Genomic DNA, 72,089 nt, shown 5'->3' with positions numbered 1-72,089 from the left:
ACTATATTTCACTGTTTCGCCCATCAAACAATAATGATGGAGACTGTCTGAATACATCGATACTTTCAAAATATTTCACTGTTTCGCCCGTGAAACAATAATGGTGGAGAGTGTACTCCTTCCTCTATATATTTATGTAACTTTAGATGCATTTTGCACTTTCATTCTTTCCTCTCATTCGCAAACATTGTATGAGTAGTCAATTTGGTTACTTTACTTAGAGTAAAGCATTGCGTCGTAGTTGTTTACACGCTCATTTCGTTGGTGGTGGGGTTTTGATATCCATCTAACATTGTCCTTTACTACTTTTTGTGATTAAGGTATGTATATGAACTTTAGCTTTGTGGATATTTGTTGTCTGTGTATGGATTCAATCGGATATCATAATATTGAGATGTAATTTGCTTCTACGATATGGCTTTGTCTGCAATTTGGTTAGACTTTGTCTAAGTTGGAGAGGAGTTAATGTTTTAGATTGATATAGCATGCTTTTGTTGTAAATATGATGTTATTTTGCCTTCAAATGGTTCGTGGATTTTGTTTATGTTCGGTTAATTCATACATATGTGTATCCAATGTCTAATTTGGTAATTGAAGATCTTTAACTTGGTTTCCTTGAGTATTTACACAATGAGGTTGCTAGAACTAATTTGGAAGTTCGCATTACAGGTACATCTATCTTGTTTTGGCACTTGTGATGCTTGGATTACAGTAATTAGAACACTCTGAGGGACCCGGATCCGCCTTGCTTTTCTTGTTTCGCATTAACCTTTCCTTCACTCCACAATGAAGTTGAAAACGTCAAATGGTGCCAAAGAATTACTATAGTCAATACAATAGCAGTACAAATTTACAGCACCATATTGTTTTTTGGTGGTCAAAGCTCTTTTCTCTGTTGGCCCTTTGATTTCGAAAAGAACTATTTATTTCAATCACTTTGCCTACTGTATATATTTATAACTAAACAGTGCAAGTACATCTAATTGTTGTGATATTTTCCTATTAACTTCCAGTTGTGACACAGATAAAGAGCATTGTGATGGTAAAGAATTGCTCTGTTAAGGAGCCAGGGCAACGTTATGGGTCTTTAAATCTATATTTTAGAATTTGGATCATATTGATTCTAGATTACATGTATGACAACTCAAGTTTCTTTTGGCTCTGGATTTGGAGTGAAGTTAAATGTTTGCAGGGAAAACTCAGAATTTTCATGCACACACTCAATTAAACATGCTTCCTAAATTGTTAAGCTTTTGGTTGCAATATATATAGCAACAATTTTATGTGGATCATTTAACATGTGAGTGAACTTAGAGTGAAGTTATAATTCTACTTGGCATTTAGCTTGTGGAATCTCAGTGACGATAAGACTCAGAGAGTAAATGAATCTATTGTTTTAGAAAATACCGATCATCTTGCATGCACAACTTGCTTATCGACTTGTGCACTTAAAACAGTTTCTTGTTCTTTTTTCTCCCATAAAATTATGTGGTCCTGTCATTCTGATTACTATTTCACTACAAGCTCTATTAACTTCAATTGCCATTTTGTATTGATTTGTTTGTCCTATTGAAGCATATATGCACCAGTATTCGAGATCCCATTGCTATTAAATACATGAACTGAAGGATGATTTTTTTATCAAAATATGATCAATTATTTAAATAAAGCATATTTATGTGAGATCAATTCAAGATTCATATTAATATATTTTGGCTAGTAAAATTGTTATGTGTTATTTTTTATTTCCTTATTAAATATTAAAACTGTTTACATATAATTATCATGATTGAATTTTAAAAAAATAAACATATAAAATAAATTCTGATATCATGAATTACATAATAAATTTGAATTAATATGATTCTACAACCTAAAAATTGTTAGGAATAACAATTTGATTTGATATGATTAAAATTAAAAAAAATATTAATTTTTTTCGCCTCGTTGGAAAGATGCATCGGTCGGATGACATAGGTTATTCGCATACGTCTCGTGCAGAGAAAATTCATTGGACCCAATATATGGAACGAATTTTCATCGAATTTATGCACGAAGAGTTTATAATTCACCGCCTGCAGTCATCAACTTTTTCACCCTCTATTTGGGCTCATATAACCGATAGGATGAATTCGGCATTCAACCCAAGCTATGTGTTTACCCCGGAACAACTCAAGGGTAAGCTAAACAGGATGCGTCGTGCATGGCGCTTGTTGAATGACCTTGTGAACAGGGGAACTAGGTGGGGGTGGGACTATGATCGGAACACTGTTATAGATGAGTTTGGACGTTTGGAGGAGCTTTATCAGGTATTAATTTTTTCTATCTTAATTTTACATATAATGCGTATCACACCTAACATCTTGTTTGACATCTAGTAAAGAAACATTCCACGTTTGCGACGTACATAAATTGCCTAATAACTGCCTAATGTAGGAAAATTCCGAGTATAAAAAAATAGTTGAACATGGGATACCGCACTTTGACCTATGCACCCAAATGTTCGAAAGGAACACCACAACGGGAGGCATTGCACGGTCATCCGCACAACCAACCCGAGCAGCAGCCCAGACCGTATCTATCGGGGACGATCATCATATGACGGGTGAGAATTCAGGCAGTCGCCGTTCACGGGAGACTATGAAGATACAGCATTCTCCGACACACAGTCAATGCCGACTCCTGGCGGATACTTTCCTACTCCGGGGGCACAAAGCTTTACATCACCATCTAGCAAGCGCCAAACAAGGCGCGGGATGAGCGAATTGCACAACAAGAAGTGTGAGACACTGGACAAGTTGCAAGAGTCACTGCAGGGAAAGATTGACAGAAGCGGCCAGAAAGCTACAGAGGCTATCGAGCGTTGCGTAGATGAGTTGACAAAGTTTAAGGATCTGCCTGACATAATCTTTACCACAGCCTTAGAGCATTTTCATAGTCATAGCACTCGAACGATCTTCCTCCATTTAGATGATGAGAACAAATTGCGCTGGTTGTATTCATTGGGAAAGTAACTCATGCTTGTCATTTCGGACGATCATGGGTTAACTAGGTATTTGTGTTTAATTGGTATGTTGACATCTCGGACGGCCATGTTGTCCTTAATTAGTGTGTTGTCGCAATCGTCATGGGGCTGAACATCCTTACTCTCTTACTTTAAATTATTCGTCAGTTTATTATGACTGTTGATGCTTATTATCTCAACTCGAGATCCCATATTGTCGTTATTTTTTAAAATTTCAATTGCAGAACCATGGCGAGTGCGAGTGATAGAGCTGCTGAGTACACAAATTCCTCCAGTGACAGCCCGGATACACCCGGGACTCCAGGCAGTAACAAATCTGCTGTCCCTGAAGAGTTTTATGCGTTTAAAGATTTGATATGCCCGGAGTTGTTTAGAGAGACTGTACCTCGTAACACTAGTGCGCTGCAAGGTGAAGGATGGGTAGCCGAGATAATGACAACCCCACACACTGGCAGGTTTTACGATAATATTCGCATGACAAAAGCATGCTTCTATGCATTAGTTGATGCGTTAACTTCTAGGGGATTGCTGCCTCATGGTCAGACCTCGAGAGTGAGCTCCATTGAGGAGGTTGCACTCTTCATGCAAAAGGTTGGCATGCATAAACGACAACGCGACAATATGGAGTGATTCCAACACTCACTTAAGACTATTCACCGTAGATTTCACCGGGTGCTTTCCGCTTTGTGCGCTATGGCACCCGAACTAATCACTCGCCCTAATTTTACAGACACTCATCCAAGGGTGGCTAGCAATCCAGATTTCTACCCATACTTTAAGGTATAAGTTGTATCATCAGGTCTACTAGAGTTCGCCTTGCATTGTTGACTCTTTACTTGCCAATTCATCCATATAACTAATCTCTGGTCATACTTTCATATTTTTTTCAACGAATCATAGGATTGTGTCGGAGTGATGAACGGTACATTGGTTCCTGCATGGGTCCGCAAATAGATCAGAATCGATATCGATCTCATAAAGGGCGACTAGCACAGAACATTTTGGCACAGAATCGACCCAACTTTCCCTTTTCCTCCAAATGGTGAGTAAACTGGTTAACACAATTCCATTATACACCATTAAAGGGGGACTAGCAATTCTTATATTATCAATTCTTATATTATCAATTCTAATGTTGATTTATGAAGTACTGCAGGCAAGTACTATCTAGTGGATGCTGGATTTACAAACTACCAATATTTTCTTGTGCCTTACCGAGGTACTAGATACCACCTAGCCGAGTATAGGGGCCATGGTCGCCGATACCGTACCCCACAGGACCTATTTAACCATGCCCATTCTCATTTGCGAAATGTAATTGAGCGTTGTTTTGGAGCACTGAAAAGTGGTTTCCAATATTGCAGTGAGGGATGCCGAGCTACCTTCTTCAACACCAAGTGGATTTAGTTATCGCTTGTTGTACACTTCACAACTTCATCCATAGGTTCAGTCATGATGACATCATTTTCAACGAACCAGAAGATGAAGTTCCTCCTGATATGGATGCATTTTACCATAGAGGACATCCTACCGTGACTGAATTAGAAGCACAACGCATATCCGTGACAACATAGCGATGCAGATGTGGGCATCTTATAATCCAAACTAGGCATTGATAAACATAAAGTAATTAGATCCGGATGTAATGTTAATGTGCAACTTTTGACAAGCGTGTAACAAGTACCAAATGATGATTATGAGTCAAAATTGGTTAGGGTCGTTACATTCGGCCCAGTGTACTACATTTAAATGTGTTCAACATATAATTTAGATGTTCGTAAGAATTTAATTATGGTATTCTTTCAATGTATACATGTTTTATATTATATTATCTTAGATTAGATGTTGCAAACCTGAGCATAAACCAAACCAATGACGTTTCTTACATAATTATTCTTGTTAACATTATTTTTCACAATCGTATGAGTTTCTATTTTGCAGGGATGGCATATCGCAGATACTTGGAGCGGGCTGGCTTTCCACAGGAAGAGCATTGGACATTAAACGTTGAGCAGCGCTTAATGTGGATGATCGTTGACGACAACACCCGGGTCCCCATGAGAGATGATCGTTGACGACAACACCCGGGTCCCCATGAGAGATGATCATCGTGCGGAGGCACACATGTCTCAGTGGGTTCGTGCATTACGATGGCATTTTGGGTATCATTACACACTAGATCAGGTCCGTCAGAAATTTTATGAATTGAAGGAGCGTTTTCATCAGTTCCACGAAATCACTCAGATACCAGGGATTTATTATGACGTTGAAACATTTTGTATGGATTTTCCCCACGAGCTACGACTACATATGATACGGGTATGACATGCTATCACTTTAATTCAATCATTGCAACCTAACAACTGCCATTTTCAAATTAATATTTATTTTTCAATGCATGGTTGTCAATATGAACCTGTTGTAGATCTACCCGTTGGCTAGACGATACTACCAGTACCCAGAGCCTCATTACCCCAGCATGCTCGAGATATGGGGCCCAATTAGACTGCCGCTTGGTCCAACAGAGGTGCATAGTGACGGGGGGCATAGCCAGAGTAGTAATGCACCGCATAGTTTTGTGAGAGGTGGCGAAGATGCCCCCATTATCATCTCGGGATCTACTGCAGCAACGAACCAAATGCATACCCATATTGCCAGTTGGGATGTAGTGGAACAGGTAGCTCGTGGGGATGGTGGCCCACGATTGGCGCGCAATATTTCATTAGCGCCACGTTGAAGTCTAGACATGGGTTTTGGAGTTGGCAGGATTGGATCATGGACAGATTACATTCGTCGCTTTGGCGTGCAATCCGACCGTGGAGGCCATTCGCATAGTGAGGGAGACAGTACAGCACGCTCACGGTGACCACAAGGAATTCCACCACGGTGACGTGACGGTCCTTAATTCATAGTGGTATTGTTGTAAAATATATGAACCAGTCACTTGTTGTCATATGTTAATTACAATTATAACGGGAACATGATTTTGTGCGTCTTTTATCATTCAATGACTGATGTGAACTGATTGTCGTAGTTTAATTGAACACTACTCCGTATTAATCCAAAATATATTTTTCGAACCATTGCAATATGTAGTTATAAATTTTAATTAGTTAATACTGAATTTTGTGGATCTTCAAAATTATAAAAATGAAGGATGTATTGGAGGGTTGATTTACATGTTAAAGGTTTGTATTTGATTTTTAAATATAAATATATTCATTTTAACCATTTAATATTTTGTATGTAATATTTTTCTACATCATTAGAATAATTAGAAAATTTAAAAAATCCAAAATAGTATGTCAATTCTACGCGGTTAATTCATATAATACATTATTTCAATAATATATTTAAATTTATCACCTTGCATAGAACGGCTAACAAAAATATTGTTAATGGATTACTAGAGTGCATTTAATTATTTATAAAAGTGTATTTATATAAATTATATTTTTTTATTTTCATACAAAAATAATTAAAAAATACTATTTATTTTAATCCACTCACAACTAAATAAATTATATACATATATTCATATATATATATATATAAATACATATAAAAGAAACATGATTTGACAATGAACAGTAATTTTTGTCTCCCACTAACCAACATCAAACATAATATACTTATTTTATATTATCTCCAAAAACAAATCCAAACATATACACTATCTCCAACTAACACCTATTTATCTTTGTTTTTCTCTCTCTATCTCCATAAACCACACCAAAACAAGTTAAAAACAAAACCAAACATAATGTAAGGTTCTTGCTACTTTAATAATAATAATAATATATAAATATATGTACATAATATATAAAAGAGGGAGGGAGCCTCAACCCCCCGCCCCCCAACTTAAAAAAATATATATATATGTGTGTGTGTGAATTCATATTCACACACATACTTTTGCATAACCAGCTCTGCAATATTTCCGCAATATTTCAGGTATGAAATATTGATTTTAATTTATATTAATTATGTAATTATATTATTTAATTAGTTCATTTATTAAATGTTGATTATATATCAAATCGAATATAAAAATGATATCGTTGGTTAATTAGATTATTAAATTTATTAGATTTGAATGTTGCTATAGCCAATTTATATAATTCCATCGGAATTGTTAACCAAATACGCAATTCTACGTATTGTTATTTAATTAAATTATATAATAGCGAGAAATTGATCAAATTCGTAGGAATATTCCGAAAACTATACTTAAGAAATAATATATTGTTAAAGAGGAAGAATGAGGTTTTAATGATAATTTAATTTAAGGATGCTATTAAAAATGATAGTTATAAATGTCTAAGGGGTTTAGTTAAATAAATTCCTATGAATCACTTGATAAATCATAAATATTTTTATGAAGCCTATAGTAGCCAATTTATATAATTCCATCGGAATTGTTAACCAAATACGCAATTCTACGTATTGTTATTTAATTAAATTATATAATAGCGAGAAATTGATCAAATTCGTAGGAATATTCCGAAAACTATACTTAAGAAATAATATATTGTTAAAGAGGAAGAATGAGGTTTTAATGATAATTTAATTTAAGGATGTTATTAAAAATGATAGTTATAAATGTATAAGGGGTTACGTTAAATAAATTCCTACGAATCACTTGATAAATCATAAATATTTTTATGAAGCCTATAGTGTCTAGTTATTGAGAAGAACTAGAACGAAGATTTATATTTCAATAGAAGTGGAATATTAAAGAATTATTGGAAATTGTACGAATATGGTTTAATATTATATTTAAAAGAAATTACGATATTCTCGATATATTAATGGTGTGTGGTATAACTCATTATAGGATACGGGGGTGAGGTGAAAGGACTGACAATTAGCGATTGAGTAGAAAGAAACATTGTGAGGTTGAGGTAAGTAAATAATTAGTATTATCTATATATGTTCTCTTTATTTGTGCTATTACTGTTATATAAATTTGTGGTTCATACTGATGTTGGTTTATCTGAAAATATATGAATAGTGAATGATTTAATTTGATTGACGATATTGTGTACGTGGAATGCGAAGACACGTTGAAATATTATGTTTGTTGTATGATGTGTAATGGATGTCTGAAAATGAGAATATGTTGATATAAAATATTACGTTACTAGTTGCTTACAAGAATGGTGATATGTGGATATGAGGGAGTGGTGGAAATTGAATATAATTGTGGCGTGAATACCCCTTGACGTGTTGAAAAGCCTATAAGGCGAAATGAAATGAAAAGAGCTTTGATGCGATATGAGAAAGAAATGAAATGAAAAGAGCTTTGATGCGATATGAAAAAGATGTGATGTGAAAAGAGCTATGATGCGAAATAAAAGAGCTATGATGCGAATTGAAAGAGCTATGATGCGAAATGAGATTGATGAGCCGGCTGTCAAGGGGATTCACTTAAATTTATATAACGGTGAGATTGAGTTGACGGGAAAAACACGATATCACCTTCTGGTAAGCAAACTAGGGAAAAAGGAAGTTTAATTGATTATTTTATTGTGAGACAGCTATGTGGTGTACTACAATTGATTATGTTGGAGTTAAATTGACTGTAATCCATGCATGTTGCCTACTTGTCATGTTTGGGCTGTGTTTGATGTACATATATAGATAGGGCTGATTATTTACTTACTGAGTGGCAGGCTCATCCCTCTGTTGACGTTTTCTTTCAGGAGTAGAGTTTGAGGTATCTGACTGTTGAAGAATAGGTCTACGCACTATACTCAGTCAGGTCGGGCCAGTATGCTGTTTTTATATGACGGTGAGATTGAGTTGACGGGAAAAACACGATATCACCTTCTGGTAAGCAAACTAGGGAAAAAGGAAGTTTAATTGATTATTTTATTGTGAGACAGCTATGTGGTGTACTACAATTGATTATGTTGGAGTTAAATTGACTGTAATCCATGCATGTTGCCTACTTGTCATGTTTGGGCTGTGTTTGATGTACATATATAGATAGGGCTGATTATTTACTTACTGAGTGGCAGGCTCATCCCTCTGTTGACGTTTTCTTTCAGGAGTAGAGTTTGAGGTATCTGACTGTTGAAGAATAGGTCTACGCACTATACTCAGTCAGGTCGGGCCAGTATGCTGTTTCTCCTTTTTGTCAGCTAGAGTACAAATCTTATTTTGTTTGTATAGAGAACGTAGGAGTGGAGATTAACTGCGGTGGACTACTCGTGGTGTTTGATTTGTATATATGATGTTGTGGGTTGATTATGTTGTTATGACGTTGGGGTTACGTATTCATATGGATTAAATTATTATGTGCATTTATATTTATAAACACAGGGATTGCTATAAGTATGACGTTTAGGGTAGATATAGCCCTTGTAGCGAAGGGGGTGCTACAGTTTTGTTGAGGCGTGAGGACAAGACCTTTGATGTATAATGCCAAGGGAAGTAAAGAGGGTGTGACAATGAGTATTCACAAATTCGGTTCCATTGTCGGATCTAAGTTTCTGTACTTTGGTGTTAAATTGTGTAAAGACCATATTAAAGAAAGTGGTGAGAATTTGACACACTTGGCTTTTGTGTTTGAGCATATAAGTCCATGTTCCTCTACTAAAATCATCAGCAATAATCAAGAAATAATGGCATCCCCCTAAAGTAGGTGTTTTATAGGGACCCTAAAGATTTAAGTTGAACAAGTTCAAAAGGCTGTTTAGACTGTATATTGCATGACGAAAACAGTAAGTGATGCTGTTTAGCCATTGGACAAATGGTACATTCACTATCAACACCTGAAATGTTCAATGTAGGGACATGTCTAAGTACATTTATAAAGGTGTGTCCAAACCTCCTATGCCACAAGGCTTTATTACAAGAGTAAGTAGTAGAAAAAACAATATTTATAGAAGTATAGGTCTCAATGGTTTTAGAATCAAATGAGTTGTTGGATAGGATATATAGGTTTCCTTGCAGCTTCCCTACAACCAGAATGCACTTAGTCTGCTGGTATTGTAAAAAACAACAAGTGACGTGAAAAATAACTTCAATAGTAGAGGTAGAACAGAGTTTAGGTGTTGATAGTAGATTAAACTTGAAGTTTGGAAACAAGCAAAACGTTTGCAAGTGTTAAATCTTTATGTAAAGAGGTAAAACAAATGTGGGTGACATGCTGTGTACTCCCATCAGGAAACTGAACAAGAGTAGGATGAAGTGAGGGTGAGAGATGTGTGAGAATATGTTTATGAGAGCACATGATTAGTTGCACCAGTGTCGACCATCCAAAAATCTGCAACATTATCACCTAAGCTAGAAAATGCATAGCTCTTACCCGCAAAATCATCAAGCTGTGTAAAGTTGGCTTGCAATGGATTCTGCTGTAAAAGTTGTTTTTCTGCCCTTAGTAGCTTTGCCAATTCTTGTAACAAAGCATCCCTATGATCTGATTTGTTCTGTGGTGTTTTTCCTTCCTCCAAGTCCGCGTTAAAGCCCCTCACCACTACAATATCTCTCTTTCTTTTATCACTAAGTTCCTTATACCAATTTGGAACTCCATGAAGCTTGAAGCAAGTGTCTCTTGTATGTCCTTCTCTGTTACAAACATCACAATGTTGATTCCTTTTATTCCAATAGGTGCAGCATTGACTGCCTCCATTATTTCATAATCTTTTTTAGCGACAACCTTAACTTGCATTGACCAGTGTTTATTCCTTCCATGTGCACTCCTCTTTGCTTTTCAACCCTCAAAACCATAGAGTAAGCCTTGTTAATCGTGGGAATTGGATCCATAACTAGTAATTGGTTTTGTAGATGATCAAATGTATCACTTAATCCCATTAAAACTGTATCAGACGACTGAAAATGGCCTGACCGGTAGCAGTTTTTTAGGCTCCACAATTACATCCACCACATGTACATTGAGGAGTGGGCATTAATACATCTAATTCATCTCATACCTGTCTCAATATGGTGAAATACTCCACCACAGATGTATTCCCCTGGCTCAAGGAAGCTATTTTTGCTGAAGTTGGTAAAGTAATGTTCCATTCCACTCGCCATATCTTTCAGCCAGATCTAGCCACAACGTCCTTGCAGACTTAGTATACATAAAGCTTGTAAATATCTCCTTAGACGTCAAGTTCAAAATCCAAGTGGTGACCATATTATCGACACGAATCCACTGCTCAAAATGCACATCAGTCGCATTCAGTTTCAAAGACGTACCATCAATTAAACATAACTTCATTTTGGCTTGCAGCCCTCTATATAGCATGACACCAAGTCAAATAATTGTTTTTGGTTAGCAAGGTACTCAAGAGGATCATCCCAGGGTGATCTAATCCATGGAGTTGTAAAGTTTCTGGCAACGGTTGTCTACTGGTTGTTTTCGCCGGCGCCGGTTTTCTGCTACCTTCAGCTGGTCCACCATCGTCTGCGGACGAAGCAAAAATTAGAGGTAGAATGAAGCACAAAAACTACGTCTAGTATCCAGAGACCTTCATACTAAAGCTCTGATACCATGTGCAATATCAAAATTCTTTATATTCCTTACAGAATCCATGGGTATTAAAACAGAAATGCTAACAAGATGTATGGAAATATATGGAGTGTATTTCCTTCAAGCTTGTTTTGGAAAAATGTGTTAAACAGGAATTTATATACAGGAGTCAAGACTAACTACCAGCTAACAACCTCTAGTTAAGAAAATGTAATACACTAACTAGAAAATACAAATTGAGAAAACACGGCTTCACATAAACGCGACAACAACTAACAAAATAAACAGTCTTCGTCTTCTTCGTCAGACTCAAACTTGGAATCCTTTGTCCTGGAATCACACTTCTACAATCATTCTAGCTGATGTGGTTTCGATTTTAGTAAAAGGATGAAATGAAAATTTTACCTACGACACAACTGTACACCAGGTGAAAACACAATTTACAAATAGGTTTCTTGGTATGTGTGAGGGATCAAATCAATGAATAGTCATCCCTCTAAAAAATTATCTTTTTAGTATTTATAGAGGTGTTGGAATTTTTGTAGTATGGTACGGTGTATGTATTTATTGTATGAATTATATATATAAAAATTATTTTTTTGCCCTTATTGAATGTGTATTAACAATATCTCCATCATATAACCCCCCACTCTTGGATGAAATATCTAATGCTGGTGTAGTATTTTGTCCGAGAGTAAGAAGACACAATAAGTATTTAGGGCTTTAACTTAGTTTGAATAATTATTTGTCTCAATATTAAACTAATTAACAAGCCCAACATTTATGACCCAAGCCCACTATTGTTATTGAAGGTGGCCCGAGCCATTGGGTCGGACGATGGTGATTCGCGAGTCCAGCTGGCGGTTCGCACCCACCTCGAGTCCAGCTCGAGCCCTCCTGGTGGTGCGGTGCACCGGGCACCAGGTGGTGCAGCTCGAGGCACTAGCGGTTCGCACAGCCTCTCCAGCTCGAGCCTAAGGCTCGAATCCTCAAGTGCTGGAAGGAGGTGCATATTGTTGCGTCCCATGGGTTTTGAACCCAAGTTAAAAGATGAAAAATGATGACTTCAACCACTACAACATTAAGTATCTTTTGTTAATTTTTGTTCTCATTTTCTATTAGTAGAGGTTATTCAGAGTTATGCCATTTGTTTTAATCATTCTTTGCACCGAATCATTTCATTTGTTTTGAGGAATTCGACGTCATCTTTGAGAGATGAGACTCCTCGTAAACAATTCTTATATGTGGTGACGGAGCATCTTGGGGTGAATTTCTTTCGACTCACATGGTCAGACATTTTGGCATGTAACTTGGTAGTATTCCATAAGTATAAATGTAGTCACTCCACTTATTCAATTGCTGTTTTGTTCTCTTATGACTTTATTTTCGTCGGATATTGCCTCAAGGGATGTTTTTGCTCATGCCCCAAAGTTGGATTTTTACCAACTTCGGGAGGATGAGGGAAAAATTTTTCGAGTCCAATATTTTTTATGAGGGGACATTGCCTCAAGGATTTTGGATAAAGGGATGTTGCCTCAAAGAATACTTCATGTCCCGAAGTCGGTCTTTTACCAACTTCAAAGGGATGTAAAGTTTTTGTGGCAACATAATTGACAGGGATCTCAATAAAGTTCCGTGTATGGGGTCCCGGACCAATAGCGACTTTTGCCTATATGGCAATGACGACTTTTGCCTCTAGGGTCCTCTTGAAATTTCAAGGATCTCTACGTGTAAATTAATATGGATTGTTAGGACTACGACAAGAAAACTAACTTCATTACTTAAAATTCGGAATATAATATTTTAGGGGAAATCAAAAGGGGAGAAAAATATGTTAAGTTACTACTCGAGTTTTCTCCTATTACAAGTGAATAGCCAAAAAATAATTTTTCCTACTACGTGAACTTAAGGTCACTCCTTCGTGGCTTGCTGATCTTTTTGAGGGATGACTCCTGTTGTGGGATAATTATCATCATGAGGAGTTGACAAATTGACGTCCTTGTGGATAGTGGTTGATATATTCCTTCAAATGTCCCCACTGGATTAATTTTTCTATCTCATTCTTCAAGTGATGACGTTCCTCCGTCGTGTACCCCTTGTCCTGATGAAAACAACAATACTTATTGAATTTGAGTCTCTTGGGATATCTTTCATCTTTGTCGACCATTGACTGATTAGCCCTTGTTGTTCCGCCACAACTAGTATTTCCCCCCTAGATGCATGCAAGGGGGTGTAGTGTGCGAACCCCGTTGGAGGTACATGTTTGCGCTCCTCCTTCTTTCTCGATTCTTTTTCCTCTTCTTGACCTTTCCTCTTGACGCCAAGGGAATTGTCTGCAACATTGGACTCCCTGATTCTAATATATTTTTGTAATCGCATAGCAAGTCATTTAGAGAGCTAAGGGCTTTTCGGCTATGGATTCTTTGAATCTTCCTGGTTGAAAATTTTGTTGAATTATGTTGGCCAATAACTCGTGATTGACATGCGGCACATCATGCACTGACTCCACAAACCTTTGAACATAATCTCTTAACGACTCATTTTCTCTCTGGCGAATGGTGAACAAATATACAACCGTTTTTGAGACTTTCTTGTTCATAGAGAAGTGATGCAAAAACACATTGAGTCAACTGCTCGAGACTGGAGATAGTTCCAACTGACAGTTGGTTGAACCACGCTAAAGCATGTTTGGAGAGTGTAGTGCGGAGGACCTTGCAATAGGTAGCCTCACTCAAGTCTTACCAATCAATATTAGCATAACGGATCCCCTGTTCCATCATATTCTGGAAGATTCGATACTTTGATGCCCGCTGGAAGTGCTTCGGCTAAAATTACAAGGGAAAAAGGGCTTCACCGAGGGGGGACAACCCATGGCAAATAGTGATCCTCGGTTTTTGATCTTGGGTCCGTGCAACCTCAGGTCAAAAGATTCTGTTGTTGACTTCCTCCCGCCTCTGCTCCTCCTCCTCGGGAGCCAAGGATAATTCTCGACTTCTGCGAGGGGAAGGAGGGGGCGAATTCTCAAGCTCTTGCACTACAAATTGGGCCATGGGTTGTGCCGCTGCTCGAGTAGATGCGTCGCAAATTAGGGCCAGCAAAACTTTTTGTCAGTTGGATCATCAGTTCTTAAGGCAGAGCTTTCGGCGGGAGTGCTCTCCCGGGGGGCGCGGGCGGAGATTGTCAATGTGGCTGGGGGATCTCCCCATTGAGGGGTACTTGTTCATGGGTTAGGGGAGTTACCTCCTATAGTGGCGAGTGTTCACGAGACGGGTCTTGTTCCGTCCCGTTCACTTGAGCTTTGCGGATCACGTCCAAATTGTGAAAGTCACGACCCGAGACCTAGTTTGCTTACTCAGTGTCGAGGCAAATGTTCCCACAGACGGTGCCAATGATGTGGTTGTGATTTTACCGAAATGATGAAATAGAAATTTTACCTACGACACAACTACACACCAGGTGAAAAATACGTTTTACGAATGGATTTCTTGGTATGTGTGAGGGATCAAATCAATGAATAGTCCTTCCTCTAAAAAATTATTTTTTTGGTATTTATAGTGGTGTTGAAATTTTTGTAGTGTGATAGGGTGTATTCATTTATTGTATGAATTATATATATACAAATTATTTGTTTGCCCTTCTAACTGAATGTGTATTAGCAATATATACATCACTAGCTAATTAATTGGCTCACCAAACACTAACATTAATTACTAGCATTTTATTGGCTTCACAATCAGATTTTATCGAAATAATTTAAGAATCTATTTTCAAATAAAATCTAATATTTTATAAATTCTAATTGATAAAAATTATAATAAGATGTATGATCATATAAAATATTTTGAATAAGTTAGTCAAACACCCTTTAATTAATTAAATTTTTAGTCATTATTTCTTCAAATATTTGGTGGTTGGCCTAATTAATTGACTTCGATACTTATCGTACCTTGGCACACACTAAACTGCCTATATACACCAATATTTTTTTCATCTTCTTTTAATTATTTTCATATATAATTGCGTAAAATTCATTTCAAGAATGAAGATTTAGGGGGAAGAAAAAGATTATTATATTCAATAATTGTGAGCAAAAATAAAATTTTAGTTTAAAGAATTGAGAAAAAAATATTTAAGTGATCAATAAAGTGTGAATTGTTAGCAATCCCAATTTTGGGGACAAAATGTAAATAAACTAAAGTCGAGGGACCCAAATGGAAACTAATTTGAGACCCGTGCATATAGTGAGCTGAAAATCGAACGCCTTGAACTTTCAGTTCAACTGTCTTTTTCTTCACGAAGCTTCATCTGCAAATCGCCCAAATTTCTCCTCTATTTGGGTAATAGGAAAGGTGGTAAATTGCCGAAATTACTTAGATTTTCTTGAAAATTGAAGTTTTACGTCGAAATATTTTTTAGTTAATCGTGCGATTTGTGTAGTTTGATGGTTTCAGGTTCAGATTATAGCTTCTTTGTTAGTTTTGATTAACTGGGATCATTATTTTTTCTTTTTCTTTTTTTTTTCAATTTTCATCTTGCTTCTTGAACGTGATATTGTACAAATTGAGATGACAAGTTTCCTGTTTGCATTAAATTACTGATATAGAATTTGCGTTTATTGTTTAAATTTTGAATGTAGACTTTTTAATCTGTTGAGTTGAGAATTTTCTTGAGTGATCGGTATTTGTCGAGAAGCTACGTTGAGTGTGCTGAAATTTGAAGATATCTGGTGGGTATTTTTTATTTGTGTATGGAGATAATATGTTCAAGCTTTTAGTGTTTCCCGTTCTTGTTTCTCGTCATGTTTAGGTCAAGATTCGTTTGTGTTAAGCCTAATGTTTTCATGATTGATTGATTTAAAAAAAAAAAAAAAAAAGATGAAGCAAAAGTAGGAGAATATTTTGCGCAGTGTTTGCATAATTTTAAAATTTTTCCTCCTGCTGATCATGACTGTACATTTGCTTATGTAACTGAACGCATCTGAAGAAAGATATTTCCGTGGGCAAAAAGTAGCATAAGGGTTAGAAATCTACTTTACAGCTGATTAATTGGTTAAAATATCAATTCGACGAAGACCCATTTCAAGTGTGGTCAGATTTGCAGATGACTTTGTTTGAATATCCTTGCTTTAGCTTTAGAGGGAGGGGTGATAACCAAGTCTGCTACCAAGAAATTAATGTTGATTGAACTCAAACAAAAGTTAGCTGTTCAACCTATGTATACACTCGTTATTATTTTGGTTTTCATAAATTAATTGACTGAGAAACAAAATTGTAGGTTGAAAGTAAATCTTGCTTACTGATGCACTGCCCTAGTTTCTGATTCTTGCAAATACCTCATATACAAAATGACTGAGAAACATAACCTATGTATGTATGAACTCTAGAATCTACATTAATCTGACACCAGAACAGTTTTGAAGCCTACGTCGGCCTTTACTTCTGGTTGTGGAGATAGTTGGTCTCTTGGTGCCTATGGAGTTGTTTGCAGTAATTTATTTGTAATAAGGCAACTAAGTCATCTCCTTCTTTTCCAGGAGCACTTGTTTGGTGGAAAATGAGCCCCACTGGTTATACAGCAGAAGTTACAAGCTTGTCTCCTAATGCGACAGAGAAGGATGTTTATGATTTTTTTGCTTTTTGTGGTGCGATCGAACATGTAGAAATTGTCAGGTACTCCTCTGTATGATAAGGCCATATTACCTTGTATTCTGTTAATGGTGTGATCCTTGTGAGCTGTATGAATTATTCATGCAAACATGTAGAAATTTACCAGTTACTCTTTGGAATATTTACTTTCAATGAAAGTGTTTGGCTTGCGCTATTTCATGATTCTTCTAAATGTCAGGAGCTCCTCCTGACCGGCTGCTCTAACACACAAAACTAAAATTATCTGTTCTAGGAAAAAGTTTCGACAAGAATAGGGAAAAGAAGCGAAATGCGAACAATTTAATTATTATGGGAATGCAAGAATATAAGTTAGTATTTTAATATTGGATTTAACTTTGATATCTTCTGAGTAATTAATAGAATAACAGTACCTTTTTCCATGCAAAGTGTATGCATTACTTCTCTTGCATGACTGTTAAAAGAAATTACTGCTAAAACTTCTGTGAAGTGTTCATTTTGCTTTCTATATCTCATTGTTTGATCTCTCGTTGCTATTACCTTACTTGATATGCTTTTTGTGGTTCTGGAATAATAGAGCTGGTGAATATGGATGCACAGCTTATGTTACATTCAGAAATTCTCATGCTCTGGACACTGCCGTCCTTCTCAGTGTAAGGCGATTTGTAGATGTTTTATCTGGCTAATGGCTAATAAGTAACTATGTGTAGCATCTAAGATTTGATCAGTTGCCTGGAAAAATATTGCAGCTAATGCATACACGAGGAAGGTAATAAAAGAAGAAAGAAGATGACCATTTTGAGAATGATTGAAATGGTCACTGTTAATGTGTTGGTAACAATACATATTATGGAGAGAATTAGTTTGGGTTCAAGATGCTGACGTTGCGTACTTTTATGCTTTCCATCAGACTTCTGCATTGCTATTAGTATTTATCTATTTTCACGTGCTTTGTCTTCATTGATTTCGTCCCCCCATTGCTTTTATATGTTGAAGTTAAATGCTCATATTAGGGAGCAACCATTGTGGATCAACCAGTATGCATAGCCAGATGGGGACAGTATGAAGATGACCATGACCTCTGGAATCATTCTTCATGGCGTATTGAAGATGAAAGTAGTACAGCTGTAATTTTCTTTCTCTATTCAGTTGATAATGTATATGAGTATTAGATGGTCTTGGTTTGTTGAGTTTAAACTATTTGGCTGCCACTTTTTGGTCACTGACACAAATATTTACTGATGTCAACAGGATTCTCAAGGCCCCCGAGTTGTTCCTTCTGCTGGGGAAGCCATGTCATTGGCTCAAGATGTAGTCAAAACGATGGTAGCTAAAGGATACGTACTCGGAAAAGATGCATTGGGCAAGGCAAAAGCATTTGATGAATCTCATCAGGTATCAGCAACTGCAGTAGCCAAGGTTGCAGAGTTGAGCGAAAGAATCGGTCTGACAGATAAGATATTTGCTGGGGTTGAAGCCGCCAGAATTGTGGACCAGAGGTACTGCATTTCCGATACTACAAAATCAGCAGTGGCTGCTACCAGCAGGACTGCAGTTTCTGCAGCAAATGCTGTGGTTAATAGTAGTTACTTCTCTAAGGGAGCTTTATGGGTATCCGGTGCTCTAAGCCGAGCTTCTCAAGTTGCTGCCGACTTGGGTAGTCGTGGTGTTAACAAATGAAAACCTTTGGCCCAGTATAGTTTTATTCCGTGCATCATTGTGTAGCTGTTCTTGATGTGAGCTCATCCTGTATATACTTGGTGTTGGTATACTATAGATCTTAGGCACTGTAGGAATTCTTGTTCCCCTCTTCACAGTGCGCTTCCTGCATGGTTTAACTTGCGGACAATTACAGATTCTTTGGAGCTGTATCGTTACATGTATGGGTTCTCGAAGACTTACCAATCCAAAAACCTTCATCTAATACTCTATTTCTTAAGGGGTAGGAATATTTAGAAGACATCTCCTGATAACTTTGCGTAGTACACAAAAATTCACTATTTTGTAATTTTATTTTATTTAACACTGTAGTTAGAACTTATAGTTAAAATAAAATTAAGTATTTAATAAGTTTTAAATACATATTATGAAATTATAAGATACTGTAAATAAATTTAGTCAAACACCCTCTAAATTGCACGACTAATCAATTCATTAAAAAACAGTTATGAATGTAGGCAACAAATAAGATGATGATAAATTCTTTGAAATGTAAATGAATCATGTGTAATTTTTTTTTTCTTCTATTATGCACACATTCAAATTCGAACATAAAATTTTCTGCAAAAAAATCATGAGTTTAATTCATTGTCTATTCGGGCATTAAATCGGGTATAATTATTTTTTAAAAAATTAAAATCGGGTATGATTTGGTATTCCTAGCGTCAACGGTATGTGTCGGTGCCATCACGCTTCATTTGTTGAAAAGCCGCTCCTTAGCTCTCACGCCTGCTATTTCCTTTATTACGGAACGCGACTTTAAGACAAGTCAGTAGTCAACAGTAACACAGAGCTTTCATTTCAACATATGGGTCTGGGGGAAGTTGAATCAGTCCATAACCCTGCCCGTTTTGTTTATCCATTTCCTGTTCATCATCCTCTACCCGGTTTTATCATCTGCCTCCTTCCGTGCCCGATTCTCTATACACACTTGAATGTAATCAATTTAACTTATTAGCATTTAAAAATAATTTAAGAATCGAATATGATCCTCAATTATAACATCAAATATGTTTCTAATTCAAATACCTTGAAAACTTATTCATCTTATAGGATATAAGGTATATATAATTTATAATTGTTTTTATAGATGTGGCACACGACGAGATTCAAATTACGTAATGGGCCAGTTCGATTCAAAAGCGGCATAGACCAATTCAAAAAGGCCCAACTCAGGACTACCTCACTACTATTTATGGGCAGTGCTGAGCCTTTGGCCCCAATCGAATCCATTTTTAATTCTAGACTCAGCTCATGAACTAGCTCGGTTGAGGTTCGGATCAAGTCCAAATCAAGCCCCCATCAAGTCTAAATGTGTTTGTTTATTTTTTTATACTAATGAGGTTTTCTTATAATTATAATTATTTTTAAAATAAATAAATAATAAATTAAATCATACAAAAAATTGTATATAGAAAAGTAATTGTTAAAAAATATTATAATGAACTTAAAAAAAAAGGCCCAATAGGGCACTGGGTTAGACTGGTTTTAGGTATTGGTTTTTAGGACCAGGTTGTCCCAAGCGTATTTAGGCCGAACCAACCTATTTTTTTTTGTTGATTCAATTCGATCTTTGTTGGGTTAGCCCAATCCGACCCACTGTGTATTTTAAGATTAAATCAATACTTTATTATACGAGATATTGATCAATTTAATTTTGTATGATTTTAGCAGTTTTATTATAAAAAAGACCTTTCGTTAGGGAAAAAAAATCTTAAACTTATAAACCAAAACAAATTACTCGTTTACAACCAAATGATATAAGTCTTTTTAGAGAATAAATAAATTATGATATCTAATTCAAACTTATTAGTGGTTCATATACTTTGTGTACTTATTCAACTTATAGATTTCAAGTTGGGCAAGTATCCATTTTGATTTGGATCGGATCCGGGTCCAACCAGTTCCAATCTCAAAGATCAACAAACAGGCGATCAAATTCATCTGCAGCGGCATTCCATAACATCTCAACATCCACAAACCCAAAATCACCCGTCCAATTTTTGTCTCTCGCTTTTTCCTTTAGTTTTCCTCAAATTATAAATCACATTTTCAAAAACCCTGGTTGTTTCACCAGATCGTAATACAATTTCACTTCGCTTATGTAAATTAACAGAATAGTTTCACAGAGCAATGGACGCAGTGTCGATCCGAGTACCGTACAAGAACCTGAAGAAGGAAGTGGAACTAGTAGCCGCCGATGAATCACCGCGGCGGCGCTTTTCAGGGATCCATGACTCATCTTCGCCGCACGGATTATCAGGCGGTGGTGTTGTGGATCAGCATCAAGCGCCCCCGAATCATTGCAGCTTATTGACGTTGATCCTCAGTTGTACGGTGGCTGCGGGGGTACAGTTCGGGTGGGCCCTTCAGCTGTCCCTCCTCACTCCTTATATTCAGGTGAATGCGCGCTCGGTTAAGTCTGCAGTTAGGGTGTAATTGTGCAATTAGAAGTGCATAGCTTGTTACTGTGATATGTTGTGGATTCTGTTGCATTTTAGTATAGTTGATTGGACGTGGTTTGATCAAGTAGATATATGATGTTGCGTGTCAATTTATGATGAATGTTTATTGAATACATTATCCATAAGCTAAACCCTGAAGTTTTCTAAAATGAATTTAGTACAGCAAAAGGTAGAACAAATCAGCAGATCTTGGAATGTGTAAATTTAAGTGATTATTTTTCTTTATTGTCCTTCACTTATTCTAATTTGAATATGGGCTCCTAACTAATGAGCACTAAGTGTTGATTCTTCTTTTGTTATCGGTTAATGATTTGACAATGCTTATTTTTTCTTTTATTATTTCTTGAACATCACAAAGACACTGCTGCCTTCAACTTGCATGAGGGTCTGAGAAGATATAGAATAAGGGAAGCAAGGTTTGTGTTGCCTCCCTACTTTGGGTGTTCCGTCTAACATGCTCAGTTTCATTGAATTGTTTAACCTTATTTGGTTAATTGGGTTGTATGGTGGTACAAAAGCAAATGTGTAACCAAAGCCATATTTGTTTTGGTAATTAATGTGTAACCAAAGCCTGCTGATCCATATGCTGGAATTCTTACAGTCATTAATCGCATACTCAGGCTCAAAAGTACATTTAGTCAAGATTTTATATTTGTTGCAGTCACTAACCATAATTCAGCTCACAGAATGATTTTATATTTGTTGCAGTCACTAACCATAATTCAGCTCACAGAAACACCACATTACAAATTAAGAAAAGAAAATGATAATGGTTGAGAGCCGTCGATGTGGGAAAGGAAAATAGTGATTCATTTTATGACCAAACATTGCTTGTATTGGGTGCCTCTCTCTCTTCTTATACTGATCGATGTAAAACCTTGTGACTTTCCCTCATTTAGGTGTGCATGTAGCAATTCTATTACTTCATAATTGAAGTAGTTACAGCCTACAGAGAACTTTTGTGTGGCTTTGTTACCCATCTACTATATAATTCCTTGTGTGAAATGTCTGACTTTTTATGATAGTCATTTTCTTGTCCATTAGCATGTACTATGTTTCTTCACAATCTGTTTCTTAAAAGCATTAACATACACCTTTATAGTGCTGACGGAGTTTCCGCTGTATGTGTTGAAGTTTGTGAGGATACAGAAGAAGTCGTTTGTTTCTGTTTGTTCATTCTGTTTTCCTCTTTGGTTGACTTTGCTTTGTGTTTTTGTGCAGACGCTTGGTATAGGACATGAATTTTCTTCTTTTATATGGCTTTGTGGTCCAATAACAGGCCTTGTGGTATGTGGTAACACCATTTTGTTTCAACTTTTACAAGTTCTTGTTTTAGTTTTGTGTTAATGTGGATGCTGAGTTGCAAGTTGCTCTGTTAATCTCATTGAATTGTAAACAAACTCATGGTGTTACTTACAGCTACAAGTATGTTTACAGACATCTGACAGATTGAGAATTTAATTCGAAAGCTCTTTTCTTGTTTCTTAAAATGTTTACTCTCCTCTTTGGAATTTATCTTCTGCTGTCAATTTATTTAATACTAACAGAAATCCTGATATTGGAACATGTGCAGTTATAATGGTAGGTCATAAATGAAATTTATGGACTCTTAGGTTGTTGCTGTTACAACTACTTAATTGTACGAGTGAAGCATGTATAAAAGTTTTCAGTCTTTACAATGAGGGATCTACTCTTTTTTATTGATTTTGTATGAGAACTTGCTTATTTGTGACAGTGGAATCTCAAGATGCAGAAACACCAATAATTCAAGGAACTGTGGACTTGATGTTGTTTCCCTCATTAGTGGAACTTCTGACCTTAAAAAGAGAACTCTTGTAGTTCTTGTTATTTAGTCAATTTATGCCACTTAATACTTTTTTCTTCCTAAATTGCTACCACCATGCATCGAATTAAGCTTCTAAGTAATTTCTAACTCATCTCTACTACAATTCGTCCTGTTTTTTGATACTAGACGTGGGCTCCTTTTTTAAATACTCTTAGTAGTTCTCTGGTTGTGCTTACATTGAATCTTTAAAAATATTAAGGTACTTCCATGTACTAAACACCGGTTTGGAATTCTGTTGCCTACCTCTTTTAAGCTAAACATTGCTCGAATGAAAAATATATTCTGCTGCAGGTGTAATCTGTAACCAAACATTTTCTATGGCTTTTTTGTATTAGTCTTTCAATCGAGTTGGGGTACAGTTTCCATGGAAATTAAAGTACTGTGGGTTTTCCTTTATATGGTCCAATACTGGACGTTTCTTTGTCCAATGTATAAGTTGTCACAGTAGCGTATTTTTAACTGCTGAAGAAGGAACAGTTTGGAGTGTTAAAGTCAAAGTTCTATTGTACGTAATGACATTTCAAACCTGGAAAGATATTGAACTGCTGAAATGTAAGGAGATTTAGGAACAAATGACTAACATATTTGGTGACATAAACTTTGATGCTGACTTATTGATAAAATGCACTTCGACTTTCTAACCAACCTTAGGTTGTATCAATTCCTTGGATAATTTAATACTACTGCCTTTCAGGTTCAACCGTGTGTTGGAATATGGAGTGATAAATGCTCTTCAAAATACGGAAGAAGGAGGCCATTTATTTTTGTTGGAGCTCTCATGATCTCTGTTTCTGTATGTATATTGAGATTTTCATATTTTCTGTTTTGTGGTTGAGGGCTATTCATCATACCAGCTAAACTAAGTTGTGTAATATAGGTCATAATAATCGGGTATTCTGCAGACATTGGTTACTTCCTAGGGGATACAAAAGAGCATTGCAGGTTTCATCAACTTCTTAGCCTTTATCTTGTTCATTTCCTCTTCTTTCTAAATGCGGAAAAATATGGTTAAACTACTCAACGAAATGCAGCACTTTTAAAGGTACTCGAACCAGGGCGGCTATTGTCTTTGTAATTGGGTTTTGGATGCTGGATCTTGCAAACAACACTGTGCAGGTAACATCTACCAAGTCATTTATACTCTATTTCCAAGGGATTTCCCAAGAACTACGATTTCATCTACAAAGACAAACACAAATGTTTTTAATTGTTTAGGGCCCAGCTCGAGCTCTCCTGGCAGATTTATCAGGTAAAGCCACCACTCTTCTTGTATCTCATCTGAACAGAATACAAGAGTTTACTGTTGGCCAAAATGATGTGCATAACTTGAACCTTCATAAGTCTGGTACCTCAGTTAACGCAACAATTTTGAGAGTAGGTCCAGTTAGATAGGAAAGGCTTCGTTTTCTTTGTCATCATTTTCATGAGAGAAAATGGGTGCTCATGCTTTTAATTTGTTAATTACTAATCTGGATTTTCAATTATTTTGTTTCTAACTCAATAATTAAAGAATAATCAATTTCACCTGTAGCCTTCTCTATGTCCTCATATCTTCGTCAACAAATCCTTATAATTCACAGTGCCTCTGGACCACTTCCTATTTTTTCTTCTCTTCTGACCCAACTCAACATACGCCCTGACATTTTTTCTGGATCAACATCAGTTTTATTTTGAAGTTTCTAAAACCCCAAACAATTGTGTTTACAAGAAACTGTCAAATATGCAACATTGTTTTACCGGCATTGCCTTTTTCATTATATTACGGCTTTGCGCTCTTTCTCTGTTGCTTGTTAACTCTTACCAGTCCAGCAATAATTGATGTGGAGTTGACGCTAAAGAAAACAAGAGTAAAATATCAGCCCCTTTACTTTGTTGAATTACTGAGTCTGCCATAACTATTTTCCTGTAAACATATTATTTGTACTACAAGCATGCTTCTTGAAATGGGTCATCAAAATATCTTCATCATCTAAATGTAGGTCCTGATCAGAGAAATTCAGCCAATGCTGTATTTTGCTCTTGGATGGCTGTTGGGAACATTTTAGGATTTTCTTCTGGGGCTAGTGGAAACTGGCACAGGTGAGACTTTTATAAGACAGTAAGTCTGATATAATGTTTGCTGTGAATGTTATATACTAGTTCGGATTTCTGTTATTCCTGTAAGATGATATGATTTAGTACATTTCAATCTGATGTAAGATTTATCATAGTGTAGCATTAATATATAAATATATATTGAATGAGCTAGTCTTTTATAAATTTGTCATATATTTGTTTTTGCATGCAGATGGTTTCCTTTCTTGACAAGTAGAGCTTGTTGTGAACCATGTGGGAATCTGAAAGCAGCTTTTTTAGTTGCAGTGGTGAGTAATTTGCTGGGTTGAGAGCCTAGGCTTTTGTGTATGAAGTTTTGAGAACACTCAATACAAGATATTATTGGCTTGTTATAGGTCAAGTGGCCTAGCGTTGAGAATGCCATTGAAAATTACAGCCCATTTTGATCGAGTTTTCATTTCTTTCTTACATAGATCTGAAAAATCTTGGGTCAAGGGCCCCGAAAGTCTTTGGGGGAACTATTATATTTGAACTTTTTGTCTTTTCCCGCTTATGTGAGTAGTTGCTGATTTACATCATTTTTCATATTTCAGCATGGTCTCTGTCAATTATTTGGTTTTTGCTATTTCTCGGTGAAGTTTTTCCTTGGTATAACTTTTGTATTCCTCATTTCTTATGTGAAAAATACCTATAGAACTCTTAATGCTCTATAAGATGGATATTCACTATTCTATTCTTAGATTATACCAAATTCTAAAACCCTGGCACTGTGCAGGTCTTCCTTTGTCTTTGTACACTTGTGACGCTCTACTTTGCAAAGGAAGTACCCTTGCCGCCAAAACAACCTCACCGAGTTTCAGATTCTGCTCCGCTCTTGGATGATGATGAGCTAAATGGATCTGACCTTCCAAAATCAAAAACTGATACAGAATTAAACCATTACGCATTGGAAATTAAGCCTGAGAGGCATTATTCGGTGGATAATGGTGATGGGACTGAAGAAAAAAAGAATCAGGAAAATGATGACGATGGTTTTACTGACAGCCCTGGGGCCGTTCTGGTAAATTTGCTAACCAGCTTGCGCCATTTACCTCCAGCTATGCATTCGGTGCTGATAGTCATGGCTTTGACTTGGGTATGTCTTTCTTAGAGTATAGAAAACTTTGATTCTGCGGGACTTCTAACGCATAGTCTTGTTTGACTGTCACTTTTATGATTTTCCTTTTGTCTAATTTTCGTCATTTTTTCCTGTTTCAAATAGTTGTCCTGGTTTCCCTTTTTTCTCTTTGACACTGATTGGATGGGGAGAGAAGTGTTTCACGGTGACCCAAAAGGAGAGGTTGCTGAAGTTGATGCTTATAACCAAGGTGTTAGAGAAGGTGCATTTGGTTTGCTATTGAATTCTGTAAGAACTCAAAATTGAGCACCATTAGTTCTACTTTCTATGAGTTCTAGTGGGGAGTTGAAAGAATTGATGCTTAGTATCTGGCAGGTTTATGCTATTGTGTGTTACTACTTTGAGGCCCTGTATTAATCCTTACCTTTGATTGCAGGTTGTTCTCGGCATCAGCTCCTTCTTTATTGAACCCATGTGCCAATGGATGGGAGCTAGACTAGTTTGGGCTAGTAGCAATTTTATTGTGTTTGTTTGCATGGCTGGCACAGCTATTATTAGCTTGGTTTCCGTGAGACAATATTCTGACGGGATTCAACATGTCATTGGTGCAACTGGATATACTAAAATTGCCTCTTTGGTTGTTTTTGCTCTTCTTGGCCTTCCTCTTGCTGTAAGTTGTTTGGTGCTATATTTACTAAATTTTATGTATTGTTCTTGCTTTACAGAAATGTACGACATTGAATTGCTCATCCCCATTTCTATGAGACAATATTGCCACCTAAAGTTTTTTGTTTTGATGCCTTTAAATCTCATTTTAGATCACTTATAGTGTGCCCTTCTCCGTCACTGCTGAGGTGACTGCGGATTCTGGAGGTGGCCAAGGTATGTTTTTTGTCTAATTTATTTTCTCTGCTAGCTGGAAACGTTATTTCTTTGACAGCAAATGCTGTATTTTTGTTCAGGACTGGCAATCGGAGTTCTAAATCTTGCCATTGTGGTACCTCAGGTAGTTACCGCTATGCCTCTCAATTATGGTTCTCCTGATAATGAGCAATGTAGCCATCTTGATAACCTATGCTTTGTTCTGCTACCTATCCTTGTGCAACATCAACATTTTCTTCATCAATTATGGTAAGCTTGATGAAATGTTCCTTCTATTTAGATGATCGTCTCCCTTGGTGCCGGTCCATGGGATGCTTTATTTGGAGGTGGCAACATACCAGCATTTGTCTTAGCATCAATCTGTGCCCTAGCAGCTAGCGTTGTTGCAGTTCAGAGGCTTCCAACTCTTCCAAGCAGTTCCTATAAATCAACTGGTTTCCATTTTGGTTGATCAAACATTTCCCCGGCTGATTCAACTTGCCAATACTTCCCACATGGGATGAATACCGACTTGTACACAACTACACAACCAGAACTCCGAGCATGCACATATTTGTTCTCTTGGAGATTCGAGATTCCACATATTCATTCATTTTTCTTTACCCGGAGGAATTATCTTGTCTATTTTATTACATCCAAAAAGCATATAGCCAAACCAATAGGTCTGTTTTGGGAAATACGACAATGCATAGGTCTGATATAGGTTACTGCTGTAATTTGCGTATGTGATCTAGCAAAAGATGGTTGACAAATCCATTTACATAGTAGGGATGTAATAAAAGTTTCAATCTTGAATACTGCTTGGTGTTGACAGATGAATACTTTTAGGAGAACACATCCGCAACAAACAACAAAACCAGAACCGTGATTGATACAAATGCCTACTGCAATTACTTCCATAGAGTACTCCTGAATTGCAGGTTGCCAAATCTCTTGTTCAAGATATCCTATAAGCGGTGTTTGAACAGGCAACTCGATAGAACTGTTTCTGGTCGAACCGTTACACGCACGTAACTTCAGGCATCATTACCAAATACTACCTTAAGACATTGTACTATTTCAAACAACATTATTAAGCATCTTTCCATGTTTATTCATTTGCCAACTTATGTCTCCATATGTGTATGATGAATGTAGTACCTTCAGAATCTTATATCACTTTCTTTAGGCAGATATCTGTCAAAAATGTTGGTTTCTTGCTTGCACTCAATGCCCACGGCGAATTTTCTTTGTCTGTTTGCATTTTGCAACTTGATTTTTTTCCCTTACAGTGAAGGGATTATTATTATTATTCTATGTCCTTTACTGCTCATCAGACAGTAGTTTACTGAACAAAACCATTTTTCAATCTTGTCAATGCTAATTGCATTGGAAACCTTTTTTCTGTCCGTTTGCGATTAAATAAATAATTCTCAGGGCTTCTACCAATATATTTTTTTCTTCGTGATTTGTGTTTATTTTAAAATTTCAAATTTGTTTGTTTTGATTCAATAGTGTTGAACTGGGGCCGAGGCTGAGCGTATTGCCAGCAAGAGACTTAGAAACAAACATGCATCGATGATCAGATGACAACCTGTTTCACTGATTGCCCATACACGTATACCTAAAGCACAAAGCTGCTGCATGCACTTCCATGCATGTACACAATAGAATTAGACCTTCTATGTTATTACAAATTGAATTACCATAAGCAAATTTCGACTTGAGCACTGGCACACAATAAATGTTGTATATATTATTCAACTCGATCACTAAAAGTTATTATTAACGACAAGAATTGACCTTCTTATCCACAACTAAAAGCCATAATATCATCGATCAATGCATTAATAACATATATAATGCAGATGTACAAGCTTCATTATCCAACCAAATTTTGATTTTCTTTTTAAAAAAAGAGTTAATATAAATAAAAGAAAAAGATTTAGATACATAAAAAGTGTAAGAAAGAGCAGTGGTTGAGAAATCATTATCACGAGGAAGAAAGGGAAGGGGAAGAGTGAAACATATAAAGGGCACATGGCCTTCAGTTTCTTCTGACCTCAATCCACCAAAACTTTGTAACTATGTGGACTGCAACAACAGTCACTCTCTCTCTCTCGCTCTCTCGTTTTAATTAATAAAAATGCAATCTTTTTGTAATTATATGCTCATAATTATCATTACCTAATATATATTTATATATATATAGAGAGAGAGAGAGAGAATAATTGAAATATGAAGAGCAGAGCAGATGGATCTTTTGGGGTTCCAACTAATAAAGTCATGTGATACAGTACTGATCCTAACTTGTCTTTGGCCTCTATGGAAATCAGCAATATGTGGGTCCCCATTTTTCACCCATTATCATCACCCATTTCAAAGGTTGGCCTCCTCAATACACACATATATATATATATATATATATAATTGTTAGAATTGTGACAAGTACTAACTAATGATTTCTTCATGAAAAAAGAACATGTACTAATCAACCTCTCCCTCCATCTACCCTCTTGTCATTTATTATAATAGTAACATTTATATATAAGAGGTTTTTCATTCAATTTTACTTTTTTAATATCAATAAATTTCGTAAATTTGATTCATAAAAGAACTTATTTATTTAATAAAAATAAATATTAGAAACATTCAATCTAAAATATTTATATATTATTATACCAAATATTAAGAAAATGGAGTGTGATGACATCAAATTAATGTGGGGCCAATAGTTAAGTAGGGCTCATATGATCTTTGTCATTCTTGGAAGCTGCCTTTCATCATAAGATAACTCAACTAATCCAAATCATTGAGCATTATTATATTATTAATTCCCTTCCCAGTACACCATCAGCACTGCATAAAGCATCTTTCCACACCACAACTCTGTGCAAATCAACTCTTAATTAATATATATATATATATATATATGAACCATTTCTGAATATTTTAGTATTCGTTATTATGCTTTTTGTCAACTCTGTTTGATTTTTCATCTTCACCCCCACGTAATAACTGTTACCTAATGCCTATTACTACTGTGTAGTTGTTACTATTTAATGTTTAAAGGCCAAATTGTATTTTACCTATCGTGCTTTTTTAAAATAGTTAATTTTTTTTTTGTATTTTAAAATTAAGTAAAAGCCTTTTATGATTTTATATTTTTTAAAATCTTGCGCAAGACTCCTTTTCCATTAAAAATTAACAGAAGGTAGAGTGCACTCAAGGGTGGCGCGGGTTGATTTTTTTGATTTTTTTTTTCTTTTACAGATTTTGGCATTTTTTTGCTGTTAATTTACAATAATACCTCTATAATGTGTTTAAAAAGTTACCGTGATCAAATGTACTTGTTTTTACTTTATTTTTAATAATTCCTTTTTTATTTTTATCCCTCTAAAAAGTAAATAATTTTGTTCTTAAATATATAAATTTAAATATTAAAATACCAAAAAAATGTAGATATTTTTTATAAAACTAATTATAATTTAAAATAAAAGTTCGATTAAATCATAGTAAAAAAATAATATATTAAGTTTATTTTTTGAAATTTAAATATTTATATCAATGTAAGTATTAATGAACAATAATAATACTTTATTAATTAATTTAAATTAATACTTAATTTAAACATATTTCAATAAAAGTTATTTACTATAAATAATATTTATATTTAAATTACTAGATCTCCTGCAGTGATCAATGAAGCCCGTGAGAGCTAGCGGGACTGATTTGCTAAAACCACCATCTACCTAATTTTCGTTTTCGCTAAGGAGTTCTTGATGCAATATTCAACATAGTGGTTTTGTAAGAGGAAGTAGGGGTGGGGTGCGCGTCGGTCAGGTTTTGAAAATTTGGGTAGTTCAGGTCAGATATCCAAACTTTCGGGTAGTTATTTTAGTTACCTGATCCTGCCTCGATTTGATCAGGTACTCGACAGTCTAGTAACCAAAACTTTCCTTTTTTTAGAAAAAAAATAAGCACCATTTATTTTAATTTAATGTTACAAATTAATATAATATATATTTAAAAAAATAATTAAAAAATTAACTTAAAGTTGTATAAAATAGAAGTTGAAACATCTTCTGTTTTTTAAAATAGAAGCTGCTTCAGCTTCTATAGTAAAATAAAAGCTGAAATAGCTCCAACTTCAAATAAATAATAGAAGTTGTTTCAACTTCTATAAAAACAGGGTTGTTTTCGAACAGTCTCTGCTTTGTTAGTTTTTTTATTTTTTTTAAATTTTTTTTGAATATACAATTTTAATTTTTATCATTTGATTTTTTTAATATACTTATTTTTTAATATACAATAAGTAAGAAATTTCAATATACAATTAACTAAACAACAAAAGAAAAAGAAATACTAATTTTGGGATTTGGTATTCTAATTCCAACATCTGCTTGTGACATTTTAAAATTTTAGGATTTGAGAGAAAGAGGATGGATTTTTGTTGGAGTTGAATGTTTTGACATGGTGTTGTTGGGTTGAGAACTTGAGATTTTGGAGAAGAACACAGAGAAGAGGGAGGAATATAGGAGGAGGAGGAGGAGAAAGAAAACCTAGGGTTAAACCTAAACGGGTAGACAAAAAGAAAAAATATGTACTTTTTTTTTAAAAATTTTGGGTACTTGATCAGGTAGTTAGGGTAGGATTTTCCTACACGAACCCTGGCCCGATCTTTTTAATTCAGGTACCAAAATTTTTTAAGAAAAAAATTAAAAAAGAAAATCCCAAACTCGAACCGATCGAATCGAGACTTGAACTACCCGACCCAAATGTCCACCCCTAAGTGTAAGTACTCCTCGTTTATGTTTTTTTTTTAAAAAAAAAAAATTGTACAGAATGTTTCAATTCTAATCAATAGGTTGGGGTTTGCCAAACCCCCGCCTAGGCATCAGTAGGGTCCTCAAGAAAAAAAAAATTAACCTTGAGTACGCATCATGTAAAAATTTAGGTTGATTTTAGATGATCTTGCGTAAGATTAGGACGGATGAAAAATCGATTTGGGGATGAATAGCATAATTTTTTTTTCCCAGCAGTAACTCCGTTTCACTTTGTACCCTACCCTTACTCCAACATGTGCGTCTAACATGACATTCAAGCATCAAAACAACAGGCTTGACGACCACATTCACATTTCGGTAAAAAAATTAATAAACGTATCTATTGTGCAACCGATCATGTTTATATGATATCATTCTTTGTCCACTAAAAAGCGAGTATGCGGGGTAAATCCTTTCCCCTCGCGCAACCAAGAAGATTTTTGCCCCAGATGCAGATTACTTCGGTAAACCTTATCTCCATTAGGGTGGCTGGGCCATCAATTTTACTGTAGAGGAGATGGAACAGCTTGCTTCCCATCTGAAGTTCGCAATGGTTGGAAGTTTTTGCACGGGTATCCTAGTATGCTAACTATTCGATTGTATTTTTCCAAGATAGGTTTGCGAAGGCGGTTATTCCATCGGCATCATTTACATCAAAACATATCTTAATAAAACTTAGTAATGCAGAAGATTTATCTTGACTTTAGCTAAAGCAGATCATGTTCATTGACGGATTCCCGTTGCATGTTCAAATGGTCACAAGATTTTAATCTAGAGTGGAATACCAGATCGCCCCGGTTTGGATTCGATTGTCGGAATTGCATGTTCATCTATTTCAGAAAAAATCTTTATATGGTATTGCAAGTTTAGTAGCTATGCCGCTCAAGTTGGACGAGGCGACAACAGAAGGTATCAGGCTTAGTGTGGCATTTGTTTGCTTTAAACTAGACCTTACAAAGGCCCGTCTTGATTCGATGTGGATTGAATCTAATGGTAAGCTCATGACGCATAGAGTACTTTATAAACGCTGCCCAAAGTACTATACTCGTAGTCGGCACCTGGGATATGGATTAGAGGACTGTAAGAAAGGTAATGAGAAGGTGTATGCTGCTATTGATCCCCCATCAGAGGACCTGAGAGTCCTCATTAACACAAAACTGGGTAAGAATATTGAGAATGACAAGGATATTCCTTGACATACACCGACAGATTTGCCCAACGACCTAAACACCCACACTATATCAATAGATGACCCAAATATAATACTGCAGCTTGAGGTAGATGGGCATCTTCCTGTCAATCCACGAGAGCAAAGAGATATGTTGGTGATGATGAGGATACAAAGAATTCAGAGAGTATGCCTAGCTTGGAGACGATTGAGGAATCAAACGAAGATAGAGAACATGCTACAGGTGAAGTAGGTCAGATTGTAAGAACAGACAAGATGCGGGGAGATCATTGGTCACATTGGATAGTACACTGAGGACACAATCCTAGTAATGACTATATGTGTTTTTGACCCTCAGACTCGGATTGTGGCTGATCCGGGCATTACAATTGCATGTGACAATGAAAATGAACATGAGAAATTGTCAGGAGATTATGATAATTCACGACAAATTAGTATAGTAGAGGAGGACTTTGTGGAGGTTAAAGCAAAGGGCTAGCATCGCAAAATTGTGTTGATGGAGTAGGCCAGATAGAGTGATGACATGGGGTCATGACTGAGCTCGATCAACATCCCTTCCTAATTTATGATAAACGCGATTATACGAAACGTGTGAGGTATTGCAAACAAATACAAGTTTTTTTGTCGAATGAGCGAAATATATAAGCTTAGTTTTACTGGTTTGATAGATCCAAGGGCTATATGGGATGATAATATTATATGACGTCGTCTTGGATTCTCTACAATTAATAAAAATTGTAATAATAGCGCTTGGTTTTTAGCGAAGGAGTTTATAGAGGTGGAAGTGGTACATGAAGATGATTCGTTTTTGTTTTTGAAGTTGTTGGTCTTAGATATGCGGGAGTTTTTCTTTTGTACTATTCTGTATGGTAAATGTGATAAAGTGGCACGTCGTGTTATTTGGACACATATGCGAAATGTGGCAGAACAAGGGCGATCATGGATGATCGTGGGAGATTTAAATTCAATTATCTCAGTTCCAGAGCCATCTACGGGGACATATGCAAGTCACCACTCGATAGAGAATTTTTTAGAGGCAATATGATTGTGGGTTGGTGGACGTTGGCTTTAATGGAAGTCAATTCACATGGACGGATCATCGTATATGGCAGCATTTGGATCGAGTCTTGTTCTCAAGTGAGTGGATTGACTGGTGTCCACAAACACTGTTACACACATGCCTCGGTCTATGTCGGATCATTGCCCACTTCTGATCCAGATTTCAACATTTGTGTCACTTCACGATCGTCGTTTAGATTTCGAAACATGTGATGTAGGCACCCCGGCTTCATTAAAGTAGTGGAGGATTGTTTGACGTTACCTGTACACCTTACCAGAATATTTCGCTTAAAGGAGAAGCTGTTTCATTTGAAGCAACAACTCCATCAGTGAACAGGGATGTTTCCAGAGATATTTTTCAGCACCTTCAAGCAGTGGAAACGATGGTCAAGGTGGTTGAGCTTCGCCATGATTTAGACCCTAGCGATGAGAATTTAATGGTTATGAATCAACAAATCACAGAGTTATAACATGCTTTGACAGTGGAGGAGGATTATTGGCAGCAAAATTTGGCTTGCAAGTTGGTAGCAGAGGGGGAACAAAATACTAGTTATTTCCATTTTCTTATCAAAAAGAAGCAAGCCCAAACAACCATTTCGTCTATCTAGCATGATAGGGTAACAATAACGAAGAACAATGAGATTAGGGAGTTAGCGGTGATTTTTCTTTTAGAATTTGTTAACAACGGAACCGCGGAAGGGGTTCTCTTTTGATCGTTGTGTGGTTTCGACGCTTTTATCGCCGACACAACTTGTGGGACTATGTTCAGTGCCATCTATGGAGGAGGTTCGGAGTGGATACAAACAATGTTGCTGGACTGGACGACTTTAATGTAGTCTTTTATCAACGATGTTGGGAGGTGATTAAGCAAGACGTATTGGCTGCAATCCTTGATTTTTTTTGCAGCCACCCACTCCCAAAGAGCTTCATTGCTACTTCTATTGTGCTTATTCCAAAGGTCAAGACCTCGAATTTCATGGAGCGACTTTCGTCCCATCAGCTTATGCAATATAACCAATAAGATCCTAACGAAGGTATTGAATAATAGACTTAAAGAGTGCTTGCCTTCGTTGTTGTCGTTGAACCAGAGTGGCTTTGTACCGACGATGCTAATTAGGGATAATATATTGTTAGCTCAAGACACATGCACTCGATTGGTTCAGGGAAGAATGACTGGAATGTAGCGTTAAAACTTGATATGGATAAGGCATACGATAGGGTAGACTGTGACTTCTTGCAAGCTATGCTTGCTCGGCTTGGTTTTCCACCTCTCTAGCTTTGCCTCATTATTTATTGTACTGTTCACTGTTGGTTTTCAATCATGGTTGATGGAGGGTCGGGTGGGTTTTTCAAGTCATCTAGGCGCCTTCTGCAGGGGGAGTCATTGTCTTCGACGTTGTTTGTGTTGGCGTCAGAATATCTGTCTAAAGGCTTTAATAAACTGTTTGATGAGGACAGGTCATTGGGGTTTGTTGGAAGTTACGGGGTTCACACCTAGCATACGCCGGTGACGTTCTTATATTGATTAATGGTAATGAAAACAACCTCATGAAGGTGAAGGATTTCCCTGATGCCTTTACGATGACGACAAACCAATGCATAAAAGTCTCCAAGAGCTCTTTTTTGGTTGAGCCGAAGGCCCCAACTTTGATTATTTAGAGGGTTAAAAGGTCGATAGGGTTTGTTCATAAACATTTCCCATTCACCTATTTGGGTCCCCCGATATATGTAGGACGGAAGAAGGCTGGCTTTTCAAGCCACTGATTGAGGCATTAGCATCTAAGGTTGCTGGTTAGGAAAAGAAGTTACTTTCTTTTGGGGTCATCCTATAACTGATTAAATCGGTGTTGTTGTCTATGCCGATTCATCTTTTATATATCACTAAGCTACCTAAGGGTGTGCTTGTGAGAATTGAAGGCTTTTGAATAAATTCTTTTGTTGTTCTTATAGCTTCGAATGAAACTACATTGGACGCTTTGGGTATGCTTGTGAGCCCCAATAGCTGAAAGTGGACTTGGCGTTAGATGATATCGAAAATGGTTGAGGTGTTCTCTCAGAAGTTGTGGTGGTGTTTTAGAGTTCCACAATCGCTATGGGGCACTTATCTTAGGGAAAAATACTGTAAGCACTCATGTCCTGCTTCTACTAATATTTTCTCTATTGAAACGTCGTAGTGGCGCCGAATGATGGTGGCTAGATGCCATAAGGAGCCACAAATCCATTGGACCTGGGGGTGGGGGCGCTATGCTTCTGGCACGATGCTTGGTTGGTAGAGGTCGGTGCAGGCGGAATGCTTCAATAGTGGTAATATCATTGTGATGTATTATGTTTGCTTGGTGTTCAAACTATTTATTTTGCTGAATTAGCAGCAGCGGTAAGGGGGTTAGACATATAAAGGGAGGCAGTATTTTTCATTTACATTCCTAAATATAGGGATTTTTTTAGATAGTGAATAGATAGGGGTCCGTCACAACCCCCGCCACAGCAATGGTAGAGTTCTCTAAATAATAATAAAAAAAAATTACACATGGTCATTCTGTTAAAATACATATATGATATGATACCAAACATGATCATTTTAAAAAGCATCATATCGAGATTGCGTTGTGATACCAAAAAAGCAATTCTCTGTATATATAGGTTGATCATGTTGCCACGTAGAAATTTGAAATAGACATGTGAAAAGAATATATATATATATATATATATATATATATAGTTGATAGAGGGAAATGAAAGATCACAAAAGATAGAAAGGACAATTGAGAGAAAAAAAGAAAATAGAGAGTTGGAGGAGAAGGCACCAAGACAAATAAAGAACAGCTTAGTAGGGTAGTGAAAGAGATGGTTTTTTTGGGGCCTTTCTTTTGTAATTTTTTTTTTTTATCTTTGGAATTGCTTTTGTTTTTATTCTTTCAATCTTTTGAGTAGTGAGTGAGTCTGCTAACTGCAGAAATGAGGGTGAGAAGAAGATAAAGGAATGGGAAAAGAGAGAGGGTCAGGGTCAGGGTCCTGGACCTGGTGCACGATGCTTGTTGGTGGGTTAGGTAGCAAACCCTGCCCCCCTCCACAGCACCCATCCCTACAAATTACAATATTTCTAGCCCTGCCCCTTTACTAATATAGTATTACCTCACTTAATTTACTCATTTCATCAAATTCCATATATATAAACTATATATAAATTTTTTAATTTAATATCACACACATATATATATATATGAAAAATTCACCAACTCCTCCTTTTAAATCCCTATGACTAAACCTATATATATGCAAAATGTCTACCTGCAATTTCAATGACAACTGTCTATGTTGAAAAATTATGCAGTCCACAATCAATTCAACCTTAGCCTACCCAAAAATTACATGGCTTAAATACATTTTGTTTGGTAACTCAAATTATTAAGATGTTTTTGTTTTATAATTTTAACAAGTAGTATTTTGGTTTTATATTTTTTTATTTTTAACTATTTTTTGTAGGAATTCATTTTTCTTGCTAGTTTAAGATTGAGATTTTGTTTCTATTAGTCCATTTCTGTCATTTTTTTTTTTTTTTAATTTTCTCAGCTTGCATTTTCGTGCTATATCTTTTTAATATTCGTGATTTTGGTCATTTTTTTCGTCGGGATTCACCCTTCTTGTTGGTGAAATCGAACAAAAGGACTAAAATAGTGAAAATCAAGAAGTTGCATGACCAAAATGCTACTCAAGAAAATTAAGAACGAAAATGCCAAATGACTTAAAGTTATGAGACAAAAAATCCATTTAATCCCAAATTACAGTTTGAAGCTTATTTAATTAATTCATCCTGTATCTGTATATAAGTATATGTCTAACTTGCAAGTCACAGTAAAAGTAAAAATGCATATAAACTAATTTATTTATAAAAATCAAACTTCCCACAATTGAGAAAAGTGAAACCTTCTCTTGATAAGGTATATAAGCTTGCTATATCCATCAGAGATCAGTATGACTGCATCTCCATCCTAACTATATCTTGATTTGTTTCTAAGTCCCTTCTTTTTTTTCACAAATATATTCTGCTCTCTCTCTCTCTCTCTCTCTATATATATATATATATATACATATACATATATTGTTTAATCCGGAAATTTTCAATCTGATCTCTTTCTGGTGCAAAACAAAGATGATGAGTGGTAGTGGGGGATGAGCAGCAAGCATCTGCAGGTGGAGTAAAGAGAGTATAGTCTGATGACTTGTGAAATGGCCTTCTTCCACTCCAATTTCATGCTGCAAACTCCTCCTCATCAAGAAGATCATGATCAGAATCACCCCTCTACATCTCTACCCCCAATTAGTCTTCCTTCTTGCACTCCCCAAGAATTTCATGGTACTCTCTCTCTCTCTCTCTCTCTCTCTCCCTCTTGACACAATTCTTGATGTTTTTACAATTTTGAGTGAGAGAGAGAGAGAGAGAGGAAGAATGATGAAAAAGAACATGTAGTAAATGATTACATAGGATGTCTTTTTTTCTTTCCCTTTTTGCCTTAACTTTCACAACTTTTTGACCATCTTGATGAATCTTGAAGTTTTCATTTCTACTTTTAGAAAAGAGAGGTACAAAAGCTGGTGATGAAAACATATTTCTTTCACTACTCAAATAATCATGATTTTTCACTAGGGATATATGGATCCATCCATTATATGAGCTAGCTACCTCATCAAAACAGAAACTTAACTTTTCTTTTGAATAGGAGGTGTGGCTTCTCTACTAGCTGGGAAGAGATCATCCATGTCTTTCTCCACCGGCATCGACGTCTGCGAAGATCATATGAACAATCATAATCATGGGGAAGATGAATTATCAGACGATGGATCGCAGGTCGGGGAGAAGAAGAGGAGGCTTAACATGGAGCAAGTGAAAACACTGGAAAAGAATTTCGAATTGGGGAACAAGCTTGAGCCCGAAAGGAAAATGCAGCTGGCCCGGGCACTCGGGCTGCAGCCCAGACAGATCGCCATTTGGTTTCAGAACAGGAGGGCTAGATGGAAGACTAAACAACTGGAGAAAGATTATGATCTCCTCAAGAGACAGTTTGAAGCTGTCAAGGCAGAAAATGATGCCCTTCAGGCCCACAACCACAAACTTCATGCTGAGGTACTAAACCACAATTAATTCTATTTTAATTTTTGCATCAGTTCTTTCTTATGATCTATCTGACAAGTATATATATATATATATCTAAAATAGAGACTGAAGGTAATATTAGATCAGACTCCGTACATTCTTGACATCGAGAGTAGAAATGAATGAAGAAATTGAATGTTTGTGCAGATATTGGCACTGAAGAGTAGGGAACCAACAGAATCCATAAATCTGAACAAAGAAACAGAAGGTTCATGCAGTAACAGAAGTGAAAACAGCTCGGAAATAAAGCTGGATATTTCAACGACGACTCCAGCAGCCACCTGCACTGAGAGCCCATTATCAACACATCCCATTCCCAGGGCCCTCTTCCCGTCGACGTCTTCACTCAGCAGGCCCGGTGGAGTAGTAGCGCACCAGCTATTCCACAATTCTTCTTCCAGGCCCGAAATTCATCACTGCCCGAAAATGGACCAAACTGTTAAGGAAGAAAGCTTGTGCAACATGTTCGTTGGCATGGATGATCAGACAGGATTTTGGCCCTGGCTAGAGCAACAAAATTTCAATTAAATCAAAAAATTATTACTATTTTTATAAATTGGCGATCAAACTATATCTGATGGGAGTAAGAATATTCATGGATGATGAAGTTAGCAATGTTTAATTTATGAGTTAATGAATTATAAATTAGTTCCTCCTTTTGATACTTCAATTAATTAGGGTTGGCATGTACAAAAAATAGTAATTCAATTGGCGTGATATCATGTTCTTTTCCATTAATTATACTAGAAAAAAAATTAATAGTGAGATCAAAACTCAGGAATTAAATTTCCCCCCATTTTCGTGTATTCTTGCATCGTAATCATCATATAAATGTTACAAAGATTCATTATTTTCATTAAAAAAAATTATAATTATATCACCCTCTTGCAAGCATCAGAAAATTAATCATTATATTTAAAAAATAAAAAAATATTAAAAATCAATTATACGACGTGATCCACGTAATTTGATATAGCTTAGAAACCAATCAAATCAAGGAGAAATGGTGAAGAAATTTCAGGAATGAAAATAGTTTCTAGAGAGAGAATAAAGCACACATCCCAATGAAAGGAAGGCGACAAACAGATGGAAGATGAGAAGAAAACAAGGAGGGATTGCGAAATGGTCGTTCTCGTGAAGGGGACATCAGCACTCATCGATGCTTTTTTTCTTGCTTCTGCTCACAAGTCGTCACGACAATCAAATTCATATGGGGCATCCACGCACCTATCATGCTATTACAATCGAATCTACGCAATACAAATACTTAAATGTAAGGACTATATAAGTCCCTTGAGAAAAATTAAGTTTAAATAAATAGTATAATTGAGGGATCAAAAATGGTATTTATCAGATATTTTAGGATAAATTATAATCATTTTTTATGAGTTTTGATATAATTATAAATATATTTTTTTGTTTGAAAGATTACAAATATCTTTCTAATTTTAATATTCGTTTAATAACGAGCCCATTTAATTAGGTTTCCATTCAATTTTTGTGGTGGACTGATCAAAATGTCCTTTTGAAATTATAATTATAATTTTGTATGTATTTTATAATTTCTAAAATTAATTTATGAACTAATATTCCCTCTAGATTATTTATTTTACCCATTTTAAAGATTTTTATATTTTTTAAAAAAAAATTCAATAAAGGTAAAATAGTGATGTCCACTTCACTGTTTGAGGTCTACATAATTATTTTTTTTATTTGAGATTGATATTTATAATTTTAAAATAATAAAAGAATATTTATAACTATGTTAAATATGATAAGAGGCAATTGTAATTTACGAGATTCTTTACCACGAACCTCTTTTTTTGGAAATGTGGTTTGAGTTTTTTACATTCTTTCTCGACTTTCGATTCTGTCTTTAAATGTTTGTGCAAGAATTCATGTGAACTTCTGTCACCCACATCTGATTCTCTCTCTCTCTCTCTTTCAATATCTTGATAATTATTTTTAATATTCTTAAACTGTTATTATTTATTAAAAATTCAAAATCAACATGTTACATACGATTCGATCAATATAGTTCGAACAGATGCATTAAGTGAAGTTAGTTTATATATATTCCTAGAATTATTTTAAATTTACTTTCTATTTGTAAATGAACAGCTTATCTTAAATAAATAAAATAAATATCACTTTTGTGAATCATTGAACGACAAAATCGTTCAAAATGAATATTCAATAAATACATTTGAATTTTTTTTTATCAAAATTTATTTACATGGTACTTATTTTTGTCAATTTTTAATCGACACGAAATGACGTATCATAATAAAGAATTAAAGGTTGGGAAGTTGAGAGGTAGAGGATATTTTTGCATATTTAAATATACAGTAGGTAGGTACAGCAAATAAGTAGTGTAATATAGAATAGAGAAAAGGAAGATCAATCTGGGATCATGTGCACAATGTAATAGAAAATAGCTGCAAGACTTTGGCTTTTGATGACAGTTTGAGATGCCATCCTATTTATACAAATAAAATAAAATAAAATAAAATAAATACTGTTTGGTGGAAATTGTAACAATTTTAATTTAGCTCAAGTAGAGATCCTCAAGTGGCCACATGCACTCTGTACTATGAGCCAGAAATAAATAATGATGGGACTTTATCTAGATCATTGGTTTCAGACAAAATTTTAAATATAATATATGTGTGTGTAAGAAAAATAGGAGATAGGACCATAAAATTTCGAGTCGATGGTAAGATTGAAACTTCAAAACTCCTCGTTTAGGTATTGCATGCACTATATATAATAGTTTGTAGCTTATTATCCTTTTATATGTATTGACATTGTGTAACTTATTGACATTTAATCGAGTTTTTAATATCTACATCATTTATATTTTAAAGGAAAAAACAACTGAGGGATTGGGTAATTTGCTATAAACTCTTTAATTTCTTGTCCAGAATGTTTGGTTGTGTACTCGATTGATTTATCAACATATATTCAACAATAGTAGTTTCCAACATAGCTACCATACCAATATATACATATAAATACATGCACATGGATGTGGGTGGACAGACATCCGCGTGCCCACACACAATATATATAGCATATATACGTGTCTGATAGTGATTATAATTTCTACAACCATGTAAAAAAAGATTTACGAGGAAGCATGTCGCGACTACTTACAATGGTGACAAATATAATCAAAATAATTAAGTTACGTGATTATCTAAATGACACATATAATTTTGAGGGATATTGCATTTTTCGTCCTGTAACTTAGGGTCTTTCCACTTTTGATTCCATTGATTATCGGATTCTTACTTTTGGTCTTGTTACTTTAAAAAAATAGTAGTTTTGATCCCATGACATCTTTCCTTTAGATGTTTAACGAAAAAGGCCACGTGGCTGTTAAGTGCTTGCGACCAAAAATACTATTTTTTGAAAATTATGAGATTATAAGTGTAAAGATTGTAACTGTCATGTGATAAGCACGTGACATTTTTCGTTAAAATATATAACGAAAATGTATCATGGGACCAAAAGCAAAAAAATCCTAAATTACAGGATAAAAAATGCCATTCCCCTAATTTTGACGTACGTAGTTGAAATAGGGTGTAAATTCTCATATAAATATGAAATTAGGCGTAAACATAAGAGTTGTGGATCTTGGATTTGGTCCGGCCTATGCTGCTTATATTCAGAACCAATTTTCAAAAGCTTTTTTGTCAAACAGATAAAATGGGTATGGGCTCATGGGCACCGGCCTATTTTAAGACATTTCGAACCAAACATGCAAAATTTGTCTGAAAACATCATTAATCCAAGACCAAATCCAACACAACACCTTGGCCCAAAGTTAGTTCCATGTTCGAATTACATCTTGCATGACACTTGACGCATTGTATTTCTGTGTTCTAAGAAAATATTTTGACATAAATATAACTTAATTTGAACAAAAAATTGGCACTGCTGTCTAATACAAGATGAAATTGGGGTTTCCAGATCAAATTACAAAACTTTGTGCTGTATTAATTAATACCATGATGTAGGTATGTATGTATGTATGTATGTATACATAGGTTTGACCAAATGCTGAAATTAAGGTCATACACTTTTAACAATATCATGTATATAGGGAAGCTGAAAATCTGCCACGTCAACCACCCCACAGCCACTGAAAATTCTGAGCACCAAATCCCCAGAAAAACACTTCAACTACCAACTGTTCATCTCAAACGGATAAACCATGGCCATGGCCACCACCACCACCTCCGCCACCTGCACACCCTTCTCCACCGCCGCGACCCACCACCAGTCCTCCTCCTACACAATTAGCAAACTACCCTTCACAAGAGCCCCCTCCAACTCCCCCCGCCCACTCACCAAACTCAACGTGTCATCATCCTCCAAGCCCGTCGCCGCCGCCGCCACCACCACCACCAAGAAAAAGGAAGAAACCATCTATTTCGACGGCGGAGCTCACTACGGAGACCTCTTGGCGAACCTGCTCCTGGGCTTCACACTTCTCTGGCTGCCGTTAACTCTGGCGGCCGTTTTCCGGGCATTCTACCTGAGGTACAGATTCACAAATCTGAGGGTGACAGTCATATCCGGGCTGACGGGTCAGGACAGAAGCGACTTCTCGTATGACGTGATCAAGGACGTGCAGGTGGTGCCCAGATTTATTGGTGAGTGGGGTGATGTTATCATAACCCTGAGAGATGGAACAAAGGTGGATCTGAGGAGTGTTCCTAAGTTCAGGGAGATTGCAAAGTACTGTTTGGCTATGGCTGATAAGCCTGCTGTTTTGAAGGAGACTGGCCCTAAAGGCTTCTGATCAGCTATTCATTTACTCATAGTTTTTGCACTCAACAAGGTATGTAAAAATAGTGAAATTAACATGATTTTGTTCACATAATTTAGTGTTTTATCCGTGAAATTGGAATTTTGTTTTTGTTTTCTTTGTGTAATTGGAGGTGTTTATTAGACTTTTATGTTGTATACTCTTGATTAAATATTGCTTACGTCTATTTTTTATTTTTTAAATGATTATATAAAATTCTCATTTAATATTTAACATCTATCATGCACACATAATATAAGTTTAAATTATTAAGAATAAAATAATTTAATATTTAATACCTTAATATGTTTACTTTACATGCAAATTCTGCACATGAACCCCCTCCTCCCCTATTTATACCCAATTAACTTGTTAATAATATATTTTCATATGCTAATGTATTTGATGAGGTGTGTCAACATCCTCCTAGGGATAGTTTGATCAAAAAAAAATTTGTTTAGCCTGTAATAAGTTAATAATATGTTAATTATGGGTAAATATGGATTTTCATTCAATTTTTTGACTAATTTAGCAAATTTGGTGAATTTTGACCAACACGTAACTCTTTTATTGGATGCGAACAAAGTTATTGGTACTTGATGTAATTTTCTGCACTATATAGATTTTAGTGTAATTATACTAATTACCTCAAGATAGGAGAATGTAATTATCTCTTTACTATTTAGTGGGTGGTCTCTAAATTTTGACAAATTGCAGGTGTCAACATAATTAGGATAAAGAGAAAAATGCAGTTTTCATTTTGTAACTTAGAAGATGGCATTTTTAATCCTACACAAATTAACTTTAATAATTTAATCTTGTAATTTTGAAAATTTGGCAATTCTAGTCTCATCTGGTTGGAAAGCCCTAATTTAAAGATTAGGGGCCCGCCACATGCGTTTTTTCGGGACTAAAATTGCCTATAAGACTAAATTACAAAATCAATTCGTGCATAACGAAAATTGACATCCCCTACGTTATGGGATTTTCAAAACTTGAAAAAATATATTTTTAAGGCCGTAACTTTTTATTAAAATATGTTATTAATTTATTTTTTCTATCAGGAGTAAAAAATAGTGGAACTTTCAGTCAAAAAATATTAAAGACATGTTTATTTGCTGTGCTTGAAAATTGTATTTTTATGGCTCTAATTTTTTAAAGTATGGACTTTATTCATTTATTTCTCTAAGGAGGAGTAAAAAGTGGGTTTTATGGCCTACTTGTTCAGCATAATAGTAGCCAAATCCCATGCTGATTTCCGGAGCTTGAAAAATATATTTTTAAAGTTCTAACTTTTAAATTATAGATGTTATTAACTTATTTTCTCTATGAGGAGTAAAAAATGGTAAAATTCTCAATGAAAAAATACAAGTTGCTTAGGAAAATTGCATTTTTCATCTTGTAACTTAGGAGTAGCAATTTTGGTCCGAAAGTAATTGATTTTTATAATTTTGTCCTTTAACTTTGTAAATTTAGCAACTTTGATCCCGTCTGGCTACTCGACACACGTATTTTTTGGTAAAAAAAATTTGCCAAACTTCCAGAATTATAGGATTAAATTATGAAAATCAATTCGTAAAGAACCATCATTGCCACCCTTCAAGTTACAAGATGAAAATTGCAATTCTCTCTTAGGGTAAATTACACCAATACCTCTTGAAACTAGGTCCAATTATACAAATACCTCCTATTCTTTGTATAATTATATAAATAAGTCTCTTTAAGTTATAATTGTAATTCGTATTGATACCTTCTCAAAACAAAATACTTACACAAACAGTTTCTCAGAAATGTACTTACACTCTTAAAAAGAAAATACTGATTGTTTGTGTAATTAAATCTAACAGAAGGATATATACAAGTACAGTGGAAGTGTTGATGGAGTCATGGAGAATTTCCCATCAGTAAATACAACGCCAATAATGTACTTTAAAAGCGTGCTTTAAAGGCCATTATGTTTGTTTTTATTTTTAAGTTATGTTCAAGATGAGTCAAAAATACCCAATATTTGTCATTATACAAAAACACAACAAAACACTCCGAAAACAAATCCAAACATTATGTTTATCTTTTGTAATTATTCACGAACTGCAATAATATGAAATAATTTAAAAAAACTTGAAGCCCTTATTGGTGTTTTTATTTTTCGTAATCCCTTTAACCAAACACAAACTGTATTTTCACATGGGATCATACAATACGATATGTCAAACCAAACAACGTATAATGGATAATTAGATCAATTATCATTCAATTTTTTATCCCGACCAATCATATCATGCCTAATCTCATCATACAAATAAACAAGGTCTTACTTGAATCAAATTTTCTGTTGCAAATCCTATATATTACGTTCAATACACTTATATCAAATGTATAAAAAATTTTCCTAAATAAAATGTATAATGTCATCTTTATACACATATATGCTGCATAGAATAGACTTTGCAACACTCCGCCACAACCTAACTGTATTGATATCCAGGAAAGGAATTAAGGTTGCTCAATTAATGAAATGTAGTGTTCAATTTGGCAAGTCTTGCTACATGGAACTATATCATTCCAACTAGGGGTGTGCAGAAAACGGTTAAATCGGTCGAATCGGACCAAACCAAATTTTATCGATACCAAAAATTTTGGTTCAGTCATCGATTTTTCTTTTTTTAAAAATAAATTTGGTTTTCGACTCGATTTTTTGTTTTAAAAAACTCCAAACTGATTTTTCGATGATTCGATTCGATTAATCGAAATGCACATTCTTAATTCTAGCCGACCAGAATCTGACTATCAAAAAATAGCCAGCATAAAAGATTAAAAAGCTAAAATAAAAAGAATGTTTGATGGCCTGGCTCATAATGATCGACCCATTACCCTTGTTTGTCATCGTGTATGTACAATATAAATTGAAGAAGAATGTTGATTGCGGGTATGGATCATAATGACCTGACCCGGACTAGTCCTGTCCATTGTCAACTGGTGGGCTCGGGTCGGTCAGGTTTTGCAGTACAGATGGCCCATCAAGAACTAGTTCTGCTGATGCTGAGCTGAATTGTCCAGTCTTTTTAATAAGGCTGCTCAATTGGTCATCTGAATGGACCCGACCCATTCAAACGTTTCCAGAGTTTGCTTCTCCGAGGCTGTCTTAATCAAATACACCCAACTTCCTTTCTTCCTATACATACAATTTCTTCAGAGGCAGTTGGAATTTTGGTATTTGTTCTGATCATATAACTGAAATATCTTTAGTACTGAAAGATGTTAAAAAAACTATGTACATATATTATTGTATCCGATCATATCCACAGCACAAAAATAGAGGAATTTAGTAAAACATACAAGGTTTTTTTGTTGGTTTGTACAATACTAATCTCAGCACATTCGATGCTGGGGGAATTCGATGTGCGTAATTTGGCAAATACATCTTTAATGCTCTATTTTTTTTTTTTTTTTTTGTTATAGACTTTATTAATTTATTTTTACTAATAAGAGTAAAAAAATAGAGAGATTTTAGTATAAAGCACGAGTTTTTTTAGTCGTTTCATTCATCACCATTCTCAACAATTATAGCTTGTTGCGGAATTAATAATACGGTGATTTAAATCCAACACCACCTAACCTCGTCATCATCTTTTTTTTTTTTTTTGTTTTTTCCGTAATCTTGAATGATAGGTTTGATGATATTTAATCTCGCAAATAATTTTGGTGTGATCAAAACCGCACTCAGATAAAAGTGTAAAAAAAGAAAAGGACTAATATTAAATGACAATGGATTGGAATAACTAACAAAATTAAAGATCAAATTGGATTTTTATTACCCATCAATTCTGCATTTTATATTTCATTTAACATATACATATGCTAAATCGAATACATAGATGACATATACAACCTAAGACCACTTTTCTTATCCTAAACTATGCCAACTCTAGCTTAGAACTGAATTCAAGAATCAATTTGGCGGGAAACGATCAGGGCAGTGAATTAACTTGACCCCACACTTAAATCCTTTATATATATATTAATATTGTCTGTGCTGAGACGGTGTGTTTGATATAGACCCTATCCGTTTATTAATGTTTAAAATAAAATTCTTGTATATTTAGAAATCATAAACGAGGAGTAATAATTCCTTTTACAAAAGAATAAACCTCTCTACAAATCACTAAAAGCAAAAATTGGAAATGCTTTATCCAAACGTATCATAATAACTAAGTGTCTTTGTGCACTATCCAAGACTTTCAAAGACCTCTATTGGAATGCTTTCTTAAATCCTTTATATGCTGACGCTTCTACAATAATTTAGGAGTTTGCTGAAGACAATGAGCAAAATACGCCTTGAATTTCTAAAGAACAATTAGGTAGACCTCGGTTATAGTCCTTTGAATGCTTAAGTTAGGTAGGTCGTACGAGAAATATGAGTAAATACCGTAAGAATGCTAGTATTGGAACCTACTGCATGGAGTGAGGATGAGTACTATTTATAGATTTTCACACTAAAATGATCGAACGACTACTGTAACTGCATACATATTAGGGTTTCGAAGGCATCGAGATCGGATGTTATAGACCTTAAATCATCAAATTGCATCTAAATCTTATTTGAAGATGGTATTTATGTGTGAGGAGGTCTTAATACGACTTTCATAAGATATACCCCATATTATATATATATATATATATATATAAACCAAATTCTACGTGTATATATATAAACTATGAGTGTAGTCATCTAGGAAAAGAAAAGGGTTTGAAGGGAATATGGGAGGAGGTAGGTAGGCTATGCATAGGATTCCCATAATCTCTCTTTTATGGCGGGGAGCGTGCTTTGTAGAAAAAAAGATGGGGAAGAAAGCGAGGTGGTGAAGTGAAAATCCAATCCATATACATCATCTTGTGACCTTAAAAAGGTAACTCACTCAGTTGGAAATAGGAATCCCAAGCACACATTAAACCCCCTACCCCCTACCCCCTACCCCCTACGCTCATATTTTATTCCCCACGTGGGGTCTTAATTTGTTTCTTTAAGGTGGGATTTAGGTTTTCGTTTTACAACCATCCATTGCATATTCTATGTATATAAACCCAAAACATTTCAACTTCGGATACGACATATGTATATAGGAATCGTTTAATGTTAAAGTCTAGCACGTGTGCTACATATGAAATTGATTATTTGATTTTTTAAGATTTTTTTTTTTTGATATTATGTCTCGTAATTTAACAAACGGGTGTGTCACATAAATTATGATGCGATGGTGTGTGTATGCGATTGATTGGTCTAAATGGAGACAAAAGAAAAATGATTTGGTAAAGAAGAAAAATAAAAGGAAAGTGGAGTAGTGTACTCTTGCCTATTCTTACACACACACACACACACATATATATATATATATATATATGCTTCTTAACAAACAACTTTATTCATTTGTAGGCCAAAATTCTCTTCACTTTCCTTCCTCTTCATCATTGTTTCGGCCAATCTTTCTACTTAATTTAGTGTAAAGAGAGAGGAGCGTAACTCATATCCTTTTTCATGGGTCCCCTTTTTTGGGGATGAAAAGCGTTATTACACTTTTGTCGTTTGTTGTTTTGACAATTCATGTAATGCACAAACAACAAAGAAGTTAAACGCGCACTTAATTATAAGAAAACTAATATTTAGACAAAGACAATATTGTTTTGTGTTGCTTTTCCGAAAGTGTACATGTTGTCCCTAATCAGGTAAATTCTGGCTTCACTTTCCATATGCTGAAAAAGTAATTACTTCAAGATTTTAAATGTGATATTAATGTTGTCATAGTTATACATGTGACCAAAATTTCCATATTTAAATTGTTCCTTAATAATAATTTGGGGGCAAAATTCTCCTTTTCGTCCCATTAAAAAAGGTCATTTTCATTTTTAGTACCATAATTATTGCGGGTTCGAGTTTTGTTATCAAAAAGTACGCATTTTTTGTTCCAAGTTAAAAGCAAAGGCCATGTGCCCACACGTTAGTGTTAACGGCCGTTACCTCCTATTCACTCATGTGACTTTGACTTCAAATGTCATGTTTAATGGTAGCAAAATAACAAAAAGACGTATTTTTTTTGTATCATTAAAAGAATCAAAATATTTTCACCAACTTTGACTATAATACATTTTACAAAAAAGTGTTAGAAAAATTTTATTTTAATATATATAATAAAATATCTCTAAGATTATAATTATTTGTAGTTCAAATAATTTTTAAGATCCTTTTTACTAATTTTGAAATTAAATCATTATTTGGTCTAAAAATGTATTAATATTTGATCACAAACTATAAAAACTAAAAATTTATTTTTGAGTAAAAGTATTAGATATTTTTTTATTAAATAATAAATTAATTTTTAAATTAAAATATGCTAGACTTTATAAAAAATAAATAATTATAAATTATAAACTATTTTATTATTAATATTAAAATAAAATTTCTTTATTTTTTTATTTTTTAAAAAATAAATTTTTATTTCTTATAATTTATGGTCAAAGTTTATTAAAATATTTTCAAACAAAATAAAATTTATTTAAAAAAATTAGTAGTTGCTACAATTTATTGCGAATGTAAAAAATTTAAATTTAAAAATTAATTTATTATTTAATAAAAAATATATCTAATACTTTTACTCAAAAAATAAATTTTACTTTTTATTGTTTGTGATCAAATATTAATATATTTTTGGACCAAATAATAATTTAATTTCAAAAAAAGGAAAAAAGATCTTAAAGATTATTTGAAGTACAAATAATTATAATTTTAGAGCTATTTTATTAGATATATTAAAATAAAATTTTTCTTAATATTTTTCTTTGTAAAAAATAAAAAAAATTATAATTTGATCAAAATATTTTTTTTTCTTTTAATGGTACCAAAAAAATACGTTATTTTGTTATTTTGGTACTATTAAACATGATATTTGAAGTCAAAGTCAAGTGAGTGAATGGGAGGTAACGCCGTTAACATCCACATACGAGGCACATGGCCTATGTTGTTCACTTGGGACCAAAAAAGCGTATTTTTTAGTTTGATGGTACCAAAATCCAAACCCATAATAATTATGGTACCAAAAATAAAAATGACCTTTTTTAACGGGATCAAAACAGAATTTTACCCAATAATTTGGTATATGTGTAGTGATAATCGCGGGGAAGTTACATTTTTCATCTTGAATCTCACGATCAATATGCTTTTTATTCGATTAGTTATGTTATTCTTATTAATAATTCTATAAATAATAAAAATTTTAATTTCTAGTTTCTTTTGTCAAATTTCATTAGTATTTTGACGAAAATCGTATGTTAATTAAGGATGTGTTTGCTATCTCTTCAGTCTTTTGGATAGTGGGTACGTGCTTAGCATGTGCTTTTTTCATCAAAATACTAACAAAATCTTATCAAATGACTGTTAATGAAAATTTCATAACTAATAGAACGAAAAGTATACTAATCGACATAAAACATAGAAAAATGCTATTTCATTTGATAATCGCTCGCGATTTAAGATATTTGATTATTATATATCTACCACAATTTTTTGTGCTTAAATTGTAAGTAGGTATTTATGATAAGTTTTTATAATAAAGTATAATATTAAATAATAGTTTATATAGAAATTTTAAAATATTTTGAATGTCGACACATAGAAAGCTTTTTCTAGAATATTTGATTTTTAATTTTTTGGTGTGGTGCATATCTTTGATTCGGAAATTTAAAGCTAAATTTTGCATAATTAGAGAAACAAATGAAAGTTGCAACTTTTTTCAAGCTATTTAAGCTTTATAGCTTTTGTTTTTTGTCATCTACGTACTTTCACTTCCTTTTTTCCATCACTTTTGGTCTCTTTTCAAAATCCTTTTTTTTTTATTTTAATAAATTAATTCAAATTTAAAAGAATATGTATATGGACACTATTAACGTACGTACAAAAGTGAATGAGAACACAATATATACTACACGCACACCTTAAATAAATAAATAAACTATTTTTGCTTAATATGAGTACATATATAAAACAATTATTAGTATTATGTATCGACAGAAACAAGGTACAACCCGACATCCTAAGCAGCCCAAACTCATAATCAAATTGAAAATTAGGGTTTAGGAATGATGATAACCTCATAGAATATGGATTTGTTGAATCATCGAGATCATTAATAATGTCTTAATTAAGTTGTTAGTGGATGCTAAGGAGAGGCCCATGTGGTCTAATCCAAAAATTAGGGACACTTGGCACATCCCTATTCGTGGAATGGACGCGCTAATTGACATGATGATCGATCCATTGAATTTTAATTTACATAAAGAAGGAAATTAGCCCCCACTTGGCACCATGCATATATATATATATAATCGGTTTGGGAACTTGGACCTCACCAAGCTCCACTCTCACCTCAACACAATCATACTTGCTTCTCACGTAGGACTTTCAGCTTGTAAAAGCTGCCCATTTCATCACACATCCATCATCATCTTTCATGTTTATTAGGGTTTTAATCATACATACATACATACATACATACATTTGGATGATCCTCTCTGATTTCGAATTTGCAATTGATGAGGATTATAATTGAAAAAATAGAATATTTAGTTGAGATGTTACTATAAAATACTAAATGTGTCAGAAATTAACAGATACTTGGCACATGATCGACCTCTCTCATTAATTTGAGAATTTTTAATTTATGAGCCAGTTTTGCTGATCTAGCATTTCTGCATTAGTGATAATCAGACTAAATGTGTCTAGAGGTGTCAGTCGAGTCGAGTCGAGCCGGCTCTAGCTCAATTCTCTCTATTCATGAGTTCGTGAGCTTTTTCTATTTTTTATATTTTTTTTATTTATATATTTAATTTCATATTCAATATTTTATCAATTTTATACTCAAAATTGACCATATATTGTAATTATTAATTAATATCATATATTTTATTTTGGATAATAATAAATTGTGGTAACTTTATTTATACATTTTATCTTTATACAAAAAAAATTAATCAACAACTTAGTAAATTATAATATTTTTATAATTAAAAATTATTATTTAATATGACATATATAAACTTTATGTTATATGTTAATATATATTTGTATAGTGTTATACTTTTTTTTAAATTGACAAGTAATTCACTTATGATTTTTTATCTATTTGTGAGTTTTATATTTATATCAAGATACATACTATACATTATGCTATCTATTTTATTACTTATAAACTTATGTCGAAATATAGTGATTCCTATGAATTAATCTAAAATTAATGATAATAATAATAATAGTGATGGTTGAACAAATTTAATTATTTTTATTATTATTTTATTATATAATAATGAGATCAAAAAATTTAATCAATAATTATGATATCTTAAAATTCGAGCACCCGATTCATACCAAATTTAAATATATATAAGACTGTGCCATTAGATCATATTAGAAGGTATGATTTAAAATCACATGACCTGATTCAACGGTACACCGTCTTGAATGATTACTCTTATATTTCGAGTATAATATCTCGACATCCGTAAATCCAATAAGTCTAAAATTTTACCAAATATATTTTTCTGTAAGTTTGATCATATCTAATGGTTTGATCTGAATTTTGGTGGCCCGATTAATCCATCTTGTTCAACAATATAAGATGACAATTGTATCAATGTAATACTAATATTTATAAATGTATAAATTTATTGCAAATTGTGAACATATATTAATCTCAACTATAAAATATTTTTATGTATTTCAATTGCATTATTACAGATAATGGATACTTTTCTATAATTTTAAATTCAGTATGATTTTTTTATATATATTTTACTAATTATATTACTACTAAACTAATTATTAGTTTGTATTTATAATAATAAATTAAAATTTTAGATTATATTTTGGTATATTTATAACATAGTATATCACAATCTATTTTATTATTTATAAATTTATGTAAAAATTTGATGATTCCTATGATTTAATCTAATAATAATTATAATAAAAAAATAATAAAAATCAGCTCGAGCTCGAGCTCATCATATAGGAGTCGAGCTCGAGTTCGAGCCAGACAACTCAAAATCGAGCTCGAGCTCGTGCTCACGAAAACAAGTCTAACTCGACTCGTTTACACCCCTACAGTTAGAGGATCAAAATTGTATTTTTTCCCCCTTATGTTCCTCATGTCACGTTAGCAAAAGTGGCTGAAAAAATTAAAAAATTTTAAATTAACTAGGTCTTGTGTAAAACACAATGTTATACTTTCTGGAGAATTTAGCTTTTCCGATGAGATTTGAACTAAAATTTAATTGTAATTGCCAAATCGAACAGGATCGAAAGTCCCACCACCCAGTAGTTAGTAGAAGAAAATCATATTTTTTTCCATTTTCTTAACTTATAAATAATAAATCATCATCAAGAAAGAAAATATCAAAAAACTATACTATGGTCACAAAATTATAAATTGAATAAATTTTGATTAGGGCGGGGTACGTGGGGAACCTCCATGTATAGGAGTCATCTAGGCCAAAAGCACTGATATTTCCCCCCACAATATAGCTAAATACTGAACAAAATTATAGCACATCCCTAGCACTTTAGGGGTTGCATGCCCTACCAATATCTTTGAAGCTAGCTCAAATGCAATCTCTTGCTTTTCTTTTTGTTAGCCAGTTTGATGAAGGGCTCCTCCAAGAATATTTATGATTATCATTCTCATATATATCAAATCAACATTCTGTTTCATGATTCATTTCCGGGCTCCTTTCCTCTTCCTTTTCTTGGTCTATGAGAGCGACAAAACTGTAAATTAGGGCACCCCACGTATAATTAGGACAACCATCAAAGTACAAAGGATAAATTACCTTTACTTGTGTTTCTTACATCATTTTCACATCGCTTGTCATGACCGTGAAAATAAGCAATCAACCCACAAATTACTGCATTCAAATTCATCATTAGGGCATTTGGCTCCGACATTTAAATGAAAATCTAGGGCATCTTGGACTATATATCATGACATAATTTTTACCCTCCTAAGATCTTGTTAAGTAATAGTACTCGCAATATTATCGCCGAACGACAAGCTATTGTTGTAATTAAATACTTGGTTTATAAGTAAAAGTGACGATGATTAGCAATAGATGTAATATTTGAAATAGGACAAATTTATTTTAGGACATAATTATGAAGAGATTAGCTAATGGGAACATAAGATCATTAAATGTGACTTTTGTTGTGAGAAGAAACTTGGCATTATCAAGTTTGAAAAGTTGGAAGAAAGCTTTTGCATAGGGTTCCATTGCACAATTCTCATGTTTACAGTCTTTGAATTTGAAGGCTGGCTTTGTGGGACAAACCACCACCGCCCTCTCACTGTTCCTCCACCACTAAATCTCACAAACTTCCCCTTTTTATGTGTGTTTGCGTGGATTCCTTTTTCACAAGCATTTATAATATGTTTTTACATCCTATTGCTAAATCCTTACATATATGTGTAGGACAGTTAGTTGTCACTAAATATTCGTATCTTGTACCTGATTCAACATATTATAAAAAAGGAAAAAATACAAGTAACTCTCTTGTGATATTGTAAATGAACAAATTATCCCCTTATGAAAGAACAAATAGCGATTTACCTTCCTATATTTTTTAAAATACAACAATTTACTTCATTATATTTTTTAAAATGAAGCAATTTACCTCCCTGTATAAGGAGGTAAATTGCTTCATTTTAAAAAGTACAGGGGAGTAAATTGCTATATTTTTTTATAGAAGGGGTAATATGCTCATTTTTAATATCACGGGGGGATAAATTGCTATTTACCCTTATAAAAAATAAAATAATAATAAATATTGAATATCTAATAGAGTATTTTAATTTACATTTGATGGGGTAAACTGAAGTAAAAGCATAAAAGGACATAAATACCCTTCCTAGATGGACAAGAATACCAAAATAGGACTCAGTCCATGTGCTTGGACATTGGATCAATTATAACCCGATTTGAAAATCCATATCAAGGATTGCCCTGTTGTTGAACGTATAAACGATTATGATTTTGCCATGTGGATCTATACAAATACGGGCATTAAACCCTATATATATATGTATGGATAAGCCATCACAAAGAAGGTATTTTGTTTTGAGGTTATTTTATGAAACTCCATCTTCGAACTCTTTTATCCCAACCAACTTTGATTTAAACATTAGAGGATCTTTGTGGAGATCTTCAAACAAACCTAACATATGTACTCTTTCTCATGTAGTCCTATCTCTTGTTCACGATCTTGCACCTTTTGGGACCTCAAACCAATCAATACCATATATATTGATTCCCGAGGATTACAACTTACACAAGAAACAACCATTTCCGTGTTGGACGAAATAAAAATATGTAGGGTGGATAATTAATTTTGTTGGAAGATTCTTTTTTTCATGTTGATCGGGCTAGAAATGGAGATTTAACCTAAGCCATGTGGCCACTATCTTCTCCCAATCCAAGGAAGCACCTGTAGAACAGAAAACGCGTCAAACTAGTCGGGTCGCTGCCCGACTATAAGACTCCGACGCTCAATTCAGAAAAAGGGAGATTGAACAGATAATCTCTAATGATAGAATTCTAGTAAATTTTTTATGATTACCTCCCTCAGTATAAATCTGATCATATTTATATAATCTCGACTTTCCTTGCATGACTGCCACGCGTCTTAATCTTAAGCCTTCTCAACCACTTAATCAGGCGGCTAATATGGGATCATGCGTCCGGGTCGCCTAATTAACTACATTCCCGCGATCTGGTTGCCTTAATCACGCTGTGAGACTTCTCCTTACTCTTTATAGCCTAAAAAAGACCGTTGAGATGCAAAATGTCGTTAACACCCTCCTTCAAGGGTAGCTATGTCTTTTTGTAATTCAACCCTCATCACATGTATTCATTTTTTTATAATTACAATAACTGTTCTCTCTCTGTTTTTTTTTTTTTGGCGGGAATGATCCCCATCAAGAAATAGACCCGAATGAGACGACCATCATATGTTGCAGTTCTTTTGGCACATTGCAATAGCCAGCCATGGCTCCCACCCCCTGCAATTCACTCCAAAAGATTGACAAGACAAGATATAATCAGCCCCTTTCCTTTTCAGTCCACATGGCATCCAATTTGGTTCCATATGGAATGCCATGCCATCAAATTAATTGATTTTATTATTATTTAATATCATTAATGTTAAAAATAATTATATTATTATACTCATGACTTAATAATAAATATTAGTACTTTTGGCTGCACGCATTTTTTGCGAGCACATAAAAAAAATTATAATGTTTGATGACGAAAAAATAAATTGTGAAACAAAAAAGCATGGTGAGAGAATGTAAAAGAATTTATTAGATGAAAGAAACATGACGTGGGAGAGAAAAAAATGTATTATAATTATGGATTTAATAAAAATATAAAACTTTATAATAAAAAAACATGGAGAATTTAGATGTGAGAGAAACAATGGAGTAGTGAGTGAGAAAAAAAATTATAATTATGATAATATTAAAATTACTATTCTAACCAATTTTTCTTAAAAGAAATAAATGAATTAAAGTACAAATTTAGGTATTCAAAAGTTGGTACATAAAAGGTTTTATTTTATAATAATTAGCCGATGTGGCATGCCGTCCCTGTGTGCATATGATAAATAATATCTTATGTTTTAAAATATATTCTGAATAAAAATATATTATATATAAATCAATACATCATATTTCTAAAAAAAAAAAAGAGAGAAAGAAAGTAACAAAAAAAAAAGAAAATCAACTTAGGGGTATTATAACGATAAAATCGATGTTGCGGTATCATAACTGCCATTTATGAGAGAAAAAATTATTTTCCTTTTATATAGTATAGATATAAATAATATAGATATTATAAGTGAAAAAATCACCCTCAAATATATAATACTATATATACGTATTTTAAAACGATATACTTGATCTTCCTATGATTAAAGCATTTGAAAATAATTAAAATATATATATATATATATATATATATATATAACTTCCTCAATCGTAGAAATATCTCGAACTCTATGTAGTACATTGAGTAGCCTAGCAATAGGTTGGTAGTATAATTATCTCCAACGACTTATATATATGCTACAATATTATTTAATAATGTCATTTTAGCTACCTTTCTTAATCAATGGGCTTATAAGTTTTGAAAAAAATAAAAAAATGATTTTCGAGACTATTTTGATGGAGTGGAGGGCCTGAAATGTCTAATTAATATCAACAAGTAGTGTGTAACTTTAGCTTTCATTATTTGTCTTTGAATTTCATACCTCATTGGCCGGCTATGGGACACCCCACCCCACCCCCCCTACATACTATTTCTCTATTTTTTGAAATTGAAGTGAAGTGCATGAGTTTGAGGTTAGATAGAGACACAATGTTAGGTTTGGGGTCACTTTTTTATCTACAATTTTGATTTTCTATGGTTGACAAATCCAATAATAGAGTTTGGATATCTATCTTGAATGAATTCATTAATATTGAGAGTGAGAGCTCTAATTGGTTATTGGTGGATGATTTGAAAAACATGCTCTTTTCAAATATTTGTCCTTTTTCTTGTTTTTGTTTTCTTTTTTAATAATATGTTAGTGTGAATGATCCGTTAATATATATGTGTTGATTCGATTAGCTAATTTAAATAGTCGAATGGGCAGTATCGTTTCACAAAGTAAGTTTTTTAGGATAGAATCGAGTTAAATACGAGCCGATTTTTATAATCGAACGAGTTTATCATCCCACAAAAGTAAGTTTTTTAGGATAGAATCGAGTTAAGTACGTGCCCATTTGAATAGTCGAACGGGTTATATCGTCCCATAATGTAAGTTTTTTAGGATAGAATCGAGTTAAATACGAGCCCATTTGAATAGTAAAACGTGCTTGATTTTGAGTGTGCTTAATTCTTCTGTAATAATTATGATTTAAACTGAATATTTTATGATAAACAGAACTCCTGTGTCAAATTCAAGAAGAATCGTTACGTTGTTTGTTGCCCGCCTATTTTTATTTCATCAGAAACTAAACATGAAAATTAGATGATCGATTTCATGTTGAATCCAGACAATAAATAAATAGTACATATTAAAACATGGAAAATAAAAAGTTATTAACAACAAATATATACTCATTAATAATTGATTAGAGTAAATGAATTTTTATTTACCTTTCTTTTCTTCATAAATAATAATAATAATAATAATAATAATAATGACAAATTAGTCCATTTTTCTAATCTACTTGGGACGTGCTTGATCAAGTATTTATCTTAACCAGTGAAATTAAAGTGATTGTCCAAAACAACAAAAAGTACATTTTCAAATAATTTAGACCATAATTTATTGACAAAGATTTAATAATACTGTAAAACAAATTTCTGACAGTCTCACAAAAAATCATCCTCAAGTCCCGGACTGTTTTTCTTACGCGGCAGACACAAAATCTTGACTTTAACCAAAAGTCGTATTTAGTATATATTAATCGTCGTTGCACACTGTCCCTTCAAACATATAAAAAAGAATTATGATATCAAATAATGAGATAAAAGAAATTTGGGAAAAAAAATAAATTATAATTATAAATTTTAATAAATACGGAGAAGTAAAGTGAGAAAGAAACATGAAAGAGTGGGTTGATAGGAAACAAATATAATTATAAAATTATTAAAAAAATATTAAAATTATTATTATTATCAGTATTTTTGTTAGGAAAAAATATAAGTCAAGAGTAAAAATGAATATTTATAAATTGGTATGTCAAAAGATTTTTTTCATAATAGTATAGATATATATATATACACACATTATTATATTTACTCAAGGTTAAAAATTCTAATCATCAATATTTACAAATATTATCTGGACACTGATTTTGGAGAGATTTAAAATTCGTATCAGGGCCTGATTATTTAAATTTAGATCCACTTAATTTCAATTGAATTTCGAATAGAATCTGTTTTACTCGTCCCGTTGTCATCCCTAATACGTCTAAAGGCCCCCATGTGTTTCGGTCACTCTTTTATTTTGGCAATTACCTAATATATCCCTCACCATAATTAGTGGGCAAAAAAGCACAGAAAATTTTGACTCTAATCCTCTATTTTTCAAAATCAAGATAGAGAAAAAGTAAATTGGAAAGAAAAATCTGAGGGCATTCAATTTTTTTCCCAAAAGAAATTAAAAAAGAGGAATTATTCACACTTACTCATAGTAGACAGGTGAATGGTCAGAACCAGGCTGGACAGTGCACCAAAATTTCGGAAATTACAATAATAATATTATCCTACCATTCTTTATATCACGTGGCTTGCAACCCCCAAACCCCACTGATGTTTTTTTAAAAAAAAAATCTAATTATTAAAACAAATTTATTTTTCTTGAAAAGTATCATCATCTAAATAAATAAGAGATATATACATAAAACATCCCAATACTGTATTATTGTGATTTTTTTATTATATTATAAGTATATTACACTTTCTTTAGTTAATTTGATTTTTGATCCGACCAAGAATATAAGATGTGAAAGAATTTTGAAAGAGTTTGGGAGTGTGAAGTGAAGTTATAGTTGAGTCATGAAGATTGTGAAGTAGTTGAGGATTCAAAAATTGGGCAGAGGGAGACAGGAGCAGCAGTTGTGTCTGAATATACATACGTATATGTAAGAATTATGGGATTGGGAGCAAGAACACACACCACACACACAGAGACACATGAGAGAGAGCGTGGAGTGTGGGGTTAGTCTATCTCATTAATTATAGTCTCATGGATTTCAGCGTTATTTTATTTACTTCTTTTTTCTAATAATCTTTTTCAAACTTCCCCTTCATACCCGCGCTCAAAAGCAAGAATCCGTTGATTCTTTTTTTTTTTTCTTTTTTTGAAAATATATTGAAATTCAACACCATCCCACATTCCCATTTTTCCGAGAGAGAGAGAGAGAGAGAGAGACTCCCTCTTTTGGGCAGCAAGAAAGAAAGCAACCCTCATCTTTTGAAACCCATAAAAAACTATCCCATCCCATGTTGTTGTTTTCTTAAATATAATTATTTTTAATATATACGTTCTTGAATTGCAAGTTCTATACTCTTCTTTCACAAATCTCGAGGCAGGTATTGAGGTGGTACATTTTGACATGAGCTGTGTTTGTCATTCCATATACATATATATGTTGTAAAGATTTTCTTCGTCAAAATCTTGGAATGGAATCCTAATTAGGAGGGTTTTGATTCTTGTTTTTGAGTTTGTTTTACTGTTTTGTTCCAGAACAGCAAAGGGGATGAAAAAGGTCAGAATCCGAGGCAAAATTCTTGGTTAAGCGGTGGGTAAAAAGACCAACTGTTTGATTTTTTATTGATGCTGTTCTGTTCCGTTTTGGGAGCTACACAGCTTCTGTAAAGAGAAAAAGACTTGATCTTTTTTCTAGGGTCTTGTTTCTTTTCTCTTTGTTATATAATAATACTCACTCCCAGAAAAGAGTCTTTCTCTTGAGCATGCAAGAGGGAAGAGAGAAAAATTACAAGTTACAGAGAATATGAAGAAGAAAGTAAATAATAGCACTGATGCAAATAATGGTGAAGTACCAAAGCAGAAGGAAAGGCATATTGTTTCTTGGTCTCAGGAGGTGGGAATCTAATTAACATTTTGATTTTTCAATGAATTTTTTGGGTTTTTAATTGCTGGTTTGGCATCATGTTCTTGATTTAATTGCTAAGAGTATGGCTTGTTTGATGCTCAGGAGGATGATATTCTAAGGGAGCAAATCAGGTTACATGGGACTGAAAAGTAAAGTCTTGATTCTTTGGTTATTCTTGGTGTGATAATATGATCATTGGGTGTGTTTGAAGTTTTTGGTAATGGATGAGTGGAACTTATGAGTGTACCTTTGTGATAGTTGGGCAATTATTGCATCAAAATTCAAGGATAAAACGACGAGGCAATGTCGAAGAAGGTTGGTGAGACATCAATTACATGTCTACATGCTTCTTCCTCTGTTTTGCGTGTTGAATTCTCTTATTGCCTCGTTGCTAATAGTACTTTTCTGATTGTTGACTTTATTTCATTTGAATTCTGCTGATACATAGATGGTTCACTTATTTGAATTCTGATTTCAAGAGAGGAGGATGGTCGCCTGAGGAAGACATGCTCTTATGTGAGGTGAACAATTTATGTCCAGTTCTAACTTGTTTTCGATACTCTTTCACGCTTGTAAGATGGGGATTTTATGAATGATATTTTCTTAGAATGTTTTGTTTGTCTACAAGTTGATATGTTCTTTGTGCTATCATTGAGTGATTTTCCGGAACTGTTTCTTGATTGCTTGCTTCCTCTTTTAAATTTATCTTTTTCATTAGATGTCTTTATTGATGACTATGTCATAAGTACATTTATTATTTGATTGGCATCAAGCCTAAGGGATAAGGTGGATACTGTTTAAACTTCTGTACTCTGGAAGTCAACGAAAATTTACATTTCATATTTGTAATGAATATGATCTAATCATTGAAGCGGCTCTCAGGCACAGAAGATATTTGGAAACAGATGGACGGAGATTGCGAAGGTAGTGTCCGGCAGGTAAATATTTGAAGTACTAATTATAAATCTCCCACTTGTTTGGTGTATTTGTTGATGTAGGCAACCCATAGTTCTAATGAGAAAAATCATTTATCTCCCAGAACTGATAATGCTGTGAAGAACCGGTTCACCACTCTGTGCAAGAAGAGAGCAAAACGTGAAGCTTTAGCATTCTTACATCAACTTAAACAACAAAAGGGTTGTATTTCCAAATGGGCTCAATATAGGAATAGGATCTGAAAGTGCTCCACCTCTTAAAAAGATAAGGTACATTGAACTTTGACATCTCGTTTTCAAATATGTTACTGGGATCAAGAGCCTTACGTAACTTTTATTGGTGATCTAGGGCCTATATCTCAAATACAACAGAAAGCCAAGAAGGTAAACTAGCTGGTGAATGTGCTATTGCAGATCATCTACTCAGAGCTCCATTTGCAGTACTAGCTCAAAGTGTCAATGCTTGTAAGTTTAACTTGCCAACTCAGCTGCATGGGAGCCAGATAAAGGAGGCGTCAACTGATGGATGTGAGTTCAGAAACCAGCAACTCTATTTGATAGGTTATGAGTACCTAAAGTCAAAGGAAATGGATGAGAAAACTAGCTAATCAATTAAACAACATGACAATTTAGTGTGGGTTAAGTTCAAAATTAAGATGATTTAATTTAATTTTTGCCCATGCAGCTGAAAGTGACAGGACTCAAGGAACATTTCTTAGGAAGGATGATCCGAAGTTGCTTGCTTTGATGCAACAAGCAGCATTGCTCAGTTCACTTGCGATCAAGGTTAATTCGGAGAAGACAGACCAGAGTCTTGAAAGTGCTTGGCTGGTAAGTGGGAAGAGCTTGATCTCTCTCCAAATCTTGTTGCAGTAAGTCATACTGGAGTATGCTTACACTATCACAATGATTCTGACATATTATGGTCGTGTGTAATTAAAGAAACTTATATGTGGTCCTTCATTAGATCCAATAATGACAATACAAAGATTTCGAGATTTCATCAGAATGTCTAAACAGAAATGTTGTTCACAGCAGAAAAAAGTACAGCTTAACAAGTTTATGGTCCCCCAGAGTGACCTCTTTTCTCCTTTTTAGCCTGCCCACTGCATTTTTCATGGCAATGGTTGCATTTTTATTATAAGCTTACAAGATATTCATGTCCAGACAGTGCAAGATTTTCTGAAACAAAACAAAGAAAGTGATCTGCTCACATGCAGAAATCCTGATACTGATTTTCAATTTGAGAAGTTCAAAGAATTGGTGGAGGATTTAAGAAGCAGCAATGAAGGCAGTAGACCATCTTGGAGGTAACTTAGAAGGCACACTGAATTCAATTTGAGTCTTATTTTCCTCCACAGTATCTAAGTCATAGTCTTGCAGGGAACCTGATCTATATGAGTCGTCCCCAGCCAGCTCTGAGTACAGTACAGGATCAACTCAGCTGTCAAATGTGCCAAGCGATAAATCAGAAGAATGTCAAGCTGAAATTTGTGTGCCACATCAGAAAACTGGCATGCAATCAGATCAATCAGATAACCAGAAGGGTCTTGCTGAGGAACATGGAATGTGCCATACTGCAAACACAAAAAATGAAGGTACCCAAGTAGCATCTTAACATGAAGGTATCTCATCTTTAAGTGGGTGGAATACCGATTTTCATTTCAAGCTAATAATATTTCTATTTTCATGCAGTGAACATGTTGACATGTAATGACATAAAAGATGATAATGGAGTATTATGTGAATATTCTAGCACAGAATTTGGATCCCCTGTTCACGTGACTCCAATATTCAGAGCATTGGCAGCAAGAATCCTGAGCTTTTGATCTATCTGGGGTTAAAAGATTTGTTGCTTCAAATTATCAGTTCATCTGCTAGACGTGAGCTTATTAAATATGCAAGCCAGTCAAGGTGGCTGTGCCATGAGAATGAATTCTGCATATGCGGCTGAATTGTGTGTTGCAACTCTATAGAGTTAGATACACAACCATAGTTCAGCTAGAAAGATTCTTTTATAGTATCCACCCAATGAATTCTGTGAAGTTATAATTATTAAGCATTCAGCTATAGAACATTGGTGGTCTGTGGTCAACGAAAGAATGGAAGTGCATATTGCTTTTTAATCAGTGGAATAAGGATATGATGGGACCACCACTTTTCTTCTTATTAGCTCACAAGAACGTGCCAAATCAGGACAACATGAAAGGTTCAACCAGACAAGTTTAAAACAAAGCTAATAGGCTGATCTGATGTTGCAAATCTCATTCTGAAAGCTTTTGTCAGATTCTAGGGCAATACACTAGAAGTTTCGGCAGTTTAAAGTTCTACCAAGAGTCTGGGCAAGGGAATAGTATAGAGAATGTCAGTAACTTCCTGCAGTGCAAATTTCAGAGTTTTTGTTTTTGCACATGGGTATGAGATTTTATTAAATAATTTGTTATTAGGCATATAAGAGCAATATAGCCTCTTTCGAAGTCGTTCAGATGTCATTATTTCTTCGTTGTCACTGTTTTAGGTGCGGAAAGTTCTTGTGTTTGCACATCAATGTTGTCAATCGTAAATGCATACTTGCCACTCAATACTGATGACTAAGACTTCTATCAAGAATCAGTAGTCAAAGTTTCACCAGTTTCTGAGATGCCCAGGTCGTGAATCAGTATCAAACTTGGTCGAGGTTCTGAATTTTATCGTCTAAAACGATAAAGTTTATGAACCACCATGAAACATGCTAGTTTGCCTTTTGCATAATCTTTTATCCTGCAATATATCTTCCTAGGAGCAGGAACTTCAGATTTCCATAACACTGGGAAAACCAAAGTACCTTTTGCATAAATCACTACTTTTATATCTGGTCCTATAAAACTTGATGCCTCTACAGATTGATGTCTCATATTACTTAAATACTGGGGGTGAAAGTCGTTTTGTTTTCTTATTGACTGTTCTTACCATGCATTTTGCAGGAAAAACACTTCCTCATGAAAACACTAGGAATGGAGTCAAGTTCCCCAAGCCCAATCACCAATCCTTCCCAACCTCCACTTTGCAAGAGGTCCCTCCTCCATTGTCTGTGACCGGTCTCATGCCAGTTCAGAATTTACAGCCATCAGGAGTTTTCGTAAAGTGTAGAGCTTTTCTTTATTCTTTTTGGGGTTCTTTGTCCTTGGATTGCAGCAATCTTGACCTGAGTTTTTCCAGAATGGGCCTGCGAAGATCTGCTTTTGAATCTAGGGTGCTATGGAGCATCCTACTTTTTCTTCCGAAGATCGACCGCTCCCATCTGCATCCTCGAGTTTAGTTTCTAATACTCACATTGGTTCCTGTGTGCGTTCTTATGGCGTGTCATTCTTTTTGTTTGTTTCTTTATGGAACTTGGATACGGCTATCCACTGTTCCAGTAAAGTTTTGGCTAGATAAGCCAAATGTACAGATAGAACCAACACTAGAAACTCATAGTTATTTAGTGTAACTATACAGTGGCACCTCGCCAAGATTACCCATTAGCGATTAAAAATATGAACATAGAAATGAGGAAGAGAAAGAGAGAGAGAGAGAGAGCAAAAGTGGATCAACTCGACCATCTTTTGCTGTGTTTTAGTGTGCAGAATACTATATAATAAGTTTTTCCATGGTGTTCTAGAGCTGCTCTTGATTTACATGAATTACTGGAGTGGAGAATGTAATAGAATTACTGGTGTGCAGACATGTTTGTCTTCTTATCTACTCTACTGCTTCTCCCAGAAACACGCCATTGCTTTCTGGAAATCTGAACCAGTAACGCATATGAAATACTCAAAAACAGAAGTATAAATTGAACTCGAAAACATAAGCTGCAAACAGGCAGACTACTCAAAAGCTGGACTGAAGCAAACTACTTACAGAGAGTAAAGTTTCATGCTTATCTTCTTTCTTGGAGCCTGGACTCCTGTGAAATGTGTATGACCTGGAAGGGGTTGATCTTATGGGGAAGAAGAGGGGACTGTTATTTAAGTTGGTAAGCGGTGGGTGGTGGTGGAGGACAAGTGTGATCATCACCAAAGCAAAAAAGCTACTGGTAAGAGGGGGGGAAACCTGTACAAATTAAAGTTGGCTTATGCTGCCAGACACTTGTTCAAGATTTAGCTGTGAATTTACTGAAAAACTTGGATTGATCTTGAATGTCCATCTTCAAGTGGGTTGAATCCTGTGGAGAAATTAGTAATTTGGATGCTTTTCATGTGCTCAAAACCAAGGGCCTACCAGTGAGGGACCTCAATTATCTAAACCAACTTTAACCAAGATTATTTCATGCTGGTCCACCTCATTAATTACTGCTTCATTTTGCTGGAAAGAAATGGATTCAACATTTGAACTTTATTTCTCCTAGTGAGGAAACGTACACCTCTGATGCTCCTCTCATCTGTGAATTGTCATTCTAAACGACGATTTCTCTTTAGTTTCTGCTCAAAACAGAGAAATCCCATCTGTGCCGTTTTGCAGAAAGAAGCCCTTGACGACAGGAGTAGTGTCCATATCTCAGTCGCCAATTCCTATCCTGGAAAGAGGATCTTCACATCTTGAATAGCCTAGAAATCTAGAGCTAGAATGATGATGGTTATAGAATTCAATTCCAAGTGCCATTACTAATATCGAAAATTAGATTGGATTTCAGATTACAACCCTATTAATACTCATATTTGAATTGAATTTTAATCCCATTCAGTCCCAGGATTCAATTGGCTGAAATAATCAAGCAAAACTACCCTGTAAATTACAATTGTGAATTTGCCCCCATGCTTTCATCTTCATTATGATAACAACTGCAATAATTGGATCATAGAAACGTTTTCATACTCCAATGAGGCGTCTCAAGGAACTAGCAAGAAAAACATGCAAAAATGCCATTCATGGTATATCTTTATAAAAAATCTATTTCAAGTACATTGACCTGTGCTGATAATACAACCACTATGCTTTAAGGGTTACATCGATATCTTAAGAGAATGGAAACAAAAATTGCTACATCGTAGTATTAAACATTCATGAGCTAGCTTATGTCGACTTCCTTTTCTTCTGTGCTCTCTTCAGCTTCTTCCATTTCAGATAAATCTGGTATGATAAACCAGAGAAGACCATGAAAACACTCGCCCATTGCTTCTCAGAGAGGGGATTTCCACTCAGCAGGGACGACACCACTATGCTCACAAATTTACGAGTTGTGGTTATGGTTGTGTTAGTCAATGAACCAAACCGACTGATGGTTAAGAATATGAAATTCTGGCCTACTGCACCACACAGGCAGTAGAGAAGAATGTCCCATGCTACTTCGGGATGCTGCTTGCAAAATTGAATTGCATCATACCCAGTGGCATTTGGCCAGCCAAACATGAATATCATATTGTAGATGGTACCCCATAAGTTCATTCCAAGCATTATATTCCACGCACTTGTCTTAGGATACCTGAATAACAGTCAATATTGATTAATAGCTGCTCAAACTAACCATATGGGGTAAGTAATGTGTCTGCATCCACCACTACTATATAGAACATTTAATATAGTTCATAATTGTAAAATGGTAATTTGGTGCTCTTAGTGGGCAGATTGAGGGGCTCAAAATGTGCAGCCGGATCATAGAATCATACTCCAATAGAGAGATTATAATACGTAGCCTCTATTGATTCTTTAAACTTGGTAGAATTGGAACAATGTCAACTCAAGACTTTGTCAACTATCTTCTTTAATTTCTTTATATGGAACTCGAGATAAGGCAACTAACTCAATTTACCTGGCCGTAATTGAATCCTGAGTCGCATTGGTAAATCCATCAAAAGCAAGGTTCAGAAAACAAAGCCCATAGCCAAGCGGAGCATTTGGGTTTGCTAATTTGCTGATCGTCTTTGAGCTAGTCTGTAATCAACAAAAGCATGACAAGATTAAATTGAGAAACAGAGTCTCCATTGTTTGGTCCAAGCTGATACCCTCATCAGGCCCAATGTTCAGACTAAGTGCTGCTTAATGTTGCATGTTTCATTTTCTGAAAGATTTAGAATTTGTTCAACACCCTTGGACTTGTAAATGATGGACAAAACAATACAATGGGTTTTCTGTGCATTAATATAGCCCTGGTTCTGGAAGGAGGATGTAGCACATGCAGAAGAAGACAATAGCAACCACATACTCACCTTTGAGAGTGCAAAAGTGGATACACCACCAGCAACAAGCAATGTGCAAACATACTCAGGAAAGGTATATCGGATGCCATACACTAGTGCGCCCATCAGCATTACTGCACAAGGAGAATGTACATTAATAAGAAAACAGCTGTGATTTTTTTTCAAATTTTATCCCGCGATTTGAAGTTATTATGAGCAGGTTCAGCTAATCATGGCAATTATCCTAGAATTGGCATTTATACACTAATTGTAGAAGAACTACCATGTGTACTAGATAATGTATCAAACTGAAGCCATATCACATAAATGAGGTCTCAATATTCTTCTCTGTATTTATACAATTTTAAAAGAGGTTCGAGTTTTACTTAATTTCTTTCTAACAGATAAATAGATCTTTCAATTGCAACCAGTCTAGAGTAAGCATGAATCTCATTCAGTTTTTTCTCAACTCCTAATTGAAGCATCACGAATTTTAGCCACCATACTCGGTTCCCTCTAACAGCCTTCTTGCTTGAATCTAAAGAATGTGTATAGACTCAGCCATTCTATTGAAAGAACAAATCATCATCAACTCACCTGGTATCATTTTCGAGGATTTTGCCAGCACCTATAAATGAAAAATTTAGCATTAATCCATAATGCTCGAAAAAAGACCTCTATATGTGATGTTAATGTCCACTCCAAACCTAAACAAAAAGGCGGAAAGAGGCAACAATGTGATAATGGGGACATGCCTGAGCCGGATAACTAATGTACTTCAATGCTTCAATCCCCATAGCGGGTCCAATTGTGTTTGTAATACCAGCACTCCAATAACTCAACCAAGGAGCACCACCATTTTGACCGTTGGACCAAATCTTAATCACTACTCAGAAAACACACCATACCAAATAAGCATCCGGACATAGAAAAATGTGATTCAACAGCCAATGGGTACCTCATAAACTTACTTAAATACGACCATATCAGGCACACTACATTCTGAGCGAGGTTCAAGAATGCCAAGTGCTCAAACCTCTTCTTATCAGGACCGAATCTCTTTGTCGACCTAAACAACATATTAACCAGAATGCGAATTAAATATTCAGACACTACAAAAATAACTTTAACTCCAATAGAGAGATTATAATACGTAGCCTCTATTGATTCTTTAAACTTGGTAGAATTGGAACAATGTCAACTCAAGACTTTGTCAACTATCTTCTTTAATTTCTTTATATGGAACTCGAGATAAGGCAACTAACTCAATTTACCTGGCCGTAATTGAATCCTGAGTCGCATTGGTAAATCCATCAAAAGCAAGGTTCAGAAAACAAAGCCCATAGCCAAGCGGAGCATTTGGGTTTGCTAATTTGCTGATCGTCTTTGAGCTAGTCTGCAATCAACAAAAGCATGACAAGATTAAATTGAGAAACAGAGTCTCCATTGTTTGGTCCAAGCTGATACCCTCATCAGGCCAAATGTTCAGACTAAGTGCTGCTTAATGTTGCATGTTTCATTTTCTGAAAGATTTAGAATTTGGTCAACACCCTTGGACTTGTAAATGATGGACAAAACAATACAATGGGTTTTCTGTGCATTAATATAGCCCTGGTTCTGGAAGGAGGATGTAGCACATGCAGAAGAAGACAATAGCAACCAGATACTCACCTTTGAGAGTGCAAAAGTGGATACACCACCAGCAACAAGCAATGTGCAAACATACTCAGGAAAGGTATATCGGATGCCATACACTAGTGCGCCCATCAGCATTACTGCACAAGGAGAATGTACATTAATAAGAAAACAGCTGTGATTTTTTTTCAAATTTCATCCCTCGATTCGAAGTTATTATGAGCAGGTTCCCAGCTAATCATGGCAATTATCCTAGAATTGGCATTTATACACTAATTGTAGAAGAACTACCATGTGTACTAGATAATGTATCAAACTGAAGCCATATCACATAAATGAGGTCTCAATATTCTTCTCTGTATTTATACAATTTTAAAAGAGGTTCGAGTTTTACTTAATTTCTTTCTAACAGATAAATAGATCTTTCAATTGCAACCAGTCTAGAGTAAGCATGAATCTCATTCAGTTTTTTCTTAACTCCTAATTGAAGCATCATGAATTTTAGCCACCATACTCGGTTCCCTCTAACAGCCTTCTTGCTTGAATCTAAAGAATGTGTATAGACTCAGCCATTCTATTGAAAGAACAAATCATCATCAACTCACCTGGTATCATTTTCGAGGATTTTGCCAGCACCTATAAATGAAAAATTTAGCATTAATCCATAATGCTCGAAAAAAGACCTCTATATGTGATGTTAATGTCCACTCCAAACCTAAACAAAAAGGCGGAAAGAGGCAACAATGTGATAATGGGGACATGCCTGAGCCGGATAACTAATGTACTTCAATGCTTCAATCCCCATAGCGGGTCCAATTGTGTTTGTAATACCAGCACTCCAATAACTCAACCAAGGAGCACCACCATTTCGACCGTTGGACCAAATCTTAATCACTACTCAGAAAATACACCATACCAAATAAGCATCCGGACATAGACAAATGCGATTCAACAGCCAATGGGTACCTCATAAACTTACTTAAATACGACCATATCAGGCACACTACATTCTGAGCGAGGTTCAAGAATGCCAAGTGCTCAAACCTCTTCTTATCAGGACCGAATCTCTTTGTCGACCTAAACAACATATTAACCAGAATGCGAATCAAATATTCAGACACTACAAAATTTAACACATACAGAGACACAGAGCAAGCACATTGCATGATCCTAGGCTAAGAGCTAAACTAAAATCACCAAAACCAAAAGCTCGAGAATCCCCAAGTATCCTCAGATCAGAAACCCCAATATTTTTCAAATAATTACTAGTTCTTAAAAGTTTAGTACTGGAGAAACAACATATTTACATCTAGTACATCAAGACTTGCATACGGCAATCACAAAAGGAAATTGAAGCTAACCGTATGAAAATTAAATGCTTACACAGTCTCCTGAAGGACACCTTGATAAATATAAGCCGCCCAAATTCCTGCGACACAAAATGCTA

The 72,089-nt window shown here is 34.6% G+C and overlaps 6 protein-coding genes and 1 pseudogene across 10 annotated transcripts in view; 6 read left to right on the top strand and 1 right to left on the bottom strand.

The window, feature by feature from the left end:
* LOC105159941 (binding partner of ACD11 1) lies at nt 15,704–19,055 on the top strand. 3 transcript variants are annotated; one of them, XM_011077171.2, is made up of 5 exons: nt 15,704–15,856; nt 17,041–17,176; nt 17,709–17,784; nt 18,145–18,258; nt 18,383–19,055. In XM_011077171.2, the coding sequence occupies exons 2-5, from the start codon at nt 17,061–17,063 to the stop codon at nt 18,809–18,811; spliced, it is 735 nt and encodes a 244-aa protein (XP_011075473.1). In that variant the 5' UTR covers nt 15,704–15,856; nt 17,041–17,060; the 3' UTR covers nt 18,812–19,055. The 3 variants fall into 3 exon arrangements, with proteins under 3 accessions (XP_011075473.1, XP_011075475.1, XP_011075474.1); XM_011077173.2 differs by having other exon boundaries at nt 15,798–15,859; XM_011077172.2 differs by lacking the exon at nt 15,704–15,856 and adding an exon at nt 15,897–16,233.
* On the top strand, nt 20,743–28,330 carry LOC105159940 (sucrose transport protein SUC3). 2 transcript variants are annotated; one of them, XM_011077169.2, is made up of 14 exons: nt 20,744–21,250; nt 22,537–22,602; nt 23,856–23,954; nt 24,039–24,103; nt 24,193–24,277; nt 24,377–24,410; nt 25,141–25,240; nt 25,449–25,524; nt 25,992–26,351; nt 26,478–26,621; nt 26,770–27,003; nt 27,152–27,215; nt 27,296–27,339; nt 27,496–28,330. In XM_011077169.2, the coding sequence occupies exons 1-14, from the start codon at nt 20,984–20,986 to the stop codon at nt 27,664–27,666; spliced, it is 1,809 nt and encodes a 602-aa protein (XP_011075471.1). In that variant the 5' UTR covers nt 20,744–20,983; the 3' UTR covers nt 27,667–28,330. The 2 variants fall into 2 exon arrangements, with proteins under 2 accessions (XP_011075472.1, XP_011075471.1); XM_011077170.2 differs by lacking the exon at nt 22,537–22,602 and having other exon boundaries at nt 20,743–21,250.
* LOC105159939 (homeobox-leucine zipper protein ATHB-13) lies at nt 38,264–40,077 on the top strand. The gene is made up of 3 exons (XM_011077168.2): nt 38,264–38,622; nt 38,987–39,390; nt 39,568–40,077. The coding sequence occupies exons 1-3, from the start codon at nt 38,484–38,486 to the stop codon at nt 39,946–39,948; spliced, it is 924 nt and encodes a 307-aa protein (XP_011075470.1). The 5' UTR covers nt 38,264–38,483; the 3' UTR covers nt 39,949–40,077.
* LOC105159938 lies at nt 43,411–44,417 on the top strand. The gene has a single exon (XM_011077167.2). It carries the CDS (start codon nt 43,640–43,642, stop codon nt 44,228–44,230), a length of 591 nt encoding a protein of 196 aa, XP_011075469.1. The 5' UTR covers nt 43,411–43,639; the 3' UTR covers nt 44,231–44,417.
* Nucleotides 61,001–64,702, top strand: LOC105160062 (annotated as a pseudogene).
* Nucleotides 64,699–66,576, top strand: LOC110011872. Its single transcript, XM_020693342.1, has 2 exons — nt 64,699–65,288; nt 65,837–66,576. The coding sequence occupies exons 1-2, from the start codon at nt 65,285–65,287 to the stop codon at nt 66,169–66,171; spliced, it is 339 nt and encodes a 112-aa protein (XP_020549001.1). The 5' UTR covers nt 64,699–65,284; the 3' UTR covers nt 66,172–66,576.
* Nucleotides 67,762–72,089, bottom strand: part of LOC105159936 (UDP-galactose/UDP-glucose transporter 3) — a 4,457-nt gene continuing 129 nt past the window's right edge. Inside the window, exons 1-7 of one of the 2 annotated variants that reach the window (XM_011077166.2) lie at nt 72,026–72,089; nt 71,622–71,719; nt 71,406–71,536; nt 71,248–71,278; nt 70,679–70,782; nt 70,282–70,403; nt 67,762–68,313 (exon numbers count right to left, since the gene is read on the bottom strand). The exon at nt 72,026–72,089 is cut by the window's right edge and continues 129 nt beyond it. In XM_011077166.2, the coding sequence (XP_011075468.1) occupies nt 67,905–68,313; nt 70,282–70,403; nt 70,679–70,782; nt 71,248–71,278; nt 71,406–71,536; nt 71,622–71,719; nt 72,026–72,089 (959 nt within the window). In that variant the 3' untranslated portion in view covers nt 67,762–67,904. Of the gene's footprint in view, nt 68,314–68,640; nt 68,763–69,037; nt 69,142–69,604; nt 69,636–69,762; nt 69,894–69,978; nt 70,132–70,281; nt 70,404–70,678; nt 70,783–71,247; nt 71,279–71,405; nt 71,537–71,621; nt 71,720–72,025 lie in introns of those variants that run through there. The other variant, XM_011077164.2, reaches the window with a different exon arrangement.

Source organism: Sesamum indicum, linkage group LG4 (genome assembly GCF_000512975.1).
Source record: "Sesamum indicum cultivar Zhongzhi No. 13 linkage group LG4, S_indicum_v1.0, whole genome shotgun sequence".
Classification (NCBI taxonomy): Eukaryota; Viridiplantae; Streptophyta; class Magnoliopsida; order Lamiales; family Pedaliaceae; genus Sesamum; species Sesamum indicum.
Note: the sequence above shows the minus strand (reverse complement) of the source record. Positions and strands in the feature narration are given on the sequence as shown.

Excerpts from the sequence above, each read along its gene's own strand:
- LOC105159941 (XM_011077171.2), top strand. The coding sequence starts at position 17,061 with ATGAGCCCCACTGGTTATACAGCAGAAGTTACAAGCTTGTCTCCTAAT. Across the intron at positions 17,785-18,144 it reads ACACTGCCGTCCTTCTCAGT|GGAGCAACCATTGTGGATCA; the intron begins GTAAGGCGATTT and ends TGCTCATATTAG. Across the intron at positions 18,259-18,382 it reads AAGATGAAAGTAGTACAGCT|GATTCTCAAGGCCCCCGAGT; the intron begins GTAATTTTCTTT and ends TGATGTCAACAG.
- LOC105159940 (XM_011077169.2), top strand. The coding sequence starts at position 20,984 with ATGGACGCAGTGTCGATCCGAGTACCGTACAAGAACCTGAAGAAGGAA. Across the intron at positions 21,251-22,536 it reads TCCTCACTCCTTATATTCAG|ACGCTTGGTATAGGACATGA; the intron begins GTGAATGCGCGC and ends GTTTTTGTGCAG. Across the intron at positions 26,622-26,769 it reads TTGGTTTGCTATTGAATTCT|GTTGTTCTCGGCATCAGCTC; the intron begins GTAAGAACTCAA and ends CTTTGATTGCAG.
- LOC105159939 (XM_011077168.2), top strand. The coding sequence starts at position 38,484 with ATGACTTGTGAAATGGCCTTCTTCCACTCCAATTTCATGCTGCAAACT. Across the intron at positions 38,623-38,986 it reads CACTCCCCAAGAATTTCATG|GAGGTGTGGCTTCTCTACTA; the intron begins GTACTCTCTCTC and ends TCTTTTGAATAG. Across the intron at positions 39,391-39,567 it reads ACCACAAACTTCATGCTGAG|ATATTGGCACTGAAGAGTAG; the intron begins GTACTAAACCAC and ends ATGTTTGTGCAG.
- LOC105159938 (XM_011077167.2), top strand. The coding sequence starts at position 43,640 with ATGGCCATGGCCACCACCACCACCTCCGCCACCTGCACACCCTTCTCC.